The sequence below is a fragment of the Cimex lectularius genome, unplaced genomic scaffold, assembly GCF_000648675.2.
Source record: "Cimex lectularius strain Harlan isolate CLEC.00 unplaced genomic scaffold, Clec_2.1 scaffold109, whole genome shotgun sequence".
NCBI classification, from domain to species: Eukaryota; Metazoa; Arthropoda; class Insecta; order Hemiptera; family Cimicidae; genus Cimex; species Cimex lectularius.
The window spans coordinates 1,509,772-1,581,860 of record NW_019392781.1 but is presented as its reverse complement, the minus strand read 5'-3'; the positions used below and the strand labels follow the sequence as shown (position 1 = coordinate 1,581,860).

The following is a 72,089-nucleotide window of genomic DNA, read 5'->3' as shown; positions in this document are numbered from 1 at the left end:
AGACACAAACAGCATACAAAAGAGTAGTGAGAATTTCTCTTTGTGGTAAGACTTTGTATGTGATTTTGGGTCGTTTGTAATAATAATTATAATACATTCCTCTAAAAGACAACAACAGAAACAAACAGAATTTTTGACTTAACTATAGCTTTATATCTGTACGGTTATTCCTTATTATTTTTTTATACGTTTTGCATATTGTTCTCTCTCTCTCTCTCTCACTCTCTCTCTTTCTCTCTTTCCCCCTCTCTCTCTCTCTCTCTCTCTCTCTCTCTCTCTCTCTCTCACTCACTGTCTCCTTTTTTTGGACACTTTCGTACATCTATTCATTGCTATAATTCCTTAATATTGTAACAAATAAAAGAAAGTTATTCTTCTCCCTAGTTTTTCTATTCTTTTTGTTCATTGCTATGTTTTTCTATCTTCCAGTCCCTCTCACTCTCTCCCTCTCTCTCTCTCTCTCTCTCTCTCTCTCTCTCTCTCTCTCTCTCTTCATCTGTGTTTCTTTCTCTCGCCACATCTCTGTTCAAACTTTATCTCTCTCTGACTCTCTGTCTCCTTCTTTCACACTTTCCTACGTCTCTTCATTCCTTTTATTCCCTAATATTGTAACAAATAAAAGAAAGTTATTCTCTTCCCCAGTTTTTCTCTTCTTTTTGCTCAATGCCCTACATATTTCTTCTGTCTGTCAGTGTCTCTTTTTTTCTCTCTCTCTCTTTTTATCTATGTGTCTCTCTTTCCCCATCTGACTCACTGTCTCCTTCTCTCACACTTTGCTACATCTCTACGTTTCTTTTCTTTCTTAATATTTTAAGGAATAACAAGAAATTATTCTCTTCCCCAGTTTTGGTTGTCTTGCTATATGTCTCTTCTATCTTCCAGACTCTCTCTCTCTCTCTCTCTCTCTCTCTCTCTCTCTCTCTCTCTCTCTCTCTCTTTCCAGCTCGATCTATTTATTTTTGTCTTCTCTCGATTGAAAGTCGATCACATCTTGTATTAGACGATACGATATATGTAAAAAGCTTCGTGAGAGATAACTCTAAGAAACTGTACGATTATCGAGATTTTTTTGTTTGTTCGGCCTTCGTTCATGGCCTCGCTGTTTGCACAAGTCCCGAGCATAAATATTGTCGGGGTAATATTTAAACAAAAGTGCGAAAAACTGCAGCCCCGAAGGATCGACGGTCGCGCCTAGGGCCGATTAAAGTTTTACGACTGTTTGCTCACGGAGTCGCCCCTTTGTAAAACAAGCCGTGAGGGGGTTTAAGCCCCTCCAACAATGCTTCCGCTGGGGCTTTGTTAATTTAAGATGAAACAACTGAATTTTGGACTAAGACCTGTTACAATTCCTACAATTTCACACAAATGAAACACATTTTCTCCAGTATATTATAAGCATTTAAGAAACAGAGAGTTAATCTCGACTTAATTTTTAAAGTTGCTTTTTACACGGGCCTTAAAACCTTTGTTTCTTTCATACTGAACTGATCAAAAGTCAGATATATTAAGTAGCATTATCCCTTGGAACGAATAGCAGTGAATATTAATTTTTAGGCAGCACAGTCTCCTTGGGTCTCATGATTCTTGTAAGGCAATTTTTCAGTTAACCATGAAAAACACGTTGGAACTTGGATCTGATAATGTCCGAAATCAGCGACGGGTTTAGTAAATTTCTAAACTGTAAAACTCAGTTAATTCAATTAAATGTGTATTCAGTTAGTCAAAGAACTGAAAAATGTTAATTTTATTAGAAGTGTTAAAGGGAGAAAATAGAAATAAGTTACACATTTTATACAATTACTAAATTTATCCCTGATATCGGACTCTGTCAGTACTAACCAGTCCTTCTATCGATAATTCACAGATTTGACTAATGTCCTAAATACAGCTAATAATAGAAAAGCACCAGGACCGGGCCGAATTATTTCATTCACAACTTTTGTAGGAAAACGTAAAAAAGTGCATTATTTGCCCATTTGTATGTCGCGTTCCAATGCAGGGCCGCTGAATTTGAACCCGGGACCTTTACCATACAGTGACGAGAGCCGTGTCAAAAACGTTGCGGCCTCCGACGCCCCAAAAAACTTTAAAACTTACTTGTACCCTCAATAGAATAATAAATTAATAAATAATTAACTTATAAGAATTACAATTTACACTGCCTTAAATCATTTGAATAGGCTAAACAAGCAACGCTCTTCTGTATAGCATAAGTGTTGGACCCAAACGCCGCACAGTGGGGTATTATTTTTATTAATGCTCTTGTGTATGAACGGAATACTTTTCTTTCTGTATGTTTATACTAATATTTACTATGACTGATCCTATATTTACTAATGACTAGATGTGTAAAAGAGAAAAAACACATTTTCTTTATCGTGTCAACGTTTCGATCTTTATTGAGCCCTGAAGATGATCTCAATAAAGATCGAAACGTTCGCACGTTAAAGAAAATGTTTTTCTGAAACCTACATCACACCAGACCGCATCTCACGATTTCTGAATAATTATCGATTAACGGTCACCAATCACCACACATTATTAATGTAGTTGTGCATGAAAGCGATATTTTATTTCGTTATGTTTATGCTAATAATTACTATGTCTGATTCTTTATTAGAGTCGAGTTAGAATTAAGGGGACATTCTCGTATTCAAAATAAACAGTAATGTCCGAAAAAAATCTTGATTCGCGGTCTTTTTTAGGCGGAACTGGAAAAAAGTTCTAATCTCAAAGGCCACCGTAATCTGCGTCATAGATGGGTAATTGGAAACCAATAAAAATCCATCGCACTTTGGGTCTGTTTTAAAAATGGGAACACGATTTTGAAATTTCTCTGCGAGTTCTTTGGAACGTGTAATCTGGTCTTTACCTATCATCCTGGCAGGTCCTGGCTATGTTTGTATGTCAGACATTTTTCGGCTTTTTGCCATCTTCTGACGCACAAGCCAATACTGAATAATAGGAAGACCAGGCTGATCGATAATGTCCGACTTAATGGGAATATGAGCCGTGGAAATGAGCCCAGATCAGGTCGCCCAACGGTTGTTCATGATGTGCTTGAATTCGTGAATCAATAATCTATCTGTAGTCACAAAAAATCGTGGTTTATCGAACTTAGTATTGGCTTCCAATGCCAAAGTGAACAGCCAAATTAAAAACCTGAACATTCGGAATTTAAGACTTACAATCTTCAGTCATGATAGAAACCCAAAAACGTGTTAATGGGTGGAAAATTTTCCTCCAAAATCCAAAAGATGGCAGAACTTCGAAAAAATCAAAGAACACAGAATATATTTGAAAAATTCTCAGCCAGAGCAAATAGTAGGTATGGCCATCTGAGCAAAACAGAAGTTTCGCCAAGATTGTTTGGGGAAAATAGCGGTGCTTTGTGTTGGGTGGAACTTAGACTCCGGCTTGAAAGTTGAGCTTGTTCCCTGTCTAGAAATTGACTATAACATTTACTATTACACATCAAGCCCCAGGCCTTTTTGAGTAGTAAGTACCTCGCTTCGGTTTATTACAGAATTTCACTGCCCATCGTTTGACCTAGGTTTAAAAAAAAAGAAAAAAGTTTCGATAACTACAGGATGCGAAGTGCTTTTTGCCTCAAAACCATCGGCAACAGACCCAATCACTGTCAGAAAGATCGATGATACTATACGAAAATAATGGATTTTAAAGAGTAATATTTTGAATGTTTAACATATTTGTAAATTTGTGCACAAGGACTTTTGTAGCATAATGTAAACTTAGAGAATTGCGAACTTTTGCGCCAATTTACCTAATTTGCATTAAGTAGGTTCCATTATCGGGGGGGGGGGGTCGATACCGTCGAAAATGGGCGTGAAGGAGTAAAAAGCTTTGTTCCAGGAATTCCCACGTCGAAAATGAAATCTCGCAAATCCTCCAAATTCCGGCCCGGAGCCCGCGAAACACGGCAAACGAGGAAATAAGCCAGGAACGTCTACACGGGCATATATTGGATTCCTTCCCCGGAAGGGTTAACAAACAAAAATTCCGAGGACTTGCCTGTTGTGCCTGGAGTACGCGTGTTGGCTGATTTTGGTAGTTTGAAAAGAAGGATTCTGAAAATAATGCAGGCCGTTGGGTTAGAGGAATTTTTTTGCCCTCAAAGGACTTGGAAGAACGAAACATCCATCTTCAAAAAGATTTTTTAAAAAGAGAGATGTGAAAGAAGAAAATCAATATTTTTATTATATTTTCTAGAAGGATTTTAACGTTTGGTTCAAAACGCTCTTATAGTAAAGTTTCTAAAAAAAATGCAATTAGTGTAAGATAAACGAGTAATGGTATAAAAACAAAAGCGTGCTCCAAAACCTGTCAAGTAAAGTTGAATTCAAAAGGCCATTAGGTAAAGTTACTTTAAGGTTACAAAAAAAGTCAATTAGTACAAGATAAACGAGTAATGATATAAAAACAAAATCTTCGTCCAAAATCTGGCGAGATAGAGTTGAATTCAAAAGTCTCTTATGGTAAAGTTACTTTAAGATTACAAAAAAATTCAGTTAGTACAAGATAAACCTGTAATGATATAAAAACCAAATCTTCGTCCAAAACCTGTTGAGGTCAATTAGTATCAAAAGTCAATTAGTAAACGAATAATGGTATAAAAACAAAACTTATCGAGGTAGAGTTGAATTCAAACGTCTTTTATGGTAAAGTTACTTTAAGGTTACTAAGGCAAAGAGTCAATTGGTACAAGATAAATTGGTAACGGTTGCTCTTCTTATGGCCGTAAAAAAATACAAAACTAGTCAGATGTAGAGAAAAGACTTGGAATGATTTAAAATTTGAGGTTACAAAGACAAAAATCTAGGAAAGAAAAAATATACTTTGAAACATTATACAATGTTAAATTCTTTCGAAAGATAGCAGTGGCATAGAATAGTGTTTAACTTTAACTCCAAAACAAAAAACAAAACGTCAATTGGTACACAATTAATGAATATACAGGAAAAAAGGCAAAATAATTCCAATAATTAAACTCAAATTAATTTAATTTTACTAAAAAAATCAATGTAAGATAAAAGAGTAATAGCAAGCAAGTAAAGTACAATACAGAACCCGCCCGACGTATAATTGGGTTCAAAACGGCTCATATCGTTGTTTTTTTTAAGACAAAGAGTCAGTTAATAAAAGATAAACAATTGCTCACACATAGGATCGTAACAAAAACCAAATTTTTTCAGAAGTAGAGAAATGACTTGGAAAGATTTTGAACTAAAAGTTCAACGCTGGCAGGGTTTAAATTATCAAGCAATAAGAAACTTTCTATAAGAAAAGAAGTTACTTAGTCTGGCATTTGCTTCAATTTTTAAAACAGGAGAAATTCAAAAAATCAAATAAAAAATTAAGAAACAAAAAAGCAATGAAGAAACGGCTTAGATTTTTTTTAAATGTTAAGGTTAATAGAACAGAAAGTAAAGAGAACTAATTATATATATAAGAGATATAATCACAAACTTCTGAACCTTACACACACACACACTTGAGAAATTGGGCAATGTGGAAGGTGGCCAGTTGAAAGCTTATTAAAATTTCCAATCGACTGGAAAAGGGCGTCCTTCCAGGATGATTTCCTGGATCCACAGCTCAATTTGAAATTTTCGTAAAAAGTTCAAAAATTCCGAATTTTTGAATTTACTGATGAACGACTCCAACTAGGAAAACATTTAAAAAATGAACTTGTTCGGAATAAAATTGTCTAAAAATGAGATCTAGGACGTCTGTGATTTAAAATTCTAAAAAAATATGCATTCTCAAAGTGGATCATTTTTTTCGTACACAAACCTGGTGGTTGGTTTTTAAATTTATTTATTTTATTATTTTTATTTTTTATACGAGTGCCGATGTTTTCGAAAAGCTCATTTGTAAGTATGTCGGGTTCGAATGCAGTGCTGCTGGATTCGAACCCGGGACCTTTACCTTACGGTGATGAGCGCCTAAACCGTTGAGGCTATTGACGGATCAAAAAAAGTTTAAAACTTATTTGTACCCTCAATAGAATAATAAATTAATAATTAATTAACTCATAAGAATTACAATTTACACTGCCTTAAATCTTTTGAATAGGCTAAACCAGCAACGCTTTTCTGTATTGCATAAGTGTCGGACCCAAGCGCCGCACACAGAGGCGCCTACAAAGGCAAAAAATCTATTTCCCTACAACTAAAAGTTTGATAATCAAACTCATTTTTCTTACAGTATTTGAGCCAGGAAATAACGCTGTAATAATGGTTTTCACAGTTAAAATTGATCAAAACCAGTAACTGCTGAAACCTGAAAATTATCAATTTTACAAAATATACAGGTATTTTCTGAACATTGACCAACCAAATCCTGCGGTTTATTGTAAAAACTCGTTCATCCTATTTTTTTTTTCAATCTACGCCCAAGTAATTGACAAAAAATTCAACATTAAGATGGAATCAGGTGGGTTTGTGAAGGAAAAACCTGTAATATTGGAGGAATATTCGATTTTTAAGTTCTTTTTTCAGTTTTTACTGTAAGCTGGTCCCCGTCTTAGAAGTTGTAGATGTTAATTTTTTTTTTAATATACAGGGTGTACCAACTTTTATAGTTCACCCATTTAATTCGAGACCGATTAACTTTAGCAAAAAAATGGTCTTATACCAACCCCAAGCTAATTTTTTGTCAATTTTTGTTACAAAACGCCTACCTCTTCACGCGTCTTCCATCAGGCATAACAAATCAAAATTTTCCTCTCAGTGAAAGTGGCTTAAAATAATCGAATTGTAAAAATTAAAAGACTAAAAATGTAATAATTTATAATTGATAAAAATTATCAGAAAGGAATAAACATACTCTTCTAAGAAGTAAAACCTCAAGTAGATTAGATTAAAGTCAGTATAGATTAAATAAATTAATATTGAGAAATCAGAAACAACTCAAAAGTAAATAAAATGGATACTTTTGTAATTCGAGGTTATGAGAGTATAATTCATTTGACATTAACCTTACGTTGAGGTAAGTACAATGTAATAGAAATATTAGAACGGTTGAAAAAGAAATTTAAAAACCCTTTTTATGCATAAGAATCATGTTGGTTTAACCTTGCTGTGAGTATTACAAAAATTTAATATGGATGAAATATATTGACATATTGAGAAATCAGAATTTTCTCCGGGGCAAAGGGTTAAGGCTAGTTTATATGGCAAAACAGTAAATTGGTATTGCTTATGTAGTTCACTTTTGTTTGAACATATTTGGTGAAAAAATTCAGTGTCAACCTAAATGAATAAGAATCATCACCATTTTTTTTTTTTTTTTTTGAGTAATAAAGAAATGTTCCAGAACGGTTCTCACATCGAGGTTACTAGGTCAAAGAGTCAATTTGTACAAAATCAACGATCAAAGGTAGCTCACATTCAGGCTAAAGTTTACAACAGCGAAAACTCCTCAGAAGTGTTTTTCTTACATTAAGGCTAATAGGACAGAGAGTCAATTGGTACTTGACTTAACAGGTTACTATGACAAAAGTTGAATAATAGGAAAATAAATCAGAAATCAATGTTTCACAAGTATAGATATTACACTACGTAAAGACTCGAAGAATTAGGAAAAAAATCGTTTTCAAAGAAAATAAGAGGCTTATAATATTTTTTACTTCCAGGTGACTAGGACAAGAGAATTTGTCTGAGCTAAATGTATTGATTAACCTCTGGATACAAATCATCAAAAAAATTTAAAACCACCATCTTAGATGATAAAAGTTACAAGGATAGCCAAATGGCAAATCACGTCGAAAAACATTTTTCAAGATAAGAGGAACTTTATTCTCCTAGAGGAGAATGAATGTATTGCGGTTGATAACTTACCGAGTATAAATCTGAAATATTTCTTAGCAGGAAATCCTCTTAGCTACTTAGAAAAATAAATGTTTATGAGATAAACCTATCTTGTTGACCACGGGGATATGAATAAGAAAAAACTTATATGACAGAAATAAAGATGAAGTTGAAGGGAAACATTTTACATCGCCTGGGGTTTACTACCAACATAGGGGAAAATAAAATATTACTTATAGCAACGTAAAGTGATGAACTCTGTTTTAAAATGAATTTCACGTAAGACAAAATCCCGTAAGAATTTTATTTCACAGAGGGTTGGTTCAAATATGAACAATTTGTCTAGGAAGGCAATTGATCAAATTCGGATAATGATGACGTTGGAAAATATTTTGGATATGAATACAGTTAAAATTGTTTCATTTTTCACTTTGGTACATAATAGGATAGAGAACAAGGGCTTAAAAATGAGATGGTTTTCTCTCAGGAGTAAAAAGTTTGTGGTTATAGTACCTATAACATATAATANTATATAATAAACCAACCATTAGTTCATGATTAAAAGAAGGGGCAGCGACTAGTAAACTATTCTGCATAGTAGAAGGATCATCACTCGATTACGTATAAGCTATGCGAGGTTGGATGTATCCATGTATCCACTTTATAAGCTCAAATCCGCTCATGTATGTACATATACACGCAAGTACAGAGTTGAACATATCACTCGCACGGACACTTACTTTTGGGCCAAAGCCCGCGTATATGTCCGGTAGAGAAAGAGTAGATATGTCCCATCAGAGTGCATCTCCTTGGCTCTGTATATAGAGCGCGTAGGATTGCCACCCGATATATGAATATTGAACGGGTAGCAGGATACTCCTACTTTAGGAGGAAACAGATCGCTTTATTGTATATAGTAATGATAGCTGTTTGTATCCCTTGTGTGTGTTGAGAGTGTATGTGAGAAGGTAGATGGTGTAATATTTAGTACCTCATCGACCCTCCCTAAGGTTCGTTATATAATATGGGTAGGGAGTGGTGGAGGAATGTCGAGTACTCCACTGACTGAATGGTATGTAATTGAGAGAAGCCCTGGACGGATAAGATCTTGATCTGACCACGAACTGCCAACACCGAGGCGAGTGATTCTCGAGACCTGCCGGCAATTTGTAACCCACAATTTCCTGTGGACTGTATGAAGTGATAGGGTCAACTCTGTACTTGCGATAGTCGTGGGAGGGTTCATAACCATTTGTACTACGGGGTAACGTAAATGTTCCAAGGTTCAGCCCCTGTTACACTGGGAATGGACTCGTAGTTGTTTTGGCCGTGGGGGCCCAACACCCCTGGAGGGTAACTGGAAAAGAGGCTGAATTCTATCTGTGACCTTCGCACGAAACTTGCGTACGACCATCGTTATTCACCCGGCCTCCTGGTTTCGAAGGATCGGACAATCGAGGCGTATAGCGTTGAGGACGCTTAGACAACGCTGACGGAGTCCCGCGAATGCGTGAGTAGTGGCGGATGGAAATGGGAAGTGAATCGGTTGCTCCTACTCGAGTATGCTTTGCACGTAGGTGTAGGCTGAGCTCGATTGGAGGCTTTTACCGTAGGCGGTACTCCTCTAGGGGGTGGTTAGCAATTCCACTTTAAACAAGACCGCGGCCGGAGCGGATCCGGTAATTTCGACGCTAGAGAAGCCCCAATACTCTGGGAGATAGAATTGCCTTCTCGATCTAGGGAGTGCGCGGGAGACCAGGCTGATGTATTTTGGTTTAGGTAGCCCTTTGCGCGCGGTACGGTTCGATGCTTAATGCGGACCCGACCATTCGGAATGGGTAAACAGGGAGCGAGGTTGTCTTGGCTCTTCGGGGCTGAGCTGCCTCTACACCAATTCTGCGGCAGTAACACCATCCTGTCATATACGGAGGTGCGTCAGCTCTCATCTTGAGAGTCAAACGTCCGATAAGGCCGAATAGGCTAGGTGCGGAGGATAAATATCGTCAGAGTCCTTTTTAGGATGACCGAGTATGCGGGAACCTCATGTACGAAACCCAGCAAAACCAAAATTATAGAAACAGTCCAAAATGAAATCTTATGTAACATGATCAATGCACCTTGCTAAGGGATAAGGACCTAGGGATCTTAAGATGTCCGAGGTCATAAATATTTACTGCCAAACAGGTCTCGATTCAAACAGCACGATAATGTGGAAGCGACCATAATACTACACAATCGTCATCGTTACAAGGTTGAAAAGGACTAGTTTAATTAATAATTTTATGAATAGAGAAGTGTAAATCATATTGTACAATGAATTTGGATTTTATAAGCTCAAATCCGCTCATGTATGTACATATACTCCCAAGTACATGCTTTCCCGTACACTTGTTCGTCCCAAAAAGACAATGAGGATCTTTAACGTCCGCCTAGATAGAGAAGGCGATGGTCACGCGCAAGTTTCGTGCAACTGTCACAGATAGAAAGCAGCCTCTTCTCTAAGCACCCTCCAGGGGTCTCGCCACGACCAACTACGATCTGGTACCATAACCCACCTTTATGCCTCTGATAAAGCACCTGCCGCCCCATGCCGATCCGAGTACATCTTGTGCTTTAGAGAGGTTGGCAAGAGCGCAGGGCTGCACAATTATTGTGCGCCCCGACAACCCCCTTGTAACCAAGGGTTGGGAGGGGCACAGGAAACAATGAAGGAACCTGGAGTGAGAAAGGGACGTGGATGAGGACTCGAGGTACACCTTTCTTGGGCCCCGAGCCTTAACCACATTGTACCACCTGTCATCGTCGTAGTTCCGAATTAAGTGGGCCACGACTTCCTGGGTGGATGTGTATCGTACAATTCCATAGTTGAACACCATATGTCCAAATGCTCTTTCCATCTCAGCTTGACATCTAAGGTCATTCCCAGATATTTAGCTGTATCGCTGAATGGTATAATCGACGGTGAGAAACAAAACATGGTCTATTTTTTTGTTTATAAAATTTATATATGCTGATTGAGTCTGATACTCCGTTTTTACTTGTTACAAACCTTTTGAAGGATTTTGGAAGAATGGTCCTACTGATATCATCGTTTTTTCATCTAAAAACTTTGCAATTTTTACTCCGTCCTCGTTTTCTGCTTCACTGTTTCTCAAAAAATTTTATCCCTCAAGAAGTGACCAAATTGTCTAAAAAAGTAGAAGTATGTAGCCGAGAGGTCAGGTGAATAAGGAGGGTGCGGTAAGGTCTCATATCCCAAGTACCTAAGTTTCCGCAGGTTGGCATTGCGACTTGAGCCCAGGCGTTACCGTGAACGAGAATCGACCCCTTATGGTTTGCAAGTTGCCTGTGCATTTTATCAATTTCTTGGCAATATTTATCTCCTGTGATAGTTTACCAGAATTCAGGAAATTATAGTGGACAACCTCAGCAGTATACCATCAAACAGTCACGAAAACCTTTTTTGGGTACAGATTTGGTTTCGAGAAGTGTTTTGGCGCTTCGTCCTTGCCCAACCACAGACTCTGTACGCCTCCTGCAATCGTACAGAATCCAACTATCATCGTGATGATTCGATCAAGAAATGAATCATTTTGGTGGCGCAACAGAAGAGACGTGCACGCGTCGATTTTTGGGGGGTTTCGGTTAGTTCGTGCGATACGCACTTTTCAAGCTTCGTTACTAATTTGCTACAGATGGGGAACAACTGATGAGAGGTGAACAATATGCTCTTCCAAAATTCCCCGTGTTGTCTTACGCGAATTTTATTCAATCAACATTTTGAGTCGGTCGTTCAACAGTTAAAAGTTAAAACTATTTATTAGAATCCATAAATTAGATTTGAGGATTTAGCTTTGTTTACATGATAAGCATCTGCGAAATAAAACAAATTTTCAAAACGTGCATTAATTTTGCACATCCTAATATATATATATATATATACACACGTACGCCCCCCTCCCCGGCCAGTGTTGTCAAAAAACGGTCGGAAAAGCCGCCGAAAAGTTGGTCAAAGTTCCAATTAGACGAGTTACGAGTTGGGATTGGTTTCGGTGCCGTTTTCAAAACAATTCCCCGCCCTTTGGACAGACACAGGGGAGCCCAGAGACAAAATCTCGCTTGCCGGTGACAGGTGGAACTTAATCGAATAGTTTCAAATCGGGACGAAGTCGGTCCGTTACATCCTCAGAGATCGCTAAGAACTATAAATCGAATTTTAAGCTGGAGTTGGTTGGGTATTTTTTCTGAATAATTAATTAATTGTTACAGTAAATAATAAAATTAAAACATTTCTATGCACCTTTCGCAATGATAAACTTTACTAAATCCATTATATTTCGTGGTCCGATTGACCAAATAACTTCTTCCAATTAATTAATCTTTATGTAAGGTATTGGTTGAAATAAAAAAGCTAGTGTCACGAGCGGGATTCGAACCCACGATCTTCGGCTCAATACGCCGCTGCTCTAACCACTTGAGCTATCGTGACTTCGATTCTCTTTGACACCAACTCCCCATCTCAACTGCCTTTCGAATTTTCCCTGCTTTTTGCCATTTTTCAAATGTCGTGTAAACAGGATTCGATTCTTGGCGACAAATGAAAGGGCCACGGAGAGCTTTAGTGAAGATTTACTTCGGTTTACTTATTAAATCCATTATATTTCGTGGTCCGAGTGACAAAATAACTTTTTTCAATTAATTAATCTTTATGTAAGATATTGGTTGAAATAAAGCTCAAGCGGTAGAGCAGCGGCGTATTTAGCCGAAGGTCGTGGGTTCCAATCCAGCTCATGACACTGGCTTTTTTATTTCAACCAATATCTTAAATAAAGGTAAACTTTACATTGTTCATAATCGACTTTTTTTATTGTTCACAATTCTTGAAATCATGTATTTGTGAAAATTATTATCAGTAAAAAAAATTATATTTTACATGTGAAAAAAACTTTGAACTTATCACAAACAACCTGATCATCTCTGCTACCATTTTTCATTAAAATTGAGATAATTTTTTAAATTTACAATAATTTAATTGTTTAAGATGAACTATCTACTGAACCTTTCCAGTCCGACTGATAGCCGTTTTTCGGTCAAAGTGACAAAAAGATACCTTAACCAAAAATAAAACGAAAACAGGTCAGGAGTAAAAAATTTCCTTGGTATGATATGGAATTAGCATTTCAACGAAAAAAAATTACAATATACAAGACAATACAAAACCAATCTGGACTTACGTAAAGCGATGGGCCACATCTAAACCTTCCAACATCTAAAGTACTCAGAACTGTAGTCAGCGCTTCTCGCTAAGTCTCCAACAACAACCCTTCACTACGATTTCAAAATCACTTTCGTTAAAAAAAAAACCCTAAAACATTCTCCACTTTCCACTTTTTCTTCCGCCCCAATCTAATTGTTCAAACCATATCCAATACAGACCAAAATTATAATCACACTAGACGACTGAAGAGGCGATGCCTCGCGACTTACTAAACTAAGACCAGTGCTTATGAAAAAAAACATGGACGAAGCATGATCCATGTCATTTGTAAACTCCACTCATTACATAATTTAAATAAACTTACAGATTGTAATAACTATATTAAATTTTAAAAAAAGCCCTAGGTTGAGAATTAATGTCCAAAATTCAAATCTCTTTACTAAAAACTTCAATACAGCCTGTCTTCCTTAAGAATTACTTGGGCTGGAGAACGGGAGTATTTTACGCATAACCAATAATAAAATAAAATACACTTTATTTATAGATCAAGTAACAACAAGAGAAAACAATTTCTATTAATTGAAAAATCGAAGAACTGTCAAATTGTTTTTTTTTTCTAATGGCTTTATGTTCTAGTATATTAGCCAATGACAATGTCATTATGCGTATTCGTTTTGGGGGGGAAGGGTATCGTGAAAAAAAGGCCAGAGGTGACGAGAGGAATTGAACCCACGACCGCGGGGTCTACGAGCCGAGAGTCTCTCACGCTAACCACTCGGCTACCGCCACGATAATTCCACGAGTAGTTATTATTATTAAACATTGACAATCAAATACTGTTTTAAAACAATGGCAAAAAATTATATTCATTATTAAATGGAGAGGACCTGATCAAATCATGACCAGTAGATTCTGTAATAAACATAATAGAATTAAAACTAGGTTGATGCATTAAATATATATTTTTACTTAAAAAACAGTCAGGAATTTATTGTAGGAGAAATTTGAGGGTATTTTTTATTCCTATTGGTAAAAAAAATCCATCTGGACGTATTTCACCAAAAGAGGCCACCACAATGGAGCATAAATCCACTCGAACCTCTCAAATCCGTTCCTAAACTTGAGAGACTTTTAAGAATTGAAAAATTAAAAAATGAAAATGTTTGGATTTTCCTCTAGGGAGGATAAATTTATCGGTTCTAAAAAAAACCTTACAGCCGAAGGAAAATACAATAAAATTTTATTTTTCGGAATTTTTTGAATGAAATAATAGCAATGGGAGGCTGTCAAATAGACCAATTAATAACAGACAACAATTTAAAAAAAAATATTTCTAGCAATAACCGTTTAAAAATTAACGTAATTCCACGAGTAAACATTATTATTAAATATTGACGATCAAATATTGTTTAAAATAATGACAAAAAATTATAATTCATAATTAAATGGAAAGGTCTTGATCAAACATGACCAGTGGACCTATAATTAATAGTATTAAAACTCCAAGTTGAAGCATAAGCATAAATATATATTTTTTACTTAAAAAACAGTCAGGAATTTATTGTAGGAGAAATTTGACGTATTTTTATTCTTATTGGCTAAAAAAACCATCTGGACGTATTTCACCAAAAGAGGCGCATTAGGAAAGACCACAATTGGGCCAAAATCCACTCAAACCTCTCAAATCCGTTCCTAGATTTGAGAGACTTTTAAGAATTGTATGCAAAAGAAAATTGAAAATGTTTGGATTTTCCTCTAGGAAGGATAAATTTACCGGTCATAAAAAACCGTATGGCCGAAGTAAAACAAAAGAAAATTTTATTTTTTAGTTTTCGGAAAGAATTGAATACGTGCGGATTCTCCAACAGGCGTCATTTTGTTTGATATTACTCGTGAAAAGGAAAAAAATGTTTAAAAAAAAGCCGGGTTGAAAATACAGGATCATTAAAACGAAAGGTCAAATCCTTCACAAACATCGAAATAAACATGGAAACATTTTCGTTCCTTTGAGGGAGAAAAGGGATTTTTTTCTTGGTTCATGGGATCCACCAAAACTTACGGGAGATTTCGTCCAGTCGTTCATTACATGCGTGAGCCCTCGGTGGCAGTCCCTGACTGAAGCCGAGGGGCGGCAGTGCCCGGCCGAGCGCAAGCTCACGTCTCGCGCCCTAGGATCGATCCGCCCCCACCTCACGACGAGGATCACCTGTTGTCATGAGGACCTGTTGGTATCCTTGTTTACACTCATAAATTTCACTGGTATGCGCTTCCAGGCCCTCCTCGGATATCATTAGCCAAGAAACGATTGCCACTTTTTCACAGGGAAATAATTGAAATACAAACGGTACTTTGACAAATTTTCATATCGATTGAAAATCTTCGCGGCTATAGTTTTTTGTTACGCATTGCACTTTACAACAAACAACAACTCAGTTTATATAAAAAAGTCTTAGTTTATATTGCTACAGAAAAGAAAGAAATTTTTCTGCCCTACTTTCTCTCTCTATCTCTCTCTTCTTTTTTCTCTCTATCCGTTCCTCTTTTTTCTATCTATCTACAAAATATTTCATTCTTTCTCTCGATACCTCTTTTTTTCTCACTCTATTTCTTCCCCTTCTCACACTCAACTTTTCTCTCTTTCTTTTTCACAATATCTCACTTTTCTTTTTTCTCTCTTTCTTGCTCTCAGTCACTCTCCCTCTCTCTCTTTCTCTCACTCTTCCCCCAGCTTTCTGTCTCTCTCAAAATATCTTTTTTTCCTACTTTCTTATTCTTTTTTCTTCTTTCACTCGATTGCTCCCTTTTTCCGTGCCCACTTAATCTTTCTCTTTTCACTCTATTTTTCATTTTTTCCCTGCTTTCTTATTATTTCCCCAATACCTCTCTTTTTCCTGCTCTCACTTTCTCTTCGTTTCTATATATATTTCTCTTTCTCTCTCACTAGATCTTTATCCCCTTTTTTCTCTTTCTTTCTTTCAATATGTATTTTTCCATGCTCTCGCTCTCTTTCTTTCTTTCATTCTCATTCTTTCTGTATATCCCTGTTTCTCTTACATTCTCTTTTTCTTCTCTCTCTCTTCTTCTATTTCTTTTTTCTCCCAACATTTCCCTTTATCTTAAACTCTTTTTTCTTTTCTCTCCCCTTCTATTAGTTTTTTCTCTCAACATCTTTTTTTTCTGTTTTCACTCTCACCTTCTCTCTCTACTATTTACTTGAAAGTTCATTATACAAATCGAATTACTGATATCCTCGGTTGTAGCAAATAAGCGACAAAAATAAGAACAAGTAAAACAAGCTAAGGTGGACGTTACTTCCCTTTTTCGTTAAAAAGTAACCCCGATTTTTTACGCATCAAACTTGGCTTTCTGCAAGGAAGTATTCTAAGACCAATGTACTTTGCTGACACACCGACGTCCACTCACATTAACTCTATCTTAGCAACAGAAGCAATTCAATTCATAATTTTTTCTTCATTTCTTTCCGTATCCATTTTTCTCTCTTTCTCCTGTATCACGCATTAAGTCCCTTTCCCTCTTCTTTTTCTCCTATTCTTTCGCTAATACCTCTCTTATTCCCCGCTCTCTTATTCTTTTTCCTTTGTCTTTCAATATCTTTCTTTTTCCTGTTCTCACTTTCTCTTTCTTTTTATATATTTTTCTCTTTTTCTTTCACTCTATCTCTATTCCCTTCGTTTTTTTCTTTGTTTCAATATTCTTTTTCCATGCTCTCTCACTCTCTCTCTCCTCCTCTCTCTCTCTCTCTCTCTCTCTCTCTACTTCTATTTCTTTTTTTCAACAGCTCACTTTTTTCTGTTTTCACTCTCTCCTTCTCTCTTCAAGCAATTCAATTCATTATTTTTTGTCTTTTCTTTCTCTCTTCCTTTCTTTCTTTCTATCTCTTTCTTTCTCGATACCTCTCTTTCCTTCTTCTTTTCTTTCTATATCCATTTCTCTTGTCTCTATCTATCTATATAAATCTTTCATTCTCTCTCTTTCCTTCTTTCTCGAAAAATCTCCTGTTTTTTTTTTTTTGCTCACTTACTCTGTTTTCTCCGTTTTTTTCAATCTTTTTTACCTGTTCTCATTCACTCTCTTCCTCTATCCCTCTTTTCATCTTCCCTCTCTTTTTCTCTCAATATCTCTCCTTTTTTCACTCTCCCTTTTCTGCTCTCATCTTCTTTCTCTCTCTCACAGTCTTCCTCTAGCTTTTGTCATTCTCTCTATATTTTTTTCGTACTTTCTTATTCTTTCTCCTTCTTTCCCTCTATTTCTCATTTTTTTTCCTTTCTCTCTTTTCCCCCTCTCTCAATATCCTTTCTTTTTTCTACTCTTACTTTCTCTCACTCTCTCCCTTTCATTTCCGATGTATTGAGTATTACACACTACATATTAAATTTAGTAAGAGTGATTAAAGGTAAAAATATGTATGCTCCATAAATATTTTGTTTTATTTTTCTTTCAATGTGTCTTTTTCCCTGCTCAATCTCTCTCTTTCTTTTTTCTTTTCTCTCAACATCACTCTTTTCTCTATTTTTGCTCTCTCACTCTTTCTTTTCTCTGTCTCTCCAACTTAACCTCTTTCTATTTCATTTATTTTTATCTATCGCATGGTCAAAGGGAGAACCGAAAAAGAATACCATGAATTTTTTTATTTTATTTTATTTCATAATTAATTCCGTTTTAGAAATTCGTTGTTTTTCAACTCATTTCTACAACCAAAAACGTCCTAAATTTATATATAAATAATTAAAAATTGTATTTAAGATTATTGAGAATTATTCATCAAGAGTAATAACGAAATGATAAAAACACGTGTTTTACAGAAACGAATTATTTAATTAAGATTAATTCATTGCCTTAGCCAAACGAAGAATGCGGCAAATTAATTGGTTTCAATAATATTCTTTGATCATTGAATAATTTAATATTTCGTTTGACGAAGATTTAACATTAATAACCAAGCCACTTATCCTTTTATTATGCCACTTATGATTTTATTAACTTCGTTTGAAATTTTATTATTAAAAATAAAATACAAAAGAAATTAAACATTTTATGCTTGATTTACATAGTGATGTGATATGGCGAATGTGATACAGCATGCATTGTAATGTTTTGGACTCTAAGTAATCGTAATCCTTGGGCTTGGGGGGGGGGGGGTTGACGTGGTTTAATCCACCCCCTTAATCCAAGGCTTCGTGTCATCGTTGCGTTTGTTTAGACCATGTATTCAATCGAAGTTCGAACGTGACGATACAACATTTGCCTATTTTCAAGGAAGAAATAAACCAAGTCTCGAATTTAAATCCAATCCGACAGTCGATATAATCGTGCCAGATAGAGAAAGAGAGGGAGAGATAGTAGATAGATAGATAGATAGATAGATAGATGGATAGATAGATAGATAGAGAGAGAGAGAGAGAGAGAGAGAGAGAGAGAGAGAGAGAGAGAGAGCGTGAGAAGAAAGAGTCCAGAAAAATAATGAATTAATGTATAAAAGTGAAAAGGAGAGTGTGAAATACTGATAAATGAAAAAGAGCAAAATGAAAATGAAAAATAAGATAAATTAATTTTTATCTGACTAGGAACTAAATAACAACTGTTTATTTGTTGTAAAAGCAGATGGCAAATAAAGAGAAATTTTTGCGCTTTAAGTATGCGCGAAAATAAGAGCAGTTCTGTATTTAATAGGTCGTTAAATGTTCAATACCTAGATTTATAAATTCTATTCTTTAATGCTAGCTCGTAATTTGATTTCCCAAGGCACAGAGTGAGTAGAATTTTTAAAAAACTTAAATCCTTATTGGCTTGAACTGTTTATTTAGAGCAAAAACTGAAACTTACTAAAAGCACAGCGTACATTAAACAGGCCTTTTCTTCACAAGGAACATTTACAGTATTTTTTTTTTCATCGTTAATATTTGAAAATGGGCCTTTAAACAATAATTCCCTCGGGGCTGGAGAGACAGCCTGGAGGCTGGAGGGGCGGGTCGATAAATAAGTGGCATCATAACGTGCCGAGATAATTTCCACTTATGACATTCCTCTCCTTCACCTTTGACAGCCGTGCATGCTTGTATCGTGAACATTGACAACGTCTGCCCTTTCGACAAAAGCCGGGAGACTGGCATTGTCGAGAGGAGCTGAGGGATAAAACAACCATTTTTCAACTGGAACAAATGCGTTTAAAATGTCATTTCATAATTTTTCAACCGACTGAATGGAACAAGGCTTGTAAGACCAGGATTTACATTTTTATCCATAGCTTACCGGCTTTCTTGCCAAAAAAAAAAAACAAAAAAACCCGAAATCGAAACAATTTTTCGTTTAATTTAAGTAATTATAACCCTTTTTACTAATGTTTTATTAAAATAATTAATTAAAATTTTTGTTTTATATTTTATACATTCTGAGTTGTAAAATTCAAAATATATCTACATAATTAATTTATATTTCCACAGAAAAGAGTTTTCTTCCACTAAAACCACCTCACATTATCTTCTCTCTCTCTCTCTCTCTCTCTCCCTCTCTCTCTCCCTCTCTCTCTCTCTCTTCTCTTCTTTTCTTTCTCTATCTATTTCTCTTTCTCTCTATCTATTTATCTATCTAAATCATACATTTTCTCCCTCCTTCTTTATCTCAAACTTCTTTTTGTGCCTGTTTTTATTTTCTCTCTTTCTTATTCTCTCTCTCTCTCTCTCTCTCTCTCTCTCTCTCTCTCTCATTTTTTTCACTTCTCTCACTCATTTTCTCGTTTAATGCAATAGAAGTCGTTGCACCTAAATTTTGGAGATTTTTTCTTAAATAAAACTATATTCATTTGTTCATCCTTTCTCTATCTCTTTCACCCATTCGCTCTCTGGGTCCCTCATCAATCTTTCATTCTCTATGTCCCTCTGTCTCTTTTTCTTTATCTTTATCTCTCGCTTTTTTCCTTTCTTTCTTTCTCTAGCCACCGCCATCTCTCTCACACTCCTACTCTCTTCTCTTCTTTCTCTATATATTTAACTGTTAAAATCTTTCAATCATTCATTTATCTCTCTCTTCTTTTCCCTCTTAATACTTCTTTTTATGTTTGTTTTCATTTTCTCTCTTACATTCATTCTCTCTCTCTCTCTCTCTCTCTCTCTCTCTCTCTCTCTCTCACTCTCTCCCTATCTATCTCTATCTATCTATCTATCTATTTTTTTCTCTCTCTCTCGCTCACTTTCTCATTTAGTGCAATAGAAGTCGTTTGTGACCTAAATTTTTGAGATTTTTTTAAAATGAAATTATATCCATCATTCTCTCTATCTCTCTCACCCATTCGCTAAATAAAGAAAGATATAGGTAGGTAGGTAGGTAGGTAGATAGATAGATAGATAGATAGATAGATAGATAGATAGAGATAGAGAGAGAGAGAGAGAGAGAGAGAGAGAGAGAGAGAGATGTATAAAATTATACATTCTGCGTTGTACCATATTAAAATATATCTACCTATTTTTGACCAAATTCAAATTATTTTTATTGTATATATTCTAGTCTCTCAATTTTTACACCACAATTTTTTGCTCATATTAATAGAATATCCATTTAATGTGAGTATTTAAAATTGTTTTTTAATATTTCCAATACTATGTGTGGGAAAATCTAAGTACTCCAAGTAAAAAATATAATAATAATAATAATAATAATTTGAGAGTGGTTTAATAATCTGCCTGATTGCCACTACAGTTTTGTTGTGTGCCAGCAAGTGATTAGATTTATTTTTAATAGTTATACCAGATAGTTGTAGTTATACCAGATATTCTATTGTTTTTTTATATTTGTAATGTAAATTATATTAATTTTTTAATACATAAATATTATCAGTATATGTAATAAGGATAAAAAGCATTTTACATTGTTTTTATTTATTTATTTACTTATTTATTTAACTTGGTCATTTCAGCCCCGCATTATATATTGTTAAATGTATAAATGTTGTGCAGAAAGCAATGTGAAAAAAGTTTTAAAGCTTGTCGTTTTTTGTGTTCAATTTTGTACGAGCCTTTTACGTTTACTTTATATTACTTTCTTTATTTTTCAAAAAACCAAACTTTTTCAAATAAACGTTAATTTCACATTCAACTAATAAGGATAAGTGACTGATCTTTGACAAATAAAGTACTGTGCTTAATTCACATTACTACTTTACTGTAAGCATAGTTTCTCTCAGTTTTACAAGAACTTTGGAAACTTTTCAAGTCTATGTATCTTCTAGGTGATTTTGTATTTTGTTTGTTTAAAGTTACAATTAAGAAAGTACTAATCTCATAGATTTTTCAATGTTCTTCTTATTCAAAATCAAATTTTTAACGTTTTATGAGAAACAGATTTTATGGTATGAAGTACCCAGGTTGAAGTGTCCTAAAGTTTGAAATATCTCCAACACGATTGAAAATCAGACGACTGACTTACGACGATAAGGAGGTTGTAGTTCAACTGGACATGTAGGATAAACTTCTGAAGTATTGACCTCTGTTCGCCGGTCATCCTGAAGTAATCCAACGTTTCTGAACGAATAGTCGAAAGATTGCCATAGAGTCAACACAAATATAGGTTCAATTTAAGCCTCAACCTAGATTTTTGTTGATGAAGGTCGATAATTCAAAGTATAAAGTAGAGCTGAGCCAACTAACCAAACTCTTCGCATTACGTCAAACGTAACCACTGTTCAAGGTCGTACATAAACGCACGTGCTGTTTAAAGTCTAGGTTCCGCACAGCTGCAGACCTGCAGTCTGTACTCTGTAGCGTAACGGCATTATGATGTTATACCTTTATGAGTTATGAACATTGCTGGGATGTACAGGGTGCTGCAGAGGTTGTCGTCGAGAGTCGTCCGTCCACTCTCGACCGACGTCCTCGAGGTGAACACGAACCCGGCCAAGGACGTGATACTTTTTAAGTACGAAAACCCGACTTACTTCAGGTTTATGAACCTGTTCGCTTTGTCACAGCTCGGATTCTGGTCATACATGGCCAACATCGCCTACCACGACCTGAAAGACGTGCCCGCCTCCCAAAACAAAGAAGATCCGTGGTGGAAGAAGGTCAACCTTGGTCATCCGAAGGTCAAACGCGGACTTGCAGGATTTTCCGTATTTTTCGGTAATTATTTGTCAATTTCAACTATATTTTATCATTTTTAATCCAAAGCATTATGAAGAAATTTGAAATTTGGTCGTTACCGATCATTTTGGTCAGTAAGTGGATGAACTGCTCCGACACTGATGACTATATGATATGGCCATATAAAGGAAGTTTACAACAGGATCAAATAGAAAGTTGATCAGTGTCGATCAGTTCATCCATTCACTGACCAACCAACACTAATTGAAATTTGGTCATTACCGATTATTTTGGTCAGTGAGTGGATGAACTGCTCTGGCACTGATTAACTTACCATTTGATCTTGCTGTTAACCTCCTTTAAGGTGACCATATCTCATAGTCATCAGTGTCAGAGCAGTTCATCGACTCACTGACCAAAATCATCAGTAACAGCCAAATTTCAGTTAATGTCGGTCAGTGAGTAAATGAACTGATTGGCACTGATCAATTTACCATTTGATCATGCTGTTAACCTTTAAAGTGGCCATATCATGCAGTCATCAATGTCGTAGCAGTTCATCCACGCACTGACTCACAAAATGATCGCTAACACCAAATTGCAGTTAGTTGGTCTGCAAGTGGATGAAACAATCCATTACTGATCCCATCCAAAGTAAACTTTTATTTGTAAGTTATTGATCAATTTGGCCTTCCCCCACTGGGTTTGGTTTGATGTGTCTGCATTTCGCCATCATCAGTGTCTGGTTTTCTCTGTCTCTCGTGAAGTAAATGAAAAGTTTAATTTGTAAGATTTCATCCTGTGGTCTGTGGGGGCGACGAGCCTGTCATTTGATTTTTACCAATCATCTTGGTCTCCTTGTCCTTGTTGGACATGCCGAAGATGACAAAATGCCAAAACACCAGAAAGAACAGTCAGTCCAAAATGATCGGCAGTACAGTTAGTGTTGGTCTGTGAATGTAAGAACTGGTCATCACTGATCACCTAACTATCTGATCTTGCTAATGCTACCTCTATTATAATGACAATATACAGTGATCACTAGTCACCCCCATGTAGACCAACCAACACCAACTTTAATTTAGTCAGTATTTTGCCATCTTCAGTTCACAAAAAAAAAATGCTTTAAGCTTTTCAATCACACCTGACAAGAAAAAGCTTAATACGTGAGATTTCCTCCTATGGTCTGTGGTGTGATATTTGATCATTACTGACCAGCTTGGTCTGCCAGTTCTAGCATTTCAGCGTGTCCAAGATTAAGATCTAATTATAATTGCCAGACCCAACACTGAATAAAATGTCGAAACGCTTCTGACACACGCAGCAAGGATAATCAGTAACGATAAAATTACAGGTAAATCTTACAACCAACTTTACTATTCTATTGCTTACAGGTTGTGTTATGTTTGGTAGTGCGTGCACATTCACTCTCAGGTCAGTCCGCTACTTGATTCTGAGGAAAGGGGGCAAAATAATATCACTAGTCACTTACACGCCATTTGGACCTAATCGGATCATGGATGTCCCTTTGAGATATGTAAGACAATTCAACTACAATTAAATTGTAAAATGTATTAATTCTTTTATTGTTTAGGTGAGCGCTATTACTAGCAGGACTAACGCTAGGGTCCACCTGCCAATTAAAGTTCACGGCAAATACCTTTATTACATGCTCGACATGAAAGGAGAGTTTCGAAACAAAGCTTTATTCGATGCAACTGCCGGGATGTATAGAAAATTTTAGCTCTTTAGTCATTTTGTATATAAAACTTTTATAAAGGTCTGTTTCATCGTTATTGTCTATTTGAAAGATTCCTTAACTACTTCGGTACAATTATAAGTACAAAATGTTTTCACTTGTGTCACTACCTCTACTTCTTATTATAGTTGGTTGTATTGTAGTATTATAATAATTTTTTTATACATAATAATTTCAGACTGAGTAATAAAGATGAGTGTTTACAAGGAGAACATTATTTTCAAACTAGTCATTGATATAAGCAATCATGTTTTATATCATAAGATATCCTCTTGATATCTACAGTGTGATTAACTTGAAGTTAGATCTTTTCTGGTAATTTTGGTCTTGTTATCATTACTTTTTTGATCTGTAAATCCAAGGACCAATATCAAAATATTGAAATAACCAACATATTGCATTTGGGACCATATTGCTGTATATATATTGTCAAGGAAATAAGGTGGCAGACAAACGAAAATAAAGGTGCCCCATCCTTCAGACTAGAAGCTTTCTGTTGGGTAACCAAGAGTTATCATAATAAAAATAACTTATTGCAGTACTACCAGCAATTAAAAATGTATCCTTTTCAACCAAACTGTACAAAAACTACGAATCTTGGTCTCTTAGATTTTATCTTGTCAGACATAACCCTATGCACAAATCTACCATTTTCCTTTGTTTTAAGCATAAAACTTGATACAACTCTATGAAAGGTGAGAAAACAGCATCCCTAAGGAAGAGGTAGAGTCTACGGCAGAGATGATCAAGAATGAATGAAATAAAAGCTCTTTTCATCCCATTAAATGTAACACTGACATTCACAAATTTTCCTTTGTTTCAAGGAGAAATTGTTTATGTAACTCTAAATAAAGTTTACAAGAGAAAAAAAAGACAGTAGGGAAGGAGGATGTATAGTCCAGGCCAAAGATGATCAGAAACTACCAATCTAAGTCTAGTAGATTTCATCCTGTCAGACCTAACCTAGCAATTTTCCTTTGTTTAATCGGAAAATGACAACATTAAAAAAAAGCATCTGTGAGGAATCCATTTTAAAGACGTTCAGGAATGATCGAAATTGAATTACCAAACAAAGTCTAAGATTTCTTCCTATCAGACATAAGACTATCATTCACAAACAGAGTGATTATCCATTTCTTTTAATTGAAAATGTTGATGTAATTTGATGAAAATTTCCATTATAGAGAAAACATCGCTGTGGAGGATGAATCAGGAATGTTGGAAATTCACTTTCGGCAAACTACCAATCTAGGACTCCTAGATTTCATCCTGTCAAACCTAACCCTTGCATTTCATTAACTCAGCCATTTTCCTTCGTTTAATTAAAAATACTTGACACAACTCTGAAAATTTCCATTAAAAAGAAAGCATCTGTAAGGAGACCTTTCTAAAGATGTTCAGGAACGACAACTTGAACTAGCAAAATTTCACTCTGTGAGACATAATACTATTGCTCACAAACTTAGTGATTATACACTTCTTTTAAATGGAAATGTTAGTTAGTTTCATTAAAAAGAAAACGTCTCTGTAATGAATACACCAGACAAGATTAGGAACGACTAAAATTGAATTACCAAAATTTCATTCTGTCAGACATAATACTATTGCTCACAAACTTAGTGATTGTACACTTCTTTTAAATGAAAATGATGTAATTTTATGAAAGAATCCATTAGTTTCATTAAAAAGAAAAAATCCTGTAATGAATACATCAGACATGATCAGGAACGATTGAAATTGAACTAGCAAAATTTCACTCTGTTAGACATAATACTATTGCTCACAAACTTAGTGATTATATATTTTTTTATATGAAAATGATGTAATTTTATAAAAGTTTCCATTTGAAAGAAAACATCCCTGTGGAGGATGAATATACTAGACATGGTCGGGAACGATCCAAATTCAAATTTTCCATGAACTCTCAGGTAAGACTCCTAGACTTCATCCTGTAAGACCTAACCCTAGCATTTAACTAATTTAGCAATTTTCCTTCATTTAACTGGAAATACTTGACATTCTATGATAATTTACATTAAAAAGAAAGCACCTCCGAGGAAACCATTCTAAAGACGTTCATTGAACTAACAAAGTCTCTTAGATTTCATCCTGTTATACATAATACTACGGTTCACAAAATAAGTTATTATCCATTTCTTAAATGAAAACATTGACCTAATTTGATGAATGTTTCGATTAGATGAATACACCAGACATGATCGAGGACTCCTAGATTTCATCCTGTCATACCTAAACCTAGCATTTCACTATCCTAGCAATTTTCCTTCATTTAACTGAAAATATTTGGCATAAGTCTATGAAAATTTTCATTAAAAAGAAAGCATCTCTGAGGAGACCATTCTAAAGATGTTCGCAACGACTGAAATTGTACTATTAAAATTTCATCCTATCAGACTTAGCCCTTGCATTTCATTTCCTTCGTCTTATGTGGAAATCCTTGGTGTTAATATAAAAGTTCCATCTATTCCATGCCTGGAGTAGAAAGTTTGTATGTATTATAAAAAATCAAAAGAAAATAGCATACTTTTATATCTTTGAAAAGTTTAAGTGGATTATGTTTTGAGAACACAAATTGTCTGATTTCAAAAAATCAGATCCCAGCCTGAAAAGCTTTCATACTGACATTCTTCTTATATTATATTGCATTATTATTGGTTCTTATGAATATTTTTCTTATGTAATTTTTATAATAATTAATTATTTCTAATACTTATATTTTTTTTTAACTTTTCTTATATGTGTGTGTAATAATAGAACTCAGTTTTATATGTCAAGGATGGGAAAGGACCTTCGTACAGATTATGTGTAAAAACAAAGATATGAAATGAAATAAAATTCAAATTGGTGTTTCAATGTTGAAAATGGGAGTCAGTGTGTCATCAATGATGCTTAGCCATCTTGGTGGGCGTTCTGCAGACCTTCCGGTTACAAAGTTGTAACCAAAAGACTGTTTTAACCTGTTTGAACTTTGTTTATACAGTTGACAGAGTCGTAGAAGATGTTCGACAAAAGTAAGAATTTCTACCTCAAGGGTGATCTTCAGTTTAACGACAGGCAGAAGAACGTTTTCGAAGAGTTGGACAGGATGAGCTCCAAGCAGCCCGAAAACAGGGTTACCGAGGATGAGGTGAAGTTCAAATCTAGGAAGCTGACAGTCGATCCGTCAAGGAAAGAGCTGAAGTCTTTCGTCGGAAAGGAGTCCATTTTTAAACGTCCCGACATACCTCTTCAGAAGAGGAGCACCAAGCTCAACCTGCCCGATTTCGTCAAGAATCCTCACAAGTGGAAGAGGTACAAGCTCGACGACGAGGAGATGTCGGACAAGAGCAACCGGGCGGTGGCCATGGCTTTCCTCGAAGAGATTCGCCAGCGCAAGATGGATACGGACGGAGAGCCTCCGCCTCCCGACAAGATCAAGTTCAACCGCAACTTCAAGGAGAAGGACGGAGAAGAGCTCGCACAGGTCGACTTCTCCGAGAAGCCTTCGTTCGTCAACGGCAAGCTCACCATGCCCGAATACGTCATCGGGCAAAAGATCAAGAAAGCTAAGAACGTCGACAAACCGAGGCCGAAAGCCACACAGTCTTGCGTCAAACTTGACCACCTGACTGAAGAAGAATTTGAATAAATTTATTGTACACCATGTATATTATGTTTTTTATTTTATGTTAATTTTGTCTTTGTAAATAATGCTTTTCAATGTAATTATTCTGTTAGTTACTATTAAAATTTATATAAAGAATCTATTTCATCTAAAAAAAAACAACCAAATCTAACCACCATGAAGGTCCTGGACAATTTAATTCATCCAATTCACTTAACACAAGCCATCTTAATCTTGTAATTAAGGAAATACTCCTAGCCCTGAAAAAATTTCACTGTCCTTTTTATGTGGATTCCGGGTCATTGTGACATGGCGAATGCTTGCTGAACACGGAAGGGATCTGGATAATACTTTCTTGACCACAAGAAAGAAAATGACCTATTGGCATTACACGGCAGTAATAATAATAATAATAATAATAATGACCCATGGATCATTAATCTGGTGGTCGAAAGCTCAACAACAAGTACCTACTCAATCATAAGGCAGCATACAAAGATTAGCAAACCTATGTATCACAAGGGCAATGAGCACAACTCCTACAAGTGCAGTAGAAACTGCTAAACCTACCTCCACTGGAATCATTTATACAAGGATAAAGCTTGTAAAAGCTCATTTAGGCTCCAAAAACAAATTGGATAGGAACTAATCAATTCCGGCATACAACCATATATAACAAAATCAAACACCTATTCTTAGAAATGGGGACTGACTATATGATCCTGGGAACATTCTTCACAACGTCCTATAAAGTCTCAATAGACGAAAGAAGAGGAAGAACACAGGATAGTATCAAACAATAAAATAATCACACAATGATATTGTATACAGATGGCTCCAAAACAAACAAAGGAACCGGATCAGACATCTATACAAGCCTTTGGGCATGATGATCTGAAACACCTACGCACACATACGATGATCTAAACACGTACTGCCAATATACAATTATGATCTCATCTGCAGATTATGCAATGAGGAGGAGGAAACCGCCACCCATATCATCTTCAAATGTGAAGAAACGACTCAATGGAGATTTAACCTAACATACAACAAATAAATCTAAGGAATGTAGCAGTGACCGTCAAGTGATACTTTTTAGAAGAAGGATTGAGTCTACTGCACTAAATGCCATCAACGCTTGTGCCCTAGAAAATCTTAAAAGATGTTACACTGGCAAAAAAATCCTCATAAGATCTGATAGCCAAGCAGCTATTAAAGCATTAGCATGTAAAAAAATCACATCAAAAGTAGTCAGTGAATGCATCCAAAATCTCCAAAACCTGGAGAAACCCAACAACCTGACGAAAGGAGAATCTGCAAGACCATGGCCTGAACCTGGGATAACAAAAATAAATATAGAATCTTCCATCACAGAATGGATCCAAACAAAACGAAAAGTGGATAAACTCTAGTGGTACTAGAGATAGTAAACTTATGATGAAATAACCTCACCAAGACTGGTAAAATCAGTGCTGCAATTGGAGATGGCCAGACTCAGATGAGTGATAGGACTATTAACCAGTCAATGGCATCTGAGAAAACATGTACACATCATGGGATCTGCAGATGATGCATGAGGAGGAGGAAACAGCCACCCATATCATCTTAGAATGCGAAGCAACAGCTCAATGGAGATTTAACCTCATGTATGGGAAAAAAAACTTAGGGAATCAAATTGCAGCAGCAACAGTCAATGACCTGATACTTCTAAGGAGAAGGATTGAGTCTATTTCATTGAACTAGGGAACTAGGAATGTACAAGCCAGAAGGCTGCAGTGCCTGAGGAGAACAAACCCTGCTTCCTAATATCCTCATTACTATACCATACCAAGACTTTCTCACCAACAAGAGAACAATTTGAGAAAATTGGCATTACGAATGGCTTGAAATGACACTCAACAAGCTGAGAGGAATTAAGGAAGATGTAAAACAATGGACCTTCGCCACTCGAACTTCCCGTTAGGAAGAAACAGTCCTAACTCGCCTCAGAATAGGTCATTGCAGACTCGCACGTAGTTTTCTCATGGTAAGAGAACCTCCACCGATCGGTCAAATTTGTCAGGAACAGCTAACAGTCAAACATATTCTTACTGTCTGTTCTCGATTTGAAAAGGAGCGCATGTAATGCTTCAGGTAATTTGGTACAGATTTTGTCAGATTATGGACACAGAGTAGAAAAATGTTTCAATTTTTTGAGTATGGCTGGTCTGTTCTTTAAAATTTAGAAGAAGAGGCATGAATGGGGGTGGTGGCAAGGTATGGCAAGCCTGGCATGGTCATATCTCTTGCCGGCCAGTGGCTTCTGTTCATTGCTACCCTAAACATATTTCTGTTCAAGGAAGATTATGACCCTTAGTGGTTGCTTACCTTTATTAATAATAATAATAATAAATAAATCATAAAACACAAGCCAAAACAATGTCACTGACTTGACAAAATATGTGCTATTTAATTGATCATATTTAAAAAGAAATTTTTTTTTATAAAACCGTCAGAAAAAGCAGCTCCCACTAATTAAAAAATTAGAACCGTTGATTTATAGTTTAAACATGTACCATTTTCCCTGGTAGCCTGATGGTTAATTGATAGTTTGAATTGTTCCTGATCATCTCAAGATGGTGGCAAGGACTATTCATCCTCCTTGCTTTCTTTTTAATGCAAACTTTTGTAGAGGTGCATCAAGAAATTCTGCTTAAAACAAACAAAAATCGGTAATTTGTGAATATTAGCATTATGCCTGACAGGATGAAACCTAAGTCACCAAGATTGCTAGTTTTCGGATAGTTTGAAATTTGGGAAGAAAATGCTGAACGATAACCCTTAAGTAAATTTCAAATTCTGAAATATGAATTTAGTATATTTTATTAATAAATTTGTAGGATATATTCTCAGAGTTTTGTGATTTTATAAATTGGTAAGAGAAAAATAAAACCTGTGGGAAAAGCAGAATTTAATATGTTTATGTCAGTTATCGTCAATGAGAGATAGCTGGTCTGCAAGCGCTAAACGTTTCTATATAAAAGTTCAATTTAATTGTTTTTATGTACAAAAAATACACCATTTCTTTGATAGAATTTCATTTTTAACAATTTCTCTAAAACATGTGTTGTGAACATATGAAAGGGCTGTGTTATATCACTTAAATAATTTTCTTTTAGAGTTTCAATATTAGTTTAGCCATCATGGGCATCTTTTTGTAAAATCTTTTTTAATCCGGTCAGCTGCATAACTTGGAAACCGATCCGTGCTGTAAGCGCTCTGTTCTCACCGACATTAACAATGGAATTGATTCAGACATAAAAAATTAATTGCAGGGCGAAATGGAGGGAGAATGGAAAAACAACGATGGTCACAAGAAATAGTTTTACAAAGCCTTTCATGTTTGACCACATCAAGTTTTTTGATACCGGATCTTGCGTTTGTCAATGAATGTATGCAGTTTGTCGGAACGAAATGCCAAGAAAACTCACACTGAAGGAAATGTACAGTCTAAAAGGTAAATATTATTTTGTTTTTTTACAAAATTTCCTAGCCATTTGTACATTTTTTGTCAATTAAGACCTAGGCCAATCTGAGGAGGACATGCGGGAGCTACACAGGACTTTGAGTGAGCTAGCGTTGACTGAACGGTATCAACGAGCTCTTCAAGCTGCAGCAGGCAAGATCCATCGTTAGTACACTAGAATGTTTTCTAATTTTTTTCTTCAACAAACAGGAAGAGGAGCTCGACGTAAAGACAATGCTAACCCAAAAGGAAAAAGGAAACTAGAAACACGCCTGGACGCAGTAGACATTGCTGCCGATTTTGATTCTGGTATCAGTTCAATTCTTACCTAATTAAGATCTTGCAGCAATATAAGAACTTATAATATTTTAAACTATTAACTATCAATGCAGGAAAAAATATTTACTTTTTCTAATTGTAAGTTTAAAAAACTGCCAAATATTTATGAACAATTATATAAACTAACTTATTAGTTCTTAAAAGAAAAAATTCTAAAGAACACATTTTTTCTACAAAAATGGATTTCCTATCTTAGTAACACTTCATTTAGATAGAAATACATTTAAATAAATTTTCATATTCCAAACAATACTAAAATATTGGCTTGGGAGATTAATATTGGCTTGGGAGATTACTCTTAAATTTTCTCTTTGAAAACTTAAAGAAAAAATATGTAGGCAGGAAATTTTGAAATTTGACAAAATTAATTAAAATAAATTAAATTGTGAGCTTTTTGTGTGGTCTATGCGGTGTTGACTTTCATTCTTGATATGCATATCATAGTTTGGTCAGACATGATTTTAAATTTTTGTCATGATCACTTTAAATTCTGATTCTTTCTCTTGGATGATTTTCTTTTAACAATTTATAAAATAATCACAACACCTTGAGAATATATTGTTTTTTTAGTTACTAAACAAATAGCACGTTAGCATAATCTCACAAATTTATTAATAAAATGGACAAAATGTGTATTCAGAATTTACCTAAATGTTATCGTTCAGCATTTTCTTCACAAACAAACCAAACAGTAAAAGTATGACTAATTTAAAGTATTATTATTATTATTATTATTTTTTTATATTGGAAATAGAGAATTTTAAATATTCAATTTAAAAATGGTAGAGCTTATTCTGACTTTTTAGCACTTGCAAAAGCATAATAAAACAAAGAGCGAGAGACAAGATGAGTTGTGTCACTTCTGTGAGCTCAGCAATGTGCAAATTTTTATATAACTGGTTTGTTATCGAGGTTTCTTAAACATTAATTGTGTCTATATAAGTATTATTGCAATAAAAATTAAAATAAAATAAAAAAAGTTGCAGAATAATAAATTACCTAGGTAGTTTTGTGTATTAATTTCCTCCGTTTTAAGTTCTCCAAAAGTTTAGTTTATCCATGCATCACCAAATCTTACAAAAATAACTACTAATCTGAGTCTTTCAAATATGTTTCGAATGTGAGCATTTTACAAAATTCATATCACCTCATCATCATTGTGCTGTATACATAACTTTTAATAAATGGTTGAAATAGTGACGAGTGGTCAGGTTAGACATAAGTCAGAAAAAAACAAAAACACGTTTTTCATTTAATTGACGACATTTTGACCTCTCAGGACATCTTCAAGGCATAAAGTTGTTATTCCTGTAGCGTCCTTCTTATTAAGTGTACATGTGATAAAATTGTTGTTCTGATAAAAATAGTTCTCCCCCCTGTAGAGGACAGGTATTAATTTGAGGTTAATTGAGGTTTGTGGACCATGCCTTCTCTTGGTATAAAGGCCTATGCAGGAGTCTTACTCGAAATCTGTTGGATATGATAAAAAGCCTTAAGCATAACAAGCTATATTAATGGATATTGCACAATAGACCAATATTGGTCCGTAAATAGGCCGATTCTTTTTAACCTTAACCTTGGATATATGGATGTGTCGATGCTAAATTCTATGGTTGTATAACCTATAGCGTACCTATAGGTTGTAACCTAACCTATAGCGCTTCTATGGAAGGCAATATAAACAAACATTCATTTAGTAAAAGTATTGCTTAAATCAGACACCATTTTGAATGAAAGGTGTTTTATAGGTATTACATTGGTACTAATGATATGTTTATACTTTTTTTTATATTTAAGAATTAGGCCGATCGACAAGCCCCGACAGGAACCAGCTTCTCTGCTCAGGGGATACGGATAGAATTGACAGGAGCAGACCAAAACAGTTAAGGTAAATTGTCGGGAGCGGATGAAGAACTGGTGAGGAGGAAGGGACAGCCAATAAGAAATTGTTTTTCAGGTTTGCCGATGTGGTTGACGTTGTCTATTACTGTGAGTTCAACAACAACGCGACAGTGAGGAGGTGTCGTGAACCTCTGGCGGACGAGAACGACCAGCAGGCCAGATCGTACCGAAAGAGGTTCATCACTTCGCCTGACAAGGTTATTTACGAACAAAAACCCCACAGCAGATACGCTGGAACTTTGTTAGCCAAGTGGTTGTTTTCCAGGATTTTCTGCTGCTCTGTCAGAGCCTGTCACCGCCGCACTTGCGCGGTATATACAGTTACGGGCTGCTGAACCGAGACCAGGAACTGACCAGGGTGGAGAGAGACCTCGTGAAAAAGAAACGCAGGCCGCTGTACGACCTGTTCCGGAAGTAGGATGGCCGCCGGATGCCCGGATTTGAAAAAAACCTGCCTCTCTTTCCTACTTTTTAAACTTCTGAAATAGAAACAAATTACTTTTGCCAATGTTTACTCAATCTACTTGGCCCTAGAGGGCGGTTTTCGTCATTTTAAAATACATGAACGGACGAACCTACAGGTCGTTGATTTCTACTCCCGGTTTGTGATCTCGATCGAAAGAAATCAGATTCCCACAGAGAGGAACATGTGCGATTGCATATATGACTCTCATAGACGTAAAGGTCAGCCCATTTGATGGGGTTGCCCAAGTTGCACTACACCGTGTAGACGGACGCCCTGATAGAATACATATATCACGATTACGAGACCGTTAAGAAATCATTTACACTTCAAGCTTGTCCGTGATGAGCTCAGGAGTATTTCACGATTGAAATCAGCCAGTTAAGATATTTTTAAAAGCATTTATACCCAGAGATATAAGATAAACGACGAGAAACATCATATTAGCTACAGGTCCTATAGTTTTTAGTTTTAATATTACGAAATCTATCCCTTGTGGCTTAGTATTTGGTACAAATTTGGTTTCACTGTCTTACCAGCAGAATATGACTCGCTAAATTCAGAAAAGTATTGTCGACTGGAATTTTTCTGATGGTTTCTTATATGACTTTGAATTCAAAGTTGTATACGAACTGCTATAACAATTTGCGATTTAAATTCGCCCTTTTGGAAATCCATTTCATCCTTTTGCAAATCAAATATATGTTTAAAAAATAAAAATCAATTGAAAAACAATTTGAAAATCAAATTCACCCTTTTTCAAACAAAATTAACACCTTTGCAAATAAAATGCACATTTTTGAAAATCAAATTCTCCCTTTTGCAAATCAAATTCACACCTTTGTAAATCAAAATCACTATTTTAAAAATCAAATTTACCCTTTGCAAATTAACTTCGCCCTTTTCCAAATCAAATTAACTCTTTTGAAAATCAAATTCACTCTTTAGAAAATCAAATTAACCACTATTTTAAAAATCAAATTTACCCTTTGCAAATTAACTTCGCCCTTTTCCAAATCAAATTAACTCTTTTGAAAATCAAATTCACTCTTTAGAAAATCAAATTAACCCTTTTCCAAATCAATATACCCTTTTGCAAATCAAATTCACACCTTTGTGTATCAAAATCACACCTTTGCAAATCAAATTCACCTTCTTGCAAACAAAATTCTCACCTTTGCAGATAAAATACACTCTTTTGAAAATCAAATTAGCCCTTTTCCTAACCAAATTTACACTTTTGCAAATCAAATGCATCCTTTTGCAAATCAAACTCACCCTTTTGCAAATCAACTTCGCCCTTTTCGAAATCAAATTCACTTTTTTGTAAATCAAATTCACCTTTCTTCAAATCAAATTCACTCTTTTGCAAATCAATTTCGCCCTTTTCGAAATCAAATTCACTCTTTTGCAAATCAACTTCGCCCTTTTCGAAATCAAATTCACTTTTTTGTAAATCAAATTGACATTTTTGCAAATCAAAATCACACCTTTGCAAATGAAATTCACACTCATGAAAATGAAATTAACCCTTAATAAATCAAACTTGCTCTTTTGCAAATCAACTTCGCCCTTTTCGAACTCAAATTCATTCTTTTGTAAAACAAATTCGCTCTTTAGAAAATCAAATTTATCCTTTTCCAAATCAAATTCACTCTTTTGCAAATCAAATTCGCTCTTTAGAAAATCAAATTTATCCTTTTTCAAATCAAATTCACTCATTTGCAAATCAAATTCACACTTTTGCAAACAAAATTAACTCTTAATGAATCTAACTTGCTCGTTTGCAAACAATTTAAGTAAGTCACCCATTTGCAAAAAAAAATCAATCCTTTTACAAATCAAAACTTTTCTTAATTCAAATTCACCCGTTTGCGAATCAATTTCGCTGTTTTACAAATCAAATTCACCTTTTACAAAACAAATACACCGTATTGCAGTTCAAAGTTGTCCTTTTACAAATCAAATTCTAAAAAAGTGAATTTTATTTGGGAAACGATGAATTTTTTTATTAGCTAAAATGTAAATAATTGCGATATGTAATATTTTTCTAACTAAATTAACCAATAAATTACTAAGAAACAATATGTACACATATGTGTACAATTGATACGAAAAATAAAATACATATTCCATTATCCGGCATGATAATAAACCGTCTGCCAAACAATTTTATTAGAAATGATAAATGATGGAGTGAGTGTGGTGTTCAATACTTTTTAAAAGGATAGTTCCTACTCACAGTAAGGTAAGTAACTCACACTTAAATATTGAACAGTTTTATTGGTATTATTGTATGTATTTATGTTTTATTTTAACTCGTAAAGTATTTCTTTTTGAATAAGTGATTTACGAACGCTAAATTTCAACTCAGGATTTTTCCTTTGCGAGGTGGTTCATCACATCTGTTATAAACATATGAACATTAATATCAAGATTATTCGGAGATCGTGAGATGCGGTCTGGTATGACGTAGGTTTTAGAAAAACATTTTCTTTATCGTGCTAACGTTTCGACTTTTATTGAGATCATCTTCAGAGCCGGGGATTTACAAACATTGTTTAAATTTAACAAGTACATGTAGGATGTGGAAAAAAGCGAATTTATACAATGGAAAAAAATATTTTTTATATTCAATTTCAAAAAAAAATTCAAGTATCTCACTGGCACTCTCAACACGACACCGAGAATGGCACAATTACGTAGAAAACAAACACTTTGAATGAGTAAAAATACTTTGATCGAATATTTTTTTGCATTGTATACATTCACTTTTTTCCACATACTAAATGTATTTGTTAAATTTAAACAATGTTTGTAAATCCCAGGCCCTGAAGATGATCTCAATAAAGATCGAAACGTTGGCACGATGAAGAAAATGTTTTTCTAAAACCTACATCTCACTAGAACGCATCTCACGATCTCCGAATAATCATCGACTAACGGTTAGTAATCACCACACATTAACATTAAGCATATTTTATGTTATGAACAGATAAATGGATTTTGTATTGTAAATGAAGGAAGAAGGGAAAGAAGGTCGGGGGAAATAAAAAAAATTAAGTATCGTTAGGACAATGGTGTCCTTGAAAGACTCCACTCTCAGTCGCATTGGAAAAATTATGGATGATTTGGAATGAAAATAGATATATTTTTAAATTTGTTATATCTAAGTTGATCCAATCTTTGTATTTGTGTCTATTACAATTTGTTAATAAATGGAAGAGGAAAGAAATAGCTTAAGCATGGCCAGGTACATACCAGGTCCTGGAAATTAGCCGTTTTGGTCGTGTTCGTCGACCTACGGCGAACCCGGCTGGCATGAGATACTTTCTCCGCGTGTGAGAAAGAACTGTGCACCAGTCGGATTTCTCCCTGGCATTAGACACCGCGAGTTGAAAGGTTCAACGGGATGACTCGACTCCTCCCATTAACGCCGTGAATTTCAAAACGTGTAATCGCTCCCGCTTTTAAAACCAGACACGGCCCGTGTTCCGAAGATTTTTCTCTACCCTTTTTCGTAGCCGTTGTCCAATTCTGTTAGAACCGAGGCAAGTCGTAAAGAAAGACGGGGGGATTTCATACGCGTTTACTATTTGAATAACCAACGAGTCCGACACGGCTAGACCTGAATGACTTGCCAGTTTTAAAGAGAGACTGACAAGGAATAAGAAAAGCTGGCATATGGCATCTAGCCGTTTCACATATTCCTAGCTTCCCACTTGCAATAAAACTACCATGCGACTTATAATTTTAACATAAATCTAACAATGTTTAACAAATAAATTGGAATTTCTTCACGACACGCCATTCTTCAGTGGACTGAGTGATTTCTGTTGATCCTTGTACATTTTATAAGCTCGTTAAAGGTAGAAAAAGTCCTTGTCGAATTAAGTCTGTTCTTTTCCTACTTAATTTGTCATGTGGAATGTGTTGTTTGTACCTTTTCTAGGTCCTCAAGCGTGTCTAGTTGAAAAGTGCTCTGTCGATTGGGCTTATTTTCCGTTAGTACTTAATTAAGCATCAAAGGGAAACCTGGATAACACTACAAATTACTACAGTGTAAAACGTCCAACTTACATGAGAATATAAAATTAATAATTTTTTTCATTTTAACCATCGGTTTCTCTTATTTTCATCAATTTACATAATTCAAATTATCACAATATTCCTGACCATATATACACATGTTTATATTTTTATGTGCTAGCATTTTTTGCATTTTGGAATGTGCTTTCGAATTGAGATTCAACGTGTAACCAGTAAAATGTCATTAAGGCTTAAGTTTTTAATTACTTTAATATAATTTATTCATTAAACTTCAATCAGACAATAAACGGTTTCTTAATGACTGAAAAAATAAATAATTTGGAAGGATTGATCCTTCCAAATTATTGTTGTTGTTGACAAACTTTTTTCACAAGGATGTACATACTTGCAATTGAGTTTCAACGTGTAACGAGTAAGGTGTCATTAAAGTTTAAGTCTTTAATTAGTTTTAGAATTATTAGTATTATTCATTAGCCTTCAATTAGACATAAACAGATTTTTTAAATGGTTGATGGACAAATGAGTTGAAAGGACTTCCTGGAAACATTTTCTTATAGATATGTTATTCAATTGAGTTTCAACGCGTAACACCAGTCAAATTACATTAAAGTTTATGTTTGCAATTATTGAAAGAATAATTTAATCAGTTAGGCATTAAACAGTTTTATTAATGACAGATAAATAAATAATTTGGAAGGACTTTGAAAACCTTTTTTGACTAGGATGTTCTTGCAATTTAAATTCAACGTGTAGCTAGTAAAACGTCATTAAAGTTTAAGTCGTTTATTTTTAGTATTATTTATTAAATAGCCTTCAATTAAACATTAAATAGATTTTTTAAAATGGTTAATAAACAAATTAGTTGAAAGTACTTTATCCTACTTTTTTTTTTATATTTGTACATGTTTAACACCCATGTTAAATGCCATTAAAGTTTATGTTTTCAATTATTTAAAGTATTATGTAATCATTTAGACAATAAACTGTCTTTTAAATGGCTGATAAACAAATGATTTGAAAGGACTTCGTGCAACGCCTTAGGCCAATTATTGTGAAAACGAACAACGTTCCAATTAATCGGGAAAAGAAGAACGAAAAATGTGACATTTTACATTTATTGGTTTGTAACCATTTTTATAAAATACTATACAAATTTTACAACTTATTCGTGTTTACAGGAATTATTTTGGAATAAAACTCTCCTAATGTCTGGTCATTAGGGCAACCGATTTTGAAACAATCAATGTACAAATTAAAACAAATTTGCTCCTACTAAAATGAACGATCTATAAATTACATTTTTAGTCTTATTTACAGTGTTTTATGTACAAAGGGGAGTAGGTTTTATTTTTGAGAGAGAGAGAGAGAGATTAGACGACTTTCGTCGTGAGATCGAGGGGCGCTCGGATGATGGAAGGCTCTTCGGGAAGATCGTCGACGTTGATGTCTTCGTCCGAGTCTGTCGAGTCTTCGGCGCTTTTCGTCGACAGGTCGATCGGCGATTCGTCCCACGTCCTGTTCTGGTAGAGGTACGGCGAAGGGAGGAAGGCCGGGTGGAACGGCTGCGGAAGGAACATCTGCGGGATGATCGGAAATCCGAAATAGGGCGGTTCGCGCCTGCACTTTTCTTCGGATGTGTCTGACCCGGGCGAGCTGGTCGAAGGCGAGTAGGTTTTGTAGTCTTCCAGGCCGAGGAGCATCAACTCCTCTTTGTTCCTGTTGATCGAGGCGATCTGGGCACCAAGCCGGCCGTCGTCGTTTTTCTGCTTCTGCTCTTGGAGGAGACAATGGATCTTGAACCAGTTTGACCTCCTTCCGTACCTGGAGCCGCTCTTCGACATCCCGACGAGCAGGCACTTCCGCAGTCTGCACGCCTTGCACGACGTTCTGTTCTTCTTGTTGATCACGCATTCACCGTTGTTCTTGCACTCCGAAATCGAGCTCAGGTTGTTATACGACCTGCCGAAGAAACTCTGAAACAGAAAAGAGGGCAATTGAATAACGACATCAAGGTCTAGGACGGATTTTGCAAGCTGTGGAGTCGCGCACGGCCGCACCGGGAAAACTCTTGCCCTCGGAATCAACAATCCGAGGAATTGGGGGAAAGTGAATTTTAAACACACGACTCCTTTTCTTTTATACGCCAATCTAAAGAACTCAATCCTTGTCGCCAAAATCGACCTAAATTACAATTTTTAACAACCATTTTTTATTTGTAAATTTTTTCTTTGTACTAAATTTAACGCTCCAGTGAATTAAATCCACTTTGATTTCATCCTAATCGAATTGATACACAAAAACAACAAGCTGCGGTCTATTGGGTAACATAATTATTTAATAATTTACGACGTTTTCATAGGCGAACCGTCTTAACGAGGATTTCTCAACCGTGTAAATGGCGTTGGTTCGATTGTGCTAACGACCACGCTTAAACATTAACTTAATAATTATATGACGAGTTTAAGTACCAGGCTAATAGGGTGATTTACAACACTGTAACACCGTGGGAAAAGAATACGTCATACTTTGCCGTCGAATTGTCTGGAGAAATTTTGAACTACATTCCTCAAGCAACAGTGGCCTATTTTGTCAAATATCTTTATACCAAATTGTTTAAATTACGTTGATTTGATATTTAAAATAACTAGTGTTATTCAGATATCGTGAGATGCGGTCGGGAGTGATGTAGGTTTCAGAAAAACATTTTCTTTATCGTGCCAACGTTTCGATCTTTTATTGAGATCATCTTCAGGGCTCAAAGTGTTTGTCTTCTGTGTAATTGTGCCATCCTTGTGTGTCGTGTTGAGAGTGCCATCTCTACACATTTAAAATAACAATTATTGTTTTAAGTAATATCATATATGATGAATTTATCATTTGAAATTCTTGTAGGAGAAGTTGCCCAGTGGCAACTTATCACACTGAAACCTCGTCAATGAGGTCTGGGGCTACTTTCGTTTTAATCGTCTTGTAGGATTTTCTGTTATGGTTGGAAGTGATAACTGTCGTTCTAATATATCATTGTAAATATTCGCGGTATGTATATTGAAAATTGAAATGGGCCAATTACGCTTCCCTGAGGAACACCCGCCCCAATGCGTATAAGGTTCAGTTCCGTGAAATCGTGCAGTCTGATTAGATCTCAGCACGAGAGGGGGAGGATATAGGGTCTAAATCTGCAAAGACACCCATGCAATGCTATTTTTGTTCAAGGGAATAGCCACTATAGTCGGCAGCACGATGGATTTTTTGAGTTGTCGAGTGAAATGAGCGGAATCCAAACTGATGATCAAGAATAATATTAAAATTTTCAATGTAGACCATGATAGTCGGAGAAATAGTCTGGTACAACTGTGGCAAGAATGTATAGGAGACTATGAGCCAATAGGAACTAGAAATATAAGTTTAGAAAACCTGCGGTCCTTAGGAGAGCTTGTTGGGGCAAATTTTATAATATTTATATTGTAATTAAATCATATCCTGAAAATTTTCGGGTAGGCAGTTGTTTAATAGTGTACCCTTGACGGAGTAAATGCTTTAGGAGGAGAAGAGAGTAGAAATTTTTTAAAAAGTTTTAAGAATCATTAATCTACATGTAAAAACCTACCTAGCCAAGTTTTTTTGACAAAAGTTATGCCAAAATATATATTATATTTTGCCTAATATCTTGATGAAAATAACAATTTTAAGACGAGTTTAATATAAAAACATATACACTCTCAACACGACACACAAGAATGACACATCTAGACGGAAAACAAACATTTTGAGCCCTGAAGATGATGTAAATAAAGATCGAACTAACAACACGATAAAAAAAAATGTTTTTTTACGTCACACCAGACCGCATTTCCCGATCTCCAAATAATCATAAAAATATATCTAAACTCATAAAATCCTTGTTTATTTATACTAGATTATATTGGGGAAATTTGTATTATAGAAGTAATTGCTTAAAGGACTCACGATTCAACATTTTCTATAAGCTTTCGGTCAATAAATATTGATGAAATTTTAATATGTAAAACCATTAAACATGCTTGTTTAGACACGATTTTAACCATATTAATTTCGTTTTTTGAAACAGAACTAGCAAGTCTATCAATTTCCATATCGTTTAAAATAGAAATCAACGGATTTTCTCTCGCATCTTTATTTTTATAGTAATCAAATCGCATCGTAAGTAATCCCACGTATTCATAAATCACCATAAATCATAAATCTTTTATGTTTTGGTCAAGGGAGCCTGATAATCCGACGCAATAGGCAAAAAATCTTAATTTTACAATAATAAATACAGCAATTTCAATTTATTTGACATAGAACAAAAGGCTATTTTTTTCTCAAATCTGTAAATATGATATAATGTAGAAAAATACTATATGTATTATGTATGTCAGTGATTCCAAAAGACATAAATGGTCATAACAGAATAGTAATTAGTTTAGCATTGCTCTTCAAGTCATGTTGGAGGCTTATTTTTTGTTAAACCATTTTGTTAACAAAAAACAAAGAAATAACACGCGTACTGTAAAAGTTGTAAAGTACTATAGAGTCAAATGGTAATTTCACATGTTTCACTTGATAGATCAAACTTTCTAAGTTGAAACTTGAAAGACAATAGTATGACAAGATCAAACTTAACTTGAACCTTGAGAACGAGCTTTAACAATAAAAAAATTGGTTTTAAAAGAATAATTTCTCTGTACTTATAAACGTATTATTATTGTATAAATGTTAGTCTACCATTTACCAATTGCCTTTGGTTTCGAAAATTAGCAAATAGGATGATTTAACCTTCATTTTACATGTTTTTATGAGCAAAATAATTTAAGACCTAAACATATTAATAGATCTTATATAAATTATTTACACACCAATAATTATTCGATAAATATTTCTATGCCCTAAAATAGTTTCTGTTGTGAAACTTAAGTAAATCTATTTTACCCAAAATAACCTTGAATTTTTAATGGTTTTATGAGTTTTTACGTATGATTGTGTAAAGTAATTTAAAACATAAATATGTAAAAGATCATGATTTATGGTTTTTCTGGTCTAATAACATTAATAGAGTTGTGAGACTAGTTTTTAGGAGGACAATCTAGATGATCTATGAATTTTACTATGTTTTTCTTCAAAAATATCCCTAAATTGATAACAGGGTGGCACATAATAAGTTCTATGATAGTTTGTGTGTATTTACATATATTACTGATGTACGAATTTTTTTTTTTAAACTTGAGCAAATATAACAATTCAATCTAGATTTTTATGTTTTTGAGTGTTTTCTATGTATGTATTTGTGGGTAATATACTTTAAAATCTAAATATATAGACTGTTAAATGGGAGTCTTTCTGGGCAAAATTTTTTGATAGAGTTATCAAACTAAATTTTAGGACGGTAATCTAGGTGATCGGTTAATTTTATTCGATTTATCTTCAGTAATATCCAAATAATATTTATAATTGCGGTGTAATGTAATTTCTGGTTTGAATGGAGCTGGTCTTACCGAAATTACTCCTAGAAATATCGAGAAGGTACTCTGGTGAATATAATTTATTAGCGTGAATGATGCGGCTTATCCGCAATTTTCCCGAGGAATATTAAGTTCTCTGAGGTAGTGCGAACGAGTCTAGTTTGTGGATTAATTTATTAGCGCAAATACAGCAGCTTTTCCTAATTTCCCCGAGGAATATAAAGCACTCTGGGTGGTGTGTGAATGTAATTTATTAGCGCGAATTCAGCGGCTTTCCAAAATTTCCCCGAGGAATATTGAGTTCTGAGGTAGTGCGAACGAATCTGGTTTGTGAATTAATTTATTAGCGAGAATGGAGGGGCTTATACTCAATCGTCCCGAGAACTATCGAGACGCCGACGTAGTGAGAATATCAGCCAGATGTTTTATATTTCTGTTTCTTTATTTTCTGTTTAATCTCAATGTAACTTTTTTACTTGCGTTATGTCCGTCCACGATTACAAATGTACTTTGCCTGCCCCAACAAAAAAGAGATCTAAAAAAACAACCGGTAAGGGGGAAAAATTCATTTCATTCTACGTAAAAAGAGAAGTATTCAAAATAGCGAAATTTTTAAATTTATTGAACTTTTAAATTATCAATTCAAATTTCAGTCTTTAAATGAGGGTTAAGTTCTTCAAAACTAAGGAACTTATTTAATAACTTTGTGTACTAACTTATAATTAATTCATGAATCATGCTCATTTATAAGAAAAGAAAAATCCTTTTTTTCTATAAAATTAATAAAAATTTTTAATAAAAATTTTTAAAAATAATTTCAAAAAACTATTTCAAAAATATACAAATAAAAAAATCTGATAGTTTAAATTTTGGCACGATAGTGCAAAAGTATACCAAGACTTCTAAAAAAAATTTTCTTAATGTAAAATAAAAAAGATAAAAATTTAAAATAAATTAAAATCATTTAAAAAAATGCATATTATAAAAAATAGTGGGAATACGCCAAAAAATGAGATTCCTAAAAAAAGATTTTTAGCGCATTAAAAAAACAACAGGAGAATTTCTTCCATCTGGGCCATATGTCGGCAAGTATACTTTCCTTTTATTAAATATTACTTAAAAATAATAAATTTTTTTATATAAATTTAAATTAAATTACAGATGCAAAATGGTCATATATCATTTAAAAGAAAAATTACAAAATTTAAAAAAATATAAGGTCAGTTTTATAATAAGGTATTGTAAAATAAAAATATATTTTTGATACTGTCTTTTAAAAATGACGATGGGTGTGGATTCCCAAAACGTTATAAATATTTCAATAATTTATTTTTATAAAACCACATGAAATTTTTTTAACAAAAACCAAATAAATTAAAAAGACAAAGTAGTCTTAAAAATTTCCGTTTTCAAAAAAGACGTATAAGAAAAAAAATGTACCCAAGGTGTAAACTTTCAATTCACAATCCTGAAAGGTAGCGTTTTTGAATTTATCACGTATAAATTCAACCTGTATGGTTTTAAATTGAGGCTTGATGTTCATTTTTATTGTATAAGAAAGATGAATGAAATCATGTCCATGTGTATCCTTAAAAATAATTTATTTAGACGAGATGTTTACTTAAGAGTTGTACTGAAGACTGAGTGAATGTAAGTTCATTTTAATTGAATACAAACAAGTGAATAAATAATTTTTTTTTAGCATAAAGACGTTACCTTGCACCCTTCGCACGTGAACGCTCCGAAATGGAATCCGGCCGCGGGCTCGCCGCACACTTTGCACTGCTGGTTCATCCTGAAAAACAAAATGCGAATGAACACAACGAACGATGAGGAACGATGAGGCGGTGTTGGCCCGGTTGCAAAAGGGTCTCGACCGTCCCCCCAGTTGTGCAACCGCACCCTGCACCGTACATCTTCCGACCTTGGTGGAAATCCAGCCGTTGCACAAGATGCCGCCCTGGGAACACCCTGGCACACATGGCAGTCCATCCGTGGAAACCTTGGGCGGACCCGTGTCCCAACCGCGGCAATGTCAATTTGCGCAAAACGCGGCGCGGCCGTTAGGCAGACCAGCACGACGGAAAAGCTTCCGCCCGTCAAAGTTAGATGGCGCAACCGTTTTCAAAAATATACCCGAAAGCTCATCAATTATTTTCACGCCTATTATATTTTAAAATAAACAAACATAAATCAACATCAAACTAATTGTATGCAATAAAACATAGAAGTAGTCAAAATTAAAAAAACAACTAGAATAAATAAGATTAATTTTTTAAAAAACAAGTAAAACCAATTTTTAAGTTTTACACTACACACATAATCTGAACAAAATCTGCAAATTTGATAGTACCAATATTACTATTGTATTGGCTAGAAGTTATCGTACGAGTAAAATGGCCGGACAGTAAAACAACTCAATATAAAACATATCCACCCGATAAAAAATCACGCAGAGAATAATAATTCAAACATAAAACAATAACTGAACTCACATAAAAAAATTATGGAACTTGGACTATTATTTCTCCGACCAGTCGGCTGTACGAAAAGCGCACACGTTTAAATATCTCCCTGGAAAATCACACCTCGGCGTAGTTTTTTACCTCGGGAGGTTTTACTCTATTTTGCAAAAATAATATGAAATGTTTGGCTGATTCGTAAAAAATCTATAGAGACACTTGAAAAAACCCTATTTTTAAATGTTTTTTTCTTTGTTAACTGAACCAACTAAAATATTATTTTATCCACTCGTAATAAGAATAAATATGTAGTTTAAAAATAATTAATTTAAAAAAATACAATCGACTTACTTAATTTTGTAATTGAAGTGTTGAGAAGATTAAATCCACAAGGTGAACTTTTTGGAAGAAAAAAATCACTCCGAAAAGAATAAATCACAAGAAACACACGATCGCCAAGGATTCGGACAGTAGGAGCGACGAGTCCTGACTAACGGCTCGCAGGACGAAGGATCCTTTTTACCAGGCGGGGTAGGGGCGCGTCGAGGGTGGGGGCCGGGACCGCCATTTTCTAGACGGCTGGTGGGGTGCGTGCGCTTCCGGGCCCACCGGGGGTGGAAAACGGAAAAAAGGGTGCCGGGGGTGCGGGCGCTACCCCTGTACGACAAGGGCGGCCTTTTGACGTTCCACTTTCAACCAGGAGCTCTTTTACTATGACACCAAACACATTTTTACTGTATATTGTCCTGATGTAAATACAAAATTATCTTTCATATTTGGTTCAATCACTCACTGTAGAAAGTAAAATTATTGGCTCTCTAGGTCATATTATAGTACATAATTTTTTTGCGTAAAATTAGATCTGTTGGTTAAAGAACCATATTGGTCCGCATATCCTCGCTTGTTTAGGTATTTGATTTTCTTTGATTTGATATATTGTAGGTTTGATTTTCTTGAATTTTCTGTTCAGAATATGTTGAATTTCTACATCTCTATATTTTCATTATACCATTCTATCCTTTTTGTACTCCATAAAGCGATTTTTAACTTTAACATTTATTGTCGTGAGTGTGTGTTTAACTTGCATTTTTATTTGTCAGAATTTCGTAACATTTTTTGAACAAATTAACAATGCCGTCTCTATTAGTCATATTACCCCATAGACCTTGGGGTGATATTTTTTAAAGTCTGTAGGGTAAAAGAACCTGTAGATTTTATTCGTCTGGGACTATCCAGGTCCACCTATTCTCGCTTCTTAGCTTCCTTTTTAAGCTGCAGAGGTTTTTAACAGTGTGGGTGCGATTTTCTAATTTTTTTATAATGTCTTGAATATGTTGGTCTTGTATGTGCCTTTGTTTTCATTACTATATTCTAGCGTTTTTGTACGCCATAGATCAATTTTTAACATGCATTTGATGTGGGTTTGACGAGGTTTTTTCCAAGATTTTTTATGTATCAGAATTTAGTAAAATTTCTTGAACAGCGTGTAAAATGTAATTATAACTATACTACTCTTTTGATCGTATAATATATAAACCTTAGTGCGATTTTTTTGTGTCAGTAGTTTTTCTGCTTTTTGGACAATCCCGATCTGTATATCCTCGTTTGTTTGTGTTCTTTTTAAGCTGCACAATGTTTCTGCAGTGTGGGTGCGATTTTCTTAATTTTTCTGTTCATAATATGTGGAATGAGTCGGTTTTCTAAATCTATATGTTTTAATTATCATTTTCTACCCTTTTTGTACGTCATAGGGCTATTTTTACGCATCGTAGTGAGATCGAGGTGGCTTTTTCTGAATTGTTTATCTGTCAGACTTTGGGTAAATTTCTCAAAAAAAGTGAAAGAAATAACAATATTGACTTTCTTGGTCATATTATAATGCATAAAAATTAATGAGTTTTTTCTGTACTACTAAGATGATGAACCTGTTTTTTACGCTGCACAAGGTGTTTAGTAGTGTGGGTGCGATTTTCTTGTTTTTTTGTTCAGAAGATATTGAATTTCTACATTTCTATGTTTTCATTACACTTTTCTATCCTATTTGTACGACATAAAGCGATTACTATCCTCACTTGTTGTTGTGAGATCGAGGTGGTTTTTTTTGAATTGTTTATCTGTCAGACTTTGGTAAATTTCTCGTAAAGAGTGAAAAAAGTAACAAAATTGACTCTCTTGGTCATAATGCAGAAAAAGTAGTTTCTGGACTCTAAGATGATGAACCTATTTTTTTTAAGCTGCACAAGTTGTTTAGTAGTGTGGGTGCGATTCTCTTGATTTTTGTGTCATGCCTTGAATATGTTGGTCTTCTATATAGCAATTATTGTTGTGATATCAAGGTGGTTTTGCCTGAGCTGTTTATCTGTCAGATTTAGTTAAATTTATTGTACAAAGTAACATGACTTTCTAGGTCATACATCGTAAATTTTTGTACTTAGGATAATGAACCTAACTTATAAAGTTTTAGATTTAGCTTCTAGCTACTTTATTCTATCATCTCGCGATCGTCCTTCCATGTAGGAAAAGAACAAAAATAATTTTCAGGTGTTGCAAAATGCTTTGTTACTTCTAACAATCCAATTTTTTCGTACAATTTTCATCTGTGAAAATTTTTCGTCTTTAGCATGAAGACCTACCAGGTTTTAGCACAACATAAAAATAAGCCTTCAGAATGTTCTTTTTTTCTCACCCGACAAGACGAGGGACGAGTTTTTATGGTAAGTTGATTATTAACTCTGAGTATTTTCGTTATTTATTCTTGTATTTTTTGGGGGCATTTTTCATTATATGCTGTATCGAATTTTTAACGGGTAATATTTTATTTTCCTGATCTGGGAAGCCCACGAGGTTCACTCCGCGGCCCAGGACTTAGACAAATTATACTTGATTCACTGCTACTTCTTGATTATCCGGCGAATCTTTTCTTTTACCGATGATCTGCCCTTTTCAATATGGCATACATCAATAAAAAACACAACGTAAGAAAATTAAGGAATTTACAACGCAAAATACTCCTGAGAGGAATAAAAGGGGACAAGTTCTTTTCAAGCATCTGCATTATTGTTAGCGCCCATAAACCTTCATTTGAAAGAGTTAATGGACCAAAAACTCATTGTGAAACCCTTTAGGACACAAATCAGTCCGATTTACGACGTTGACAAACCATTGCCACCAGATATATACATAGTTACAAGGTGAATATGATAGGGTAGAAAATATGGTACAGATATTATTAATAAATATGGTATGTTGGTTGGAGTATGTTATAGATAAGTGGAGACAGTTAAATTATGGTTAAATCGATTAAAATATAGCTAGAATCGATCGAAGGTGGTAGGAAGTTTCTAGAGATGACTAACAACAGTTTGGGAAGCAGATAGGGTAGCTATAAATGAATATGATTGGTAGTAAATATGGTATGTTGGTTAGGGTAGGCTACAGATAAGTGGAGATAGTTAAATTATGGTTAAATGGATTAAAATATAGCTAGAATCGATCGAAGGTGGTAGGAAGTTTCTAGAGATGACTAACAACATTTTGGGAAGCAGATAGGGTAGCTATAAATGAATATGATTGGTAGTAAATATGGTATGTTGATTAGGGTAGGCTACAGATATGTGGAGATAGTTAAATTATTGGTTAAATCGATTAAAAATAGCTAAAATTTATCGAAAGTGGTTGGAAGTTTCTAGAGATGACTAACAACTGTTTCTGAAGCAGACAGAGTGCTTATAAATGAATATGATTGATAGTAAATATGTATGTTGGTTAGAGTAGGTTATAGATAAGTGGAGAAGGTTAGATTTATGGTTAAATCGATTAAAAATAGCCAGAATCGATCAAAAGTTGTTGGGAGTTTCTAGAGATGGCTTAAAACTGTGTGAGAAGCAGATAGGGTGGCTATAAATGAATATGATTGACAGTAAATATGGTATGTTGATTAGGGTAGGTTATAGATAAGTGGAGAAGGTTAGAATTATGGTTAAATCGATTAAAAATAGCTAGAATCGATCAAAAGTGGCCGTGGGTTGCTAGAGAAATCTAGAAATAGGAAAGAACATAGTTATAAATTAATATGTACTTATATCAAGGTAGGTTACAGATGATTGTGGAAGGTTATAATGATAGCCATGTTGACAAAACCTGGCTAGAATCGGTTAACAATGGTTGTGATGGTTAACGATGTTCAGGAATATTTAAATATTTACATGATGGTTTGTGTAGGTTAGAGTTACTGATGAGTGGAGAAGGTTAAAATGATGGTTATAGAAAATCGTATTTAAGTGTTTTAAAGTATAATGTATATTATTTAGCGGCCATTGTTCAATAATTTATTAAAATAATTTTTTTTTTAACTCGGTTTGGCAAGAGTCTGTTGGGGTTTGTAACTTTTTCTACATCTTGTGACAGAAAAGGCAAAAAGCTGTATTTATAAAAAATCTTATTGGCAAGAATGCAAAAGTTTTATTAAAATCTGTGATTTTACTTCCTTAACCTTCCTTGTTTGTATAAATTTTAAGATTTTATCCTTTTATTATCTTAATAATTAGGGCTCGTAGTTTCGTCCCTTTTGAAATGGATAAAAGCCAAAAACCTCATAATTGCCTAACGCATTTCGGGATAGTCTTAACCGTTTTTCTAATTCATAATCCGGTAATTAACAAACTGGAAAAGAGCGTATAATGACGAGAGTACCGAGTTAAAATGTGAAAGTTGGTTACGTTAATTATGGACTCCGATTATCTGCCGTATTTATTGCCAAGAACTTTAAATTAATTCATGGAAATGGACAGTCAAATATCTATAGTGAGAGTTAAATTGTGGTTAAAAATGTTGAAATACTAATAATCAGAAAGATTTTTGTCACTCTTCTGTTAGTCCAGATTAGTAGATGTTGGTAACCGTTTAAAACTTTAGAAATCTTTCAAACTAAAAATATTATTTTCAAAATATGGTTCATGAAAATTGATAGATTACCAGGGAGATTTCTTGTTTAGAATGTACAATTTTGGGATAACAGGCCTAAAAGGTAAATAGAATTATGGTTTGTCGCACTTTTATGAGTTAATGTCCATCCATCTTTGTTGGTTCTTAAGACTTTTTCTGGATGTGCCCGAATATCCCATAATGGGTCAAATGGGCTTAACGACCGTCCCGTTTTCACATAGCGGAAGGTTAAAGTTTCGCAAAATGCGCGCTATCTGAGGCCAATTTCCTAAGAGCAAAACGTTTGTTTAATTTTCTCATTGCCCAACCCAGTTACATTGAAGTCATGTGAATAATTCCGCACGCGCTGTCGGAAGGTCACATCTTAATGGGTTATCGGTCTTTCTCTTTTTGGAAATGAAAATTAATTAATACCAGCCGCTGTGTTGAGCTTTTGCCGAAGAAAATTATCTCCGACATGATAATTGTCCCCCTGAAAAATCCTTTCGATTCAAGGATTTTCTATTTAAAACATTAACAAACGACTATTGAGAATTGCACTGGTAAACACATTACTAACAATGATTTTTATTGTATAAATATTTTTCTTTTGAGCTGGAGTTTTATGAAGCTTAGAGAAAGGGGTGAAAACAAGTTTACTATGGTTAAAGATGATATGGAAAATAGGAGTGCCTAGAGAAGGCTAGAAATGTTTTTAGGGAAGAAGATAGTTACAGGGTTAATATTATAGGATAAACATGTTACGTTGGTAAGGGGAGGAAACAGTTGTTTGGAGAAGGTTAGCGTGATGGCCATGGCGATGAAAACTGGCTAGAATCGATCAAAAGAAGTTTGGGGATGTCTAGAGATTGCTAAAAATGTTTAAAATATTTATCTGATAGCGGTTACAGGTTTACAGGTAGGTTACAGATGAATGATAAAGTTTAGAGGGTTGATTATGGTGATAAAAGATAGCTAAAATTTGGTAAAACTTTTGGGGGTGGCTAGAAATGGCTGGGAATGATTTGGAAAGGTTATAGTTATGGTCAGGACTAAAAAAGTAGTTAGGATCGATCAACGGTGGTTGGGGTTCGGAAAAGATGGCTAGGAATGTTGAAATATTTACTTGGTTGTTAGGATAGATTACAGATAAGTGGAAAAGGTAATAATCAATAAAAGGTAATAGTCAGGTCTAAAAGATAGCTTGGATCGATCAACACTTGGGGTTTGGTAAAGATGGTTAGGATGTTGATAAATTTACATGGTGGTTATGGTAGATTAGAGATAAGTGGAAAAGGTTATTGTAATAGTCAGGTCTAAAAAGATTCTAGGATCGATCAACAGTGGTTGGGGTACGGTAAATCTGGCTTGTAATGTTCAAATATTTACATGGTGGTTAGGGTAGGTTACAGATAAGTTGAGAATGCTATAGTGATAGTAATGCCGGTAAAAGATAGCTAGGATACATCTACAGTGATTGGGTTTCGCTAAAGATGCCTAGTATTGTTTAAATATTTACATAAGAGTCATTGTAGTCTTACAAATAAGTGGAAAAGGTTATAGTGATAGTCATGCCGGTGAAAGATAGCTAGGATCGGTCAACAGTGATTGGGGTTCGCTAAAGGGTGCTAGTAATATTCAAATATTTACATGTTGGTTATGGTAGGTTACAGATAAGTTGAGAAGGTTATAGTGATAGTCATGTCAATAAAAGATAGGTAGGATTGATCAGCAGGATTGGGGTGTCTAGAGCAGGCTAGGAACGTTCAGATATTTACATGATTGTTAGGGTACGTTACAGTTGAGAGGAGAAGGATAGACTGTTGGTCATGACAATGAAAAGTGGCTAGAGATTGCTAGGAAGAATTAAAATTTTATGTTTGTTAAAGGTGTACTTTATAGTCTAGATGTAGATGTAGAGGTATTAGTCGGGGTCTGTAATATACTGCGCTCTTTAGGAGCTGGCGTATCACCAATTCTTTGCCTATAGCACAATGGTGTAGTTTATAATCTAAGGATACTTTGAACCGATTATAGACGGTAATGGCGTGATTCGGCTGACTATGGTTTGGGTTGTTAACGATAGCTCAGTCTCAGGTTAGAATTATTAAATATGGTACGTAAAAATGTTTTAAGGGTTGTTAATAAAACACCCAATAATTACTTTATTAAAAATAGATTGTTGATGGCCATATAGGTTAGTGCTAAAAGAATCATGTGAGTTAGTAATTGTATTTTTTTTAAATATTTTAAACGGGTGTGTAAAAGAGTGGATGCTCAAAGATGGAACGATCAGACGGTAATATTTCAAGTCGGAAAGTTAGGAGGAAGTCGCACCGGTTCGGGATGTCGTAAACACAGGGTCCTAATGGTTCTGTTTTTCTAAATGTGGTCCGCGTCTAAAAAGCGCCCTGTCACCTAATCATCCCCCGTCGGGGCAAAAAGCCTTATTCCCGAATTACAATTCTTAATTTCCTTTCAGTCATTCGAGGACCATTTGAAAAGACAATAAGGAAGATGGCGTCACGTATTAACATAATCAGGCAGCACCAAGGCCGACCTATCGACCCCGGTGATTTATCGATTTGGCGATCGAGCGACATCTCAAGGTGAGTCGATCCATCGGATAATATAAATAAACAGATGAGCCGAGATCAGTGCGGAGATTATCGATTAAAAAAGATTCCCGATGTGTTAGATATAAACTTTGAATTCACTCGGGAAAGTCTAGAGAATTTTCGAAAACAGATCGCAGGGGGGAAAAAAAACAAAAGTGTTGATTTGGGATAATCGAATTTCTCTTCGCACCGACGCAATTTTTACTCGGCGTGTGTTAAAATAATCGCCTTCCGCTTTTAATTGAACTGTTGACAAAACGCGATTAAGCCAAGGACTAAGTCGGACGACGTGTCAAAACAGGCCTTGGATAGCAATAAGCCCGATTTCTTTTCTATTCAAAATAGACAGGGATGGACTTTTTTCAAAACTCAAAAATAAAAGAAAATGAAAAACAATTTATTTCGAAAATAATTAATTGTAGCGTAATTACATCAATTTTTTTGTGCAAAGCAACACTCACTGCATTATACCCTGAGTGGCTAGGCTATCATGTAAGCTTTTAAAAACCAAAGATTTAATTAACGTCTAATAATTAAATAAAAATGCAATGATACAATTTGTAATTTGATCGTTACTATGTTGATTGGGATACATTGATCGTTACTGATTATCTTGGTCTGGCTATCTTCGATGGGTTCTGTCTAAGGATGGGAAAAACCGCCCACTCAGTGAACTGAATCATGTCTAACCATAATTTTTAACCAGAACATTTCGTAATTTCGACCACATAACAATCAACAAATCAGTTTAGAGTAAACTTTGCAGAACCATCGGAGGAACATCTTGGCGTCTCCCAAGTATCTCACTTTGGTCCAATCTTGTTTTTAATGTTCATTAACGATGAATTTCAAAGATTCAGAATTTTTACTATTGGCAGATGATATAGGAGGATGGGAAAACGGCCCACTCACTGAATTAAATCATATCTTATTCCTTCTGACTTACCGCTCGCATGCTCCGAATTTATCTTAACTATAATTCCATGGATAAACATATTTCCGGGCGCAAGTTTGATTAGCTGAATTACAGGGTTGCTATATGAAAGAAATGACGACCCTTAAACCTTTCACGTTTTTTATTATTACCTAAAAATATTAACAATAAAATGGCTGAACAGTTCGTAATTTCGTTCACACAACAATTAACAAATCAGTTTAGAGGTAAACTTTGAAGATCCATTGGATCAACATCTGGGCCTCTCCCAAGGATCTCACTTTGGTCCAATCTTGTTTGTAATGTTCATTAACGATGAATTTCAAAGATTCAGAATTTTTCTTATTAGCAGATGGGAAATACCGCTCACTCAGTGATTTGAATCGTGTCTTATTCCATGGCTCACCGCTCGCGATCTCCAAATTTATCTTAACCATAAATCCATGGATAAACTTCGGCAGGTTTTGAATTTCGGTTCGCAAGGTTGGCCTGAATTCAGGGTTTTTATAGGAGAGAAATGACGACCCTTAAACCTTTCACGTTTTTTATTATTACCAAAAAGTATTAACAATAAAATGGCTGAACAGTTCGTAATTTTGTTCACATAACAATTAACAAATCAGTTTAGAGGTAAACTTTGAAGATCCATTGGGGCTACATCTGGGCCTCTCCCAAGGATCTCACTTTGGTCCAATCTTGTTTTTAATGTTCATTAACAATGAATTTCAAAAATTCAGAATTTTACTGTTTAGCAGATGGGGAAAACTGCTCACTCGGTGAATTGAATCATGTCTTATGAGCGTTGATTGCCTGAATAACAGGGTTTTTGCCGTTGTAAATAATGACCATTAATTAAGGTTTTTAGTTGAGATGAAAAAAAGTTAATGGCACGAGAGGGATTCGAACCCACGACTTTCGGCTAGATACGCCGGTGCTCTACCACCTGAGCTATCGTCACCTCGATCCCCTCGGACATCAACTCCCCACCTCAACCCCACCTTATGAGTTTTCCCTCCTTTTGCCATTTTTCATGTTCGAATCCCTCTCGTGCCATTAACTTTTTTCATCTCAACTAAAAACCTTAATTAATTGTCATGTGTTAATTGGTCAAGCGTACCACGAAAATAGTGAATTAATGATTTAAAAATGAAGTACACTTCACTAAAGCTCTCCGTCGCCATTTCAATTGTCGTCGAGAATCCAAACCGATTACACGACATTTGAAAAATGGCAAAAGGAGGGAAAACTCATAAGGTGGGGTTGAGGTGGGAAGTTGATGTCCGAGTGGATCGAGGTCACGATAGCTCAGGTGGTAGAGCAGCGGCGTATCAAGCCGAAGGTCGTGGGTTCGAATCCCTCTCGTGCCATTAACTTTTTTTCATCTCAACTAAAAACCTTAATTAATTGTCATGTGTTAATTGGTCAAGCGGACCACGAAAATAGTGAATTAATTGTAAATAATGTTGAGGAAAATGTGCGTATGCAGGAGGATTTAAATCAGTTTGCCTGTTGGTGTCTGAGGAATGAACTCTCTCTTAATCTTGACAAATCTGAGTTTATCTTTTTTTATTGAAGGAAACATCCCTATCACTCCTCCTACTCTTCGTATCTCAATGTCTGAAATCAGTGACTTGGGAGTAACTTTTGACTCTGCGTGTTCATTTTGGCCGCATGTCAATTTGGTTCTGGCCAAGAATACTATAAGCTTGCGGTTCCTCACGAGAAATACAACAGATTTCCGGAATATTATTGTATTAAAACATTAATATTTTGAGTTGGTTCAGAGCATACTTGAGTACTGTAGCTTGGTTCGGTTTCCCTGGAGCGTTCAATCTAAGATTAATTTACTTGAATGTGTTCAGAGGAAATTTATTAAATACCTAATTTACAAGTTAGGACTTCAATGGGATAAAAACGACTATGACGAATGGTTGAAACTGCACAAAATGTCCTCCCTTCAGGATAGATCTCTGTTGATGGAAATGTGTTTCTTGTAGAAGGTGATAAAAGGCCTGGCCACAACTTCTCAGTTTCTATAATATTCAATTTCCTGATAAATTTCCACGTCTCTAGTCACATTTGTCGTCAGCAACACAACTTTTACGCCCAGTTTCATAAGACTAATTACGGGAAATTTGGTAAAATGACTTACCTTCAAAAGATCTATGAAATCTGTGACATGCATAATTTAGATATATTTGGGTCCCCATTTAATGTATTTAAACACGAAATATATAAATGCTTGTCATGGTTATAATTAGTTTATTGATTTTGTTAATATTTGTATTTATTAATTTTAAATGTTGTATACGACCGTACAGATTAGGGGGTGTCCTGTAATGTACTAAAATAATTAAATAAACAACTCTTTAATTTAATTCGGGATGGTCTGAGAAACTCTTGCATGTAGAACCTGAGCCGGAAATGAGGAATCGTCGTTACCCTGTTACCCTAGTATATGTCATTATATATATTTATATTACGCAGGGTGGGCGACAATGACCAGAGGGGTTAAATGCCTGGGTAGACTCGTACCCCATCCCTAAAAGGTCCGGGACTTTCGGCTTACGTGTCCTGCATAATCTCTTGGACTTGTTCACAAACCCAAAGATTTTGGACCATTTTATCTCTGGGAGTGATTTGGTAATGTCCGCTGCTTCAATGATTTCAAATCTGGACCTAGCGGACCTATCACAGTTTGTGAGTAGTGCCTTGCCGTTTCTTCTATTGTTTCGCAAAAATATGTCATAATAGAAGCTTGGCTCGTTACAGAGAGCGAACAGGCATGTCGCCAAATTTAAGAATGGTTTTCGTGCACAGTAGTGAGTTTTTGGTTTGCCTGTTCTGCTTTTTGGAGGACGTGGTTTTTTGATTGTGTATACATATATCTGTTTTTCGCCTGTTCTGCTTTTTGGAGGACGTGGTTTTTTATTGTATATAGATCTGTTATATGTTTTTAGTTAGAGTGTGTGTATTTATTAGTGTGAGTGGTGGGAGCTGATGGTGAAATAGTCAAAATGTATCGACCCTTAATTTATATTACATTATTAATATTGTGCGTAGTTATATCGATTACTTCACCGAATCATCAGAATGAATGGAATTTACAGTGTGAATGTATTTATTTGTGCGAGTGTCATATAGGGGTTAGTTTTAAGTGTTGTGGGCTGAATGACCCAGCTGTCGAAAGCGTCGGTTGGTAGGGAATAGGTCATCTGGCTTACGGAAGATACACCTCCTCGCACACTGTTAATTTGAGTTTTATAGATTGGCGAGGAGTTGCCCATGCGCCAGCCTGGTGTGGCCTATCCGCAAGCGAGTTAATATGAATGTTTCTTTGCCCATTTCCTTCACGGTCCACGACGGTTTTATCTGATGGCTTTTGATCTTAAGTGAGCTTTTCCTAGTTTCTCCTTGTATAAATGCCTCCAGAGGAGGTATTGCTAAGGCACTTGATAAGGTTGTTTTCATCGCTGCTTAATGTTTTTGCAGTTAGTTTTTGTTGAGCTTGGTCCAATAGATTTTAGGTCTTATAGACGATATCTTTTGGTTTGAATTCCCAAGATACCTAGGGTTTTCTTATGGTCATTATGGCGAGGACTTTAGGATGAGATAATGAGTAGTAAATATCGTTTACCCGATCGAAAGTTTGCGTAACGTGAAGCAGGACAGCTGGGCTTCACTCCTAATCAGAAAGGAGGAAGTGATAACATCTGCTACGCGGTGATATTGCTGTACTGTAGATTGTAGGTGATGAAAACCAAACTGATGATCAATGAGATGAGGAAAATTAATTTTCTTCTCTGTAACAAGATGAATTTTTTATATATTTATTTATGGGGGCCCGCCTGTCTTCGCTTTCACTTTCGAATAAAGATATGCTTTTTAGACAGGAACAACCAGTCAAACTAATGGTTTTGAGACGTCGCAATATAAAAAAAGGTGTCCATTGAAGACAATTATCCAAATCGAAGATTTTAAGTGTACCCAGTGGGAGAAATCATTAATCAAAGGCTGAAAATAAAGATATCCGGTCGTTCAAAGTTTGCGTACAGTTCTGTATGTTGGAAAAAAGGGGTTCAATCTCCTGGAACATCTCGGCCGGATCGAACGGAAACGTGCTCTTGCGTTTTATTGTCAAAACCCCTCGTCTATCGGGCTAAATCTTCCCGAAGGGAAAATTAATGGTATTTAAACCCTTCTAAGTATACCCTCGTGGGCCGTAGTGTTCGTCCATAGAGCACTGGCTATCTTGATCGACTCCACCATTCATCTCGTACTGAACGAACTGACCTAGCCTCCGATAAGGATCCGTATTAATGAGTGGGTTCTCATTGGATTTATCATCCGCCATAAAAGCGACGGCATGGATATATTACACGCATGGGATTTAGGCGATGTATCAAATTTATTTTTCACTCTGAAATTTAACAAACAAAGGTAAAATGCTGAAGAAATAAGCAAAATAACTTTTCGTTCGTAAGCTTTTAAATTAACAGAAAAATCCACTGGGAAAAGTCTTCCTGTATCAACTCCCACATTCTTTTAAACGCGAACGAGACCCAGTTAGCAAGAAATATTAAAAAATGAACCAGAAAACAAATATAATTATACAATAATTATTGATCAATTGATTTGCTCATTCGCGTTTGCCAATATGAGAATTAGAAGAAATGGAAGCAGTCAGCGTCTTGCCTCTCCCTGTTTATAACCCTGACTGGTTTATTACAAGCTGTAAAACACACTCACTCGCGTGCACACGCACGCTGATATATTTTTTTTCAATTTGTAAACCGTTTATTTAAGTGCGATTGACGATTGATATTGGCATAATTAGAACAAATGATAGGGCCTCTGAGCAGCCTTTTGTAATTTTTAAACTCTTTATCAAAATATAGAAACATTAGATTTTACTTTATTAACATAAAGAAAAAACAAAATATCGAAATTGTCTAAGTAAATCATCAAAGAGTTTTCATTAAATGTATATTTATTTAATAATTTGTAGTACATTTCAAATGCATAAAATTTATATTTATTTTATTTTATTTTACAGGAACAAAACAAAAGCATAATTCATATTAGAAGAAGTGGTAGTAAACAGCGTCTTGCCTCTCCCTGCTTATAACCCTGTCGTCGCGTTACATGACAACTTTTAGCTTTAGTAAACCTTTAAAGTGTTTTGTTTAAATTTATAAATGCAATGTTTATTTTTCATTTTTTTTAATCTAACCGGAATTAAGCATAAAGGTTTGGTATTGGTATAATTAGAAGAAGTGGTAGTAAACAGCGTCTTGTCTCTCCCTGCTTATAATCGTTTATCTATGCGTTATCTGGCCAGTTTTACATCAGTAACGAACAAACATAAATACATTTTTAATATTTTTTTCTAAAATGCCACTCATGCTGGCTAAGGCAAGTTTTACGTGACTATTAAAGTTCAGCTTGGAGTCCATGAATAAGTATTTGACAATTTTGGGCCATAACTACCTAGAAATTTATATATTTTTTAATTTTTCATCTTGCAGAAACAAAACAAAGCGTGATTCACTTTTAACACGACTCTAATTAGAAGAAGTGATAGTAATCAGCGTTTTGCCTCTCCCTGCTTATAACCCTGACATCGCGTAACTGGACTGATTTATTACAGACTGTAGCGCGCGCACATACACATCCTGATACAGATTATTTTAATTTTAAATTATTTATCAAAGTAGAAAATTACGTTTAGCCTTAATAAACCGTCAAGTAGTTTTAGTTAAATTTATATTTTTTGACGTCGTTATCCGACGACTTTTAGCTTTAGTAAACTTTCAAGTTTTGATTAAATATTAAATTTACTTCCATGTTTTTATTGAACAGGAATAAAGCATAAGCGTAATTCGTGATTTAAATTGGCATAAATCCAAGAAATGACAATAATCATGCCTCTCCCTGCTTAAAACCTTGACATCGCGTAACCTGACCGATTTATTACATGCTGTAGCGAACACTCTTACACATCCTGATATAGATTTTTTTATATTTTAAATTCTTTATCAAAGTAGAAACCTACGTGTTTTTTTTAAATTTTATCTTACAGGAACATAACAAAGCGCACTTTTAACAAGAGTCTAATTAGAAGAAATGATAGTAATCAGCGTTTTGCCTCTCCCTGCTTACAACCCTAACATCGCATTATCTGGCCAGTTTTACAACACTACCGAACAAACAAATATATTTTTAATTCCTAATTTCGTGGCCCGCTTGACCAATTAATACTTTACAATTAATTAAGGTTTTTTGTTGAGATGAAAAAAAAGTTAATGGCACGAGAGGGATTCGAACCCACGACCAGGATGTGTATGTGCGCGCAATACAGTCTGTAATAAATCAGTCCAGTTACGCGATGTCAGGGTTTTAAGCAGGGAGAGGCAAGATTATTGTCATTTCTTGGATTTATGCCAATCCATCACGAATTACGCTTATGCTTTATTCCTGTTCAATAAAAACATGGAAGTAAATTTAATATTTAATCAAAACTTGAAAGTTTACTAAAGCTAAAAATCGTCGGATAACGACGTCAAAAAATATAAATTTAACTATAACTACTTGACGGTTTATTAAGGCTAAATGTAATTTTCTACTTTGATAAATAATTTAAAATTAAAATAATCTGTATCAGGATGTGTATGTGCGCGCAATACTCTGTACGCAATAGTCTGTAATAAATCAGTCCAGTTACGCGATGTTAGGGTTATAAGCAGGGAGAGGCAAAACGCTGATTACTAACACTTCTTCTAATTAGAGTCGTGTTAAAAGTGAATCACACAAAAACATAAAAGTAAATTTAATATTTAATCAAAACTTGAAAGTTTACTAAAGCGTCAGATAACGCGACTTCAGGGTTATAAGCAGGGAGAGGCACGACTCTATACTACAATTTCTTCTAATGATCTGATTGGATCTAAATTATTTTAAAATTGGACAATTTCAAGGATTCGTTGAACGTGGAAAGTCCCTCGCCTAAAAATAGTACAATTTATTACAAAAATAAATTGAAACTGTTGGTGGGTAAGTGTGTAAAAATTGACAATAAATGCCTTGATATAAATCATACTCTATTAGTATACTAAATACTGATTGATGAAATGGAAACAAATCAAAAGGAAGCACACATACACACAAATAACTTTTATTGGACTGAACCTCTTATACATTGTATATAAAACATAAATTCAGTAAAATAATTTTCTTTTTTTTTCGTGAGAGTGCGTTTAGGGCAATTTATGTATATGACTTCTCGAGTATGTTCTAAGCTAGTCGGAACGCTGAGTTATTCCTAATAACATAGCATCTTTACCCTTGTAACAGTCAACTTGACTGGGCGTTTAGGGGAGCACGATCTTCAGTTTACCCGGTAATTTGGCGTTCGAATCCGAGAAGGAGGAATAAAAGGGGACTTAACACGTCTTAAACAAATCGGTTTGCGAAAACAACAACAACAACAGCGGAAAGTTTTGAAATCGGACGACCGCGGGGTTAATGAATGGGGAAACTCGGGACAATCCCATGTCCCTGAAGGCGTGTTCTTGTGCTTGATTTCCGTGACGTTCGACCCGACCGGGAGACTCGGGTTGCCGGGGATGTGGCGCAACTGCAGGGCCGTCCCGACTGGAAACGGCGAAACATTACAAGGACACGGAGGATGTGTGCGAGTTGCATCAGGACACGCTACCGAGCCCCTAAAAAAACAGAAGAATTGTACCGACTGAGAACAAAAGGGAAAATCTTTCCTCCTTATTGACTCCAGGGCTCCTTTCAACGCGGTTTGATACACTGAGATATCTAGCCAGGGAAAGACAATATATACAATCACAAAACACACACAAAAAAAAAGCTAAATTAAAATATGAATCGAATAATGGATTAATGTATATAATACAAATAAAAATAGTATGTACATAAATATAGTCAAATCCCCCAGACATGATCTATCCATTCATCCATCATGATTTCTACCCACCTAACCAAATTATTATCTATTCAACGCGAATATATTCATAAATAGCCATTAACAGAGAAATTTAGATAATATGAACAAGCTATAGAAAGTGTTATAAACTTATTTTGATAAGTTAGTAAGTTGAATAATTACATAGACAGATAGTTAGATAAAGTTATAGAGAGCGAAAAAGGAAGAGGGAGAGGTGAAAGAGGGAGATATTAATGAATGTTAAAAATAAATCAGTAAATAGTTGAAATAGAGTAGGAAGGTAGTAAATTTGTGATGGGGTGAGTCGAATAGATACGTAGATAGAGAGAGATAGACAGATAGAGACAGTAGGGATACAGAGACAGATAAATGGATATATAAATAGATAAATAGAGAAAGAGATAAAAAGAGAGAGTGAGTAAAGAAGAGGGAGAGAGAAAGAAAGAAAGAGAGAGAGAGAGGGAGAGAAAGAGAGAGTGATATTGGTTAATGATTTATTTATTAAATTACACGCAAAAGTTAGGTCTCTAGACCCTTTTCTAAACGTAACCTGTAATTACAATAATAATAAGTATATAATATTAACTTAAGTATATACAGAAGCATAGAAGTTACGTATAGTAATTAAGATATACAATGTAATAAATAACTTACAAGTTATAGATTTTTCGTAAGATTCTTAAAAACTAGGTTAGAACCTTCTAGAATTCTACTTACGGTTTGATGGATTGATTGTTTATCGCTTTATTTAACAATCACTCAAGGTTTGGTCTCTAAGAGCACTCTTACATTTAAAGTGAAATTACAGCAAAATGATTTTATACACTCTACTCAATCTACTATATACAACAAAGTTTAACAAATTAATTACAGTGGATTAACACATACAAAATAAAAAGCAATCTTTAAATAATAACAAACGTAACTTCTATCCGGATAAGAGAAAAAAAAACAATAGACATTTGTAAGGGTTTAACATTATAAACTCAAGCGACAGTTGTAAAGATACATCATGAACATCTTAACATGACAATCTTTGTACTTAATTGAGGAAAAAGAAAGGGGAAAAAGGAGAGAGAGAGAGAGAGAGAGAGAGAGAGAGAGAGGGAGCGAGAGAGATAGATAGATAGAGAGAGAGAAAGAGAGAGAGAGATAGGGAGAGAGAGATAGAGTGAGAGAGAAAGAGAGGGAGAGATAGAGATAGAGCGAGAGAGATAGAGAGAGGGAGAGAGGGAGAGAGGGAGAGAGAGAGAGATAGAGAGAGGGAAAGAGGGAGAGAGAGAGATAGGGAGAGAGATAGAGAGAGGGAGAGAGGGAGAGAGAGAGATAGAGAGAGAGAAAGAGAGAGAGAGATAGAGATAGAGAGAGGGAGAGAGAGAGAGAGAGATATAGAGAGAGGGAAAGAGGGAGAGAGAGATAGGGAGAGAGATAGAGAGAGGGAGAGAGGGAGAGAGGGAGAGAGAGAGAGAGAAAGAGAGAGAGAGTTAGAGAGAGGGAGAGAGGGAGAGAGAGAGATAGAGAGAGATAAAGAGAGAGAGATAGATAGATAGAGAGATAGATAGATAGATAGAGAGAGAGAAAGAGAGAGAGAAAGAGAGAGAGAGAGATATAAATAGATAGATAGAGAGGGAGAGAGAGAGAGAGAGAGAGAGAGAGAGAGAGAGAGAGAGAGAGAGTGAGAGAGAGAGAGAAAGTTATACATAGTGTAATAAGGTAAAAATTTCACTCTTACTATCTGCTTAGAGAATTGATTAAAACGATGCTTATAAAACAAGGAAATTCTCCCCAAGGTTGACAAATTGGGTTAAGTGGAAAATCACGGGAAAATGAGACGTTTATGTTCAAAGCGGTCCTACTACACCAAATAACAAACTGGGCGATTAAAAAAATAATCTCGTGGGTTTTAAAACAAACAAAGTGGAAACATTTTACAATTTATTGTATGTCAACAGTTGACCAAGTTCAACTTTGATGTAAGTTTCCTAAAATACGAACTTGCAATTAGTATATATCGTTTCCGTCTGACACGCGTGTTAACCGGGTTAAAAGATCTCGGTTTTATACTTTATCATCTTCATGACCCAATATAGAAAATAATGAAAGCCAAAAGACGTCTTTCCGGCTATAACAATAAAGAATGGAAATTTCTCGACGTTTATTCATCCTTGATGTCGGTTTTTGATAACAAAAACCCAGATTTCACTCGATTTGAACCTTCTTATTTTTTGCACACCATACGAAACAACGTTGATTTCACTCAGTTGAATCTTCAACATTGGCATTTTTTAGCCTAAAACCATATTTTCAAAATATACCAAGTCAAAAATTTCAAAATCTCTTTTGCTGCGGGGAATGGATGTCGTTTGATGGAACTGGAGTATTACAAGGAAGCATCCTAGGCCTTCTTTTATCTACTGTATATAGTGTGGTTATCTTTCTAAATCTTAACACAACAAAAATATAAACGCTCAAATCTAACATAAATGCTCTAACTATATAAAATACTTTAATGTAAATCGAGAGTAATTGGTGACATTTAAGAGATTGGCTAAAAAAAATTTTTTTTAAATTTTTTTTATTATTATTATTTGGTATAATTAATATATACAACCATTTATGAACAAAATAATTATTACATCGTTAACTTTATGTACAAAACTTATTTTCCCTTGTTATATTTTTATTTTTGCACTGCACGAGAATTCATACAGTTTATTGTATGTCGTTTTGGTGAATGAGGAAAGAAGAATTTCGTAGTTAATAACTTCTCCCAAGATGCTACTTCGTTCTTCTTTGTATCTTTTGCATCTAAAAAAAGTTAAACATCTCCCAACGTTGAGTGCAATTTATAAGGAAAAATTGAAAATTTTAAGGGGAATCTTTTCCGAACAAATATAGAAGCTGGTCTGAAGTCCGACAAACCAAATCGGTGACAATGATTCATAATTTATCGAAAAATGATACAAAGTCTATTCGTGAAAGAAAAAGAGCCGGGAAGTTGTTTTTTTGAAAAAATCTCAGGATTCGTACAAAGCTCTAAAGTTCATCAACTATCAGGCTTCATCACAGAGATGATACAACCCTAGATTTTTCGATAAATCATGAATCATTGTCACCGATTTGGTTTGTCGGACTTCAGGCCAGCTTCTATATTTTTTTGGGAAAGATTCCCCTTAAAATTTTCAATTTTATTCTTATAAATTGCACTCAACGTTGGGAGATGTTAAATTTTTTTTAGCCAATCTCTTAATTGTCATCAATTACTCTCGATTTAATTAAAGTATTTTATATAAACCGTTAGAGCATTTATATTAGATTTGAGCATTTATATTTTTGTTGTGTTAAGATTTAGAAAGATAACCACATTATATGCAGTAGATAAAAGAAGGCCTAGGATGGTTCCTTGTATTACTCCAGTTCCGTCAAACGACATCCTTTCCCCACAACAAAAGAGATTTTGAAATTTTTCACTTGGGACACGACGCATCATCGAAGCTGGTGAAATCCCACGTCAGAATGAGCCAACGATCCTCAAAACGTTTCGAAGGGTGAAATATTTGATTAAATCGTTAAATAAACCTGAAAAATGAAGTAAAATCACTTTATATCGAACCTTTTTGTTTATTGTAAAGTAGTTGAGGTTTTATCAAGAATATGTACAGATTATTGCCAAAAGTTGTTTCTATTTAAAGTACAGTATTTTTTCACAAAGTCCTGGTCTGGAATCTGTTGAAATAATGCAAGTCGAAGGCGAGATTTTTGTTAAAAGGCTGGAAATTCTCCGAGGAATAACGGCATAAGAGTCCAACAGGCACAACAAGGATCGGAATGTCCTGAAGGATTAATGTAAGAAATCCTAGCGCGTTCGGCTCTGAAAGGATTTTAAAACGGAGAGTGTTAATCAGATAACCCGAGGGGCTCGACTCGTTTGTACCCTTGAGCGGCACGAGCCCTGACGGATTGACAAATCAGGACACAGGACGGGACTCCTTTCCGTAAAAGACCGTCATCGGGATCGAGCCTGTATTTTTTTTTATTAATAGATTTTCTCGGCCACTCCGAGACCCCCCTGGCTGAGATTCCCACGTGTGCCCTATCCGCAACTCTATAATTATGGTTATTGGGTGATAGGGCGAGGGGCGGTCCCGGAACTCTTATCGCGATGAAGACTTTAATTTAATTTACACGCTAGTGAGTTCATTCCGTGGTCTGTAATGGGATACTCCCATATCAGATCCAATTCTCCATTCATTATCGCATCCTCTTCAAAAGTCTGGCGACATGTGAATACGCCAGACGGGATCACATTTTTCTCAACCGAATATCATCAATAACTCATATGAAAACCGTGTTATTAGAGGTTGTTTCAAATGAAAAAGCTTCGAAGCTAAGGTTCCAGACCGATCACGATTATTATTCATAAGCATATTGCATAAAGCAAGCTTATTGATTACCAAGTTTGATTCTTTATTTTTTTTGTTTTTTAATGGAAAATTTTCTTGGGTTTTCAAGAAACAAGCCTCTTTCTCCCAAAGAATATAAAAATATCAAGGACTACGAATCAACGTCAGATTTGTGCTAATAAACTGCTCAAAAATGCATAGGGATATTGCCAATTTTGTAGTATTTTTATTTTATTGTTATTGTAAATTGCATTATGATCAGCATTAAGGTCAAGGGGTAGAATAAAAACCAAAATTCCAACTTTGCCTCGCTTTCGACCCGGGCTTCAAGGTCATCATCATCAGCCTGTATACTCAAACAAATTAACAGTTATTTTGTAAAGAAAAACAAACACCAATTTTTAGCACAGGTGACTACTTACTGTATTGGGTTTAGCCAAAATATCTTCTAGTCAAAATCTTCCCCCTTCAAGAGAGCCCTGTGTAGAAACAAATACATCTGGGATTTTTAGTAGTTTAACAAACTGAGGGTTTTTTCGCATTCGGAGGATGTCGTATGTAACTATCTTTATGATCCGTTGAAAATGTATTTATTTATAAACTATCAAAACAAAATCTATAAAAAAAAACTACCCCAAAATTCGTATTTTTCTTGGCATAATTGATAGATCGATAATTATATTTTGATCAACAGGTCATTCACTTATTAATGTTTAACACACCCAATTGGAAATTTGGACAAGCAAAAAATTCCATTCAATTGATTTTTCTCATTTTCTCAATAAAAGAAAATTCCGCTTTTAATTTGTCTAATTGTTTGTACCAATATGCTAGTTAGTTATGCTATGTTTTAAATTGGGAATATCAATTAGAGGAATTAGAGGAATTACACACAATCCTTCATCCAAAACGAGGAAAAAGGATTTTTCAATGTTTAATTTCTACTGAATTTAAAATGTTCAGTCTCATTTGAATTTTGAAGCAATAAACTGTTTAGTTTTAATTTTTGTTTTCTTAATTTGAATTTTTAAAATTAAAAATGCCGTTTAGTGATGAGGGTGTTGCGCTTGTTGTGGCACTTACTGATGATGGACGTTTCATCAGGTATGCGGCTATTGCACGAAACATTGCGAGACGTCTTTAGACGTTTTCGAGAAACTGGATCCTGCCATAGAAAGCCCGGTTCTGGACGCCCTAGGGTAACAGAACCCCAGGATGACAGTTTTTTGATTTTGAGAATTTTGCGAAACCGGCACCTTACTGTTGTTGAAGCGATTCATCAGCTCCAGGAGGTTCGAGGTGTCCAAATTTTTGAACGCACTGCTCGAAGATTAAATCAGTATGGACTGACGGCTTTTCGTCCAGTAAGAGGACCAGAATTGACCAGAACACACGGAGTTGCAAGGCTCGCATTTGCTCGAGAACACAGCCTTTGGTCTTTGGACAATTGGTCTGCTGAACTTTTTACAGATGGGTGTAGATTTGCTCTACGATCTCCCCATGGGTGTGAAAGAGTGTGGAAAAAGCGAAATGAAAGGTACGAAGCCTGTAATTTATTCCGAGAGCTTTTCAACGAATCTCAGTGTGGCATGAGCGGGAGTGTCAATGGAGACTCGCTCAGAGTTGGTTGCTGTTCGTGGCAAGTCTTTGAAGGCCAGTCGCTATCTGGATGAATTTTTGGAATATTATTCGTTGCCTATCCTCAATGAAATCAACGACAATCCTATTCTAATGCCCGACCACGTGTCGCTCGCATAGTACAAACCTTCAACAGCATAACATTAGAGTCATAGCCTGGCCAGCCCGTTCTCCAGACTTGAACCCCATCGAACATTAATGGAATAACCTCAACAGACGAATAAGAGCACGTCCATCACTTCCTGAACGATCTTGAAAGGACTCTTTCGGGAAGAATGGGCTAACCTCCAGCAAAGAGACATTTCCAGACTGGTTGAAAGTATAGTGAGGCGTTTTCGAGATGTAATTAAGGCAAGAAGAGGAAATATGCAATATTGAAATGTTAATTAAAAATTTAAACAATATTAGAAAATAAAAATATATACAAATCGTTTTTATTTTTTTAAATTTTTTAAATTTTTTTTATTAAAAAGTGTATTTTAATTAAAAATCTAAAACAAAATTAGAACAAATTTTATCTCTCTTTTTTTTATTTATTATTTATTTTTCATTTTCTTTAGCAATTTACATTTTTTTTTTCTTTTTAGACAAATATTCAATTGTTAATCGTTAAAATACATGAAATTTTTATTAATATATACAAATCATTACGTGGGTTTTTATTTTTGTAATTTTTTTATTAAAAAGTGTATTTTAATTAAAAATCTAAAACAAAATTAGAACAAATTTTATCTGTTATTTATTTTAATTTTTTATTTATTTTTCATTTTCTTTAGCAATTTACATTTTTTTTTCTTTTTAGACAAATATTCAATTGTTAAAAGTTAAAATATATTAAAAGTGGGTTTTTATTTTTTTAAAATTTTTTTATTATTGTATTTTCATTAAAAATCTAAAACAAAATTAGAACAAATTTTATCTCTTTTTTTTTTATTTATTATTTATTTTTCATTTTCCTTAGCAATTTACATTTCTTTCTTTTTAGACAAATATTCAATTGTTAATCGTTAAAATACATGAAATTTTGATTAATATATAAAAATATATACAAATCATTACAAGTGGGTTTTTATTTTTTTAATTTTTTTATTAAAAAGTATTTTAATTAAAAATCTAAAACAAAATTAGAACAAATTTTGTTATTTTAATTTTTTATTTATTTTTCATTTTCTTTAGCAATTTACATTTTTTTTTTCTTTTTAGACAAATATTCAATTGTTAAAAGTTAAAATATATTGTGGGTTTTTATTTTTTTTAAATTTTTAAATTTTTTTATTATTGTATTTTCATTAAAAATCTAAAACAAAATTAGAACAAATTTTATCTATCTCTTTTTTTATTTATTTTAATTTATTATTTATTTTTCATTTTCCTTAGCAATTTACATTTTTTTTCTTTTTAGAAAAATATTCAATTGTTAAACGTTAAAATACATGACATTTTGATTAATATATAAAAATATATACAAATCAAGTTATATTACAAGTGGGTTTTTATTTTTTTTAAATTTTTTAATTAAAAAGTATTTTAATTAAAAATCTAAAACAAAATTAGAACAAATTTTATCTTTTTATTTATTTTAATTTATTATTTATTTTTCATTTTCCTTAGCAATTTACATTTTTTCTTTTTTAGGCAAATATTCATTTATTACGTTAGAAAACATGAAATTTTGATTAATATATAAAAATATATACAAATCAAGTTATATTACAAATGGTTTTTTTAAATTTTTAGATTTTTTTCAATTAAAAAGTGTATTTTAATTAAAAATCTACGGTCGTTTGTGGGAGGTTCTAGAGGATTAATGTGGATTATGAGATCTTGCCAGAGGGATTTCTTGCTTGAGGATTTGTGAATATGAAAATTGACTTGTAACATCTTGAATGATTTGACGGAATATGTGAGATTTTGGAAATTAATTTAAAAAAATTATAATAGAGTTGAAAAATTGAGTCTACATTCATTTTGTTGAAACGATTTGGACAATTTCAAAAATGCCACCGTTCGTCTTATTTTCTGGATGTTTGTGTTTTTCCGGTCGACCTTTCGTCTCGGCCTGGTCGAGTCTTCCATCTGAGACGGCACTGGGTGCCATTAGGCTTCGTTTTGTTTATGAACGAGAACAGCCCTGAGCTCATGTTTCCAAATTGGAAACCGTCCCGGCTTTCCCAATACGGCGTCCTTCCCCGGGTCCAGCTTTCCCGATCAACGAACCCGTCCGACCTCGGTCGCCGGAAAGCCTGAACAATCGGCGGATCGGTCCATTCCGATGATTTCTTTCCGGCGTAGGACTGAAAGAAACAAGAGAGAGACAAAAAGGTCTGTAAGGGGACATTCGAAAACCCCCGGGTCCAGAAACCCGTCCTCATCGGGCCGGCTGACCTTTGTGGGACCGCTCTGGATACAGGTCCATCCCGTTAGGTGAAGATCCACCGTCATAAACAATAAAACTGGACTCTTCTCCAAAACGAAAAGGTCAGACTTTCACCTACTTTGTTATGTTGATGCGACAACAGGAGTTAGGAGCAGGTTCGGCCGCCGTCGGACCAGAAAAAAACACCAAACGACTTCCGTCAGTCCAAAAATCTGAATGCGTCGGTCGAATTAAACCTTGTAAAATATCGTCCGGACTCGTTTGAGAAACTTCAACGACTGGCCGAGAAGCAGCCGCGTTCCACATTTTTCAGCCGATAACCTTAAAAAGTCCGAACGATGAGAAAATTATTTTGAAAAAAATCGATTTAGTTATCAGACATCATCTCTACAAAACCTCAGAATTTTTAAAATATAAAGATGAACTACTTCTATCATTATTTTCTGTCTGTTCCTTCTACGCTATTCTAAATAGACGTGGCGACATAAAAAACAACATCTTATTGACATACAAACACATAAAAATGACAATTTGGTGACTTTTCTTCTTTTTTTCTCTTCTGTTGACAACCACCAAAACATTGTATTATCAAGCGTAGTAGATTCTTTTGGGATTCACTTGCATAATTAAAACAGCCAAATCAAAAGAAAGCTCGTATTTTTTGACCAATAACCATGAAGTGAAAAAAAGACACTTTGTAGAGTTCGTTATAGGGGGTTCATTAAAGCAAGATTTTTCTTGAAAAAGAAAAATTTATTCAAAATGAAGTTTTATTTTACCTAGAAGAGACAAAAAGGTAACAAAAAGTCCTAGAATTTCTTCAAGAATAAATTATTGGATGGCAAGAAAAGTAAAGCTAATTAGGACGCATTGTGTTTTTATTGATCGGTGCTTTTTTCCTCAACCACCAAAACTTCGTACTATCAAGTAGATTCTTTTGCGATTCATTTACATAATTAAAACAGCCAAATCAAAAGAAAACTCGCATTTTTTGACCAAGTGAGAAAAAAAACGCTTTATAGGGTTCGTTATAACCAAGATTATTCTTGAAATAGAATTTATCCAAAATTAAGTTTTATTTGACCTAGTAAAGACAACAACGTAAAAAAAGAACTAGAATTTCTTCGAAAAACCCAGAGAATAATAAATTATTGGATGGTAATGGTACAAAAAGCAAAAATAAATAAATAAATAAAAAAATAAAAATAAAGCTAATTAGGACGCATTGTGTTTGTGTTTTTATTGATCGGTGCTTTTTTTCTTAACCACCAAAACTTTGTATTATCAAGCGTAGTAGATTCTTTTGGGATTCACTTACATAATTAAAACAGCCAAATCAAAAGAAAGCTCGCATTTTTTGACCAATAACCATGAAGTGAAAAAAAGGCACTTTGTAGAGTTCGTTATAACCTAGATTTTGTTGAAATAGAAAAATTTATTCAAAATGAAATTTTATTATAACTAGTAGAGACAACAAGGTCCTAAAATTTC

At 34.7% G+C, this 72,089-nt stretch overlaps 4 protein-coding genes across 5 annotated transcripts; 3 read left to right on the top strand and 1 right to left on the bottom strand.

The window, feature by feature from the left end:
• The first annotated feature begins 21,773 nt into the window (after positions 1-21,773).
• Positions 21,774-24,113, top strand: LOC106666054 (transmembrane protein 223). 2 transcript variants are annotated; one of them, XM_014392943.2, is made up of 4 exons: positions 21,774-21,940; positions 22,031-22,181; positions 23,537-23,679; positions 23,737-24,113. In XM_014392943.2, exons 1-4 carry the CDS (start codon positions 21,860-21,862, stop codon positions 23,884-23,886), a joined length of 525 nt encoding a protein of 174 aa, XP_014248429.1. In that variant the 5' UTR covers positions 21,774-21,859; the 3' UTR covers positions 23,887-24,113. The 2 variants fall into 2 exon arrangements, with proteins under 2 accessions (XP_014248429.1, XP_014248428.1); XM_014392942.2 differs by having other exon boundaries at positions 21,775-22,181.
• A 2,716-nt stretch (positions 24,114-26,829) lies between these two features.
• Positions 26,830-27,569, top strand: LOC106665899. Its single transcript, XM_014392703.2, has one exon. It carries the CDS (start codon positions 26,921-26,923, stop codon positions 27,548-27,550), a length of 630 nt encoding a protein of 209 aa, XP_014248189.1. The 5' UTR covers positions 26,830-26,920; the 3' UTR covers positions 27,551-27,569.
• Positions 27,570-30,617: 3,048 nt separating this feature from the next.
• LOC106666052 lies at positions 30,618-33,789 on the top strand. Its single transcript, XM_014392934.1, has 7 exons — positions 30,618-30,778; positions 30,844-31,025; positions 31,089-31,187; positions 31,245-31,343; positions 33,171-33,261; positions 33,331-33,472; positions 33,541-33,789. Exons 2-7 carry the CDS (start codon positions 30,959-30,961, stop codon positions 33,691-33,693), a joined length of 651 nt encoding a protein of 216 aa, XP_014248420.1. The 5' UTR covers positions 30,618-30,778; positions 30,844-30,958; the 3' UTR covers positions 33,694-33,789.
• A 5,355-nt stretch (positions 33,790-39,144) lies between these two features.
• LOC106666056 (nuclear hormone receptor E75-like) lies at positions 39,145-46,211 on the bottom strand. The gene is made up of 3 exons (XM_014392946.2): positions 46,082-46,211; positions 44,985-45,063; positions 39,145-39,761 (listed from the first exon to the last, which is right to left on the bottom strand). Exons 2-3 carry the CDS (start codon positions 45,060-45,062, stop codon positions 39,159-39,161), a joined length of 681 nt encoding a protein of 226 aa, XP_014248432.1. The 5' UTR covers position 45,063; positions 46,082-46,211; the 3' UTR covers positions 39,145-39,158.
• Between the last annotated feature and the right edge of the window lie 25,878 nt (positions 46,212-72,089).

Excerpts from the sequence above, each read along its gene's own strand:
- LOC106666052 (XM_014392934.1), top strand. The coding sequence starts at position 30,959 with ATGTATGCAGTTTGTCGGAACGAAATGCCAAGAAAACTCACACTGAAG. Across the intron at positions 31,026-31,088 it reads GGAAATGTACAGTCTAAAAG|ACCTAGGCCAATCTGAGGAG; the intron begins GTAAATATTATT and ends TTGTCAATTAAG. Across the intron at positions 33,473-33,540 it reads TCATCACTTCGCCTGACAAG|GATTTTCTGCTGCTCTGTCA; the intron begins GTTATTTACGAA and ends GTTGTTTTCCAG.
- LOC106665899 (XM_014392703.2), top strand. The coding sequence starts at position 26,921 with ATGTTCGACAAAAGTAAGAATTTCTACCTCAAGGGTGATCTTCAGTTT.
- LOC106666056 (XM_014392946.2), bottom strand. The coding sequence starts at position 45,062 with ATGAACCAGCAGTGCAAAGTGTGCGGCGAGCCCGCGGCCGGATTCCAT. Across the intron at positions 39,762-44,984 it reads TCACGTGCGAAGGGTGCAAG|AGTTTCTTCGGCAGGTCGTA; the intron begins GTAACGTCTTTA and ends TTTCTGTTTCAG.
- LOC106666054 (XM_014392942.2), top strand. The coding sequence starts at position 21,860 with ATGAACATTGCTGGGATGTACAGGGTGCTGCAGAGGTTGTCGTCGAGA. Across the intron at positions 22,182-23,536 it reads AGGATTTTCCGTATTTTTCG|GTTGTGTTATGTTTGGTAGT; the intron begins GTAATTATTTGT and ends TATTGCTTACAG. Across the intron at positions 23,680-23,736 it reads TGGATGTCCCTTTGAGATAT|GTGAGCGCTATTACTAGCAG; the intron begins GTAAGACAATTC and ends TTTATTGTTTAG.